The sequence below is a fragment of the Hetaerina americana genome, unplaced genomic scaffold (genome assembly GCF_022747635.1).
Source record: "Hetaerina americana unplaced genomic scaffold, ioHetAmer1.1.p SCAF_8, whole genome shotgun sequence".
NCBI lineage: Eukaryota > Metazoa > Arthropoda > Insecta > Odonata > Calopterygidae > Hetaerina > Hetaerina americana.
The window spans coordinates 59493742-59551484 of NW_027287427.1; the positions used below are offsets into that span (position 1 = coordinate 59493742).

Sequence of the window (57743 nt, forward strand, 5' to 3'; positions counted from 1 at the left end):
GTTAGTAACTATAATGTGATAAATAAGTATGCACTGAGTTTCATGAGAATATTGCAAGCATTTAATTTCGTAGCATCCGCACTACATTTAAACGGAATATTTACATCTACATCTACATAATACCCCGCAAGCCGCCGCAAGGGCGTGTGGCGGGGGGTGTTAGGTCACCAACCGCAAAAAAGAAAAATACCACATGCAAAAAAACAACACGGAAAATTACACCCACAGCAGCGCACACACTCATGCAAAAATCCCTTCATCCAATACTCATGCAAACACATATACCGCAAAACAACTAAAAACCTGCACCCCATGATGCAGCACGAAAGCCATCCTACAACACGGAAGCCAGGACACAACAAGCAAGAAATCGAAACATCACATGAAAATGAACCACGAAACACTCTACCCCCAAAGAGTCTGCAAAAGGCAGGGAATGCGACCCAACGTTGCAGGTAGCAGGAATTTGCCCCCGCGGAGAGGGATGAGGGATTGAAAGGGAAACTTAAAAACAGATGAACAGAACATGAATGAGGTCATTCGGAAAGAATGGGTTATTATAGCAAAACACATAAGGTTAGTGGAAGAGCATGCATTTAAATACAACTAATTATTTTTTAGACGCTGAGGGTGGCAAGTGGAATTTTTGCTATAAACCAAATTTATTAACCAAAATCCAAATTGCAAAAATTTCAGAGTGTAAAAATCATTCGCCTTTTTTTACACTTATTTTTAACTCTGAATTATTTTCACACTCAGAAAATGTTGCATTGGGATGCATATTAGCGGATGACTCCGTTAAAAGTTACTGTTGCGGCATCTCACGTAGTTTCTTGGAATATCCAAAGTGGTAGAATTTCTTGGGTAGATTATGTTTATACATTCAATCTAGTATTTGTTATATTATTTAATAGCCGGAACAATTTAGCTTTTCATTTCTAATTTGTTTTTATTATACTTTTCTCGTCTATCTACCCTTAGCATTTAATGAAGTCAGTGGTTTCTTTTGTTCTTAGCTTTTACGGTATATTTACTTCTTTTTAGGGAATTTCTGAGTGCTTTTTTTGAGTCTTTTTTTTATTTGAGAATTTCTGAGTCTTTCCTACACCCCTAGACTCAGTTGAGTCTACAGTAAATATAATTTAGGTCTCCTGTCCCACAAAACTCAGTTTTTATGAATGTAGAATAATGTCCTGGTATAACTAATTATTGCTCTATGAAAATTCTTGGTATTTTTTATTGTTCCATTGGCCTTCCCAAGTCTGCCTTTTGACAGCTATCCTTGGTTCCACATTTCAGCCTAAATGGTGTCTTGTAGGAGCATTACTTCAATTATAGTCCAAATATCTATAACCATCGATAGTTTCACAAGCGTAAAGGAGTCTAACCAGGACACCTCCATTTGCTTTCCTTGATAATAATTCCACAGCTCTTTAATTAACTATTGTTTTCATTTTCAGGTGAAACATGAATAAGCGTGTCAATTGTAAAGGAATGTTTTCATTGGAATGGTTCTATTTCCTATGGATATCCAGGAGTAAAATTATATAGAAAAAGAGACAAAAAAGACAGAAAATTCTGGTTCGTTTTGACACTAATAATAGAGAATTCTTTCTGTGTTGTTATACAAGGTTGTTTGCATCATATTACAGTCCACAGAACAAAAAATATACTAGATATCCACAATAAACACTACATATCCACTCCATGAGCATCTATGTAATGGATATGCAGGCATACCATCCATGGATATGTAGTGTATAGCATTACACATACAGCACTAGATAATTGTTAAACTGGAATTAACAAATATGTCATTATAAAATTTTAATACTGTAGTAATATCCTAAAATCTGCTTGTCTTTATCAAACAAATATTTATGTTTCGTTCATGACCACATCAACAGAAGAAGAAATGCTCATTATTAGTATATTTGCATACATACACATTGTACATGCCACCTGTTTATCCAATTGATTTCATATATTGACTGGATATTCATACATAATGAAGTGCTGTGGGTAGAATAATACAGGTGTTCATCATTTTGATATAAAAATCTTTGTACTAATGAATGAGGTCATTTTGCATAATATAATGTTATATTTGCTCTATTCATTTTTGAAACCGGTCTTTTTCTTGACCACAATTGTTTCTAAAGCATATCCATGATGCTATGTCCAGGCTTGTTGGACAGCCAGTCCTTATTTGGCAGTTCAAATTTTTTTTTACATTCAGCCTGCATCCAAAACAGATCCTATGTATCAAGATTGCCTCTTTGTATCATGTAATGCAAAATTGTTTAGAAATCCATTTTCTCTTGGGCCTATATGATATTAAATAATTTATTTATAATTACCAGTCTAATATATTCTGTTATGTAGCCATTCATCTCAAACTGAAAGGCTTGACAGTTTAGACTGCTACACCAATACAGACCGTCACAAATTCCATTATCACTTGTAACTTTAAAGATGACACAATATTTAATCACCACTTCAAACATTCATTGTATTGTGTATGTTATTCACACAAAGATTCCTATCATTATATTTGTTTTCACTAATATAGAAGACGACGAGTGGAAATGTAATACTGTTTGGGTCCACACCAAAAGGTATACTACCCTGGACAATATCCTTAACCCTAGCTCTGCTCTCATGAGAGGTGCTTAATACATGAAGGGTCCTTTTGGGCGGCCATAGATCCCAGAGCACTCCCTGAATGCCAAGGCTGAAATTTACAAGTTGACAATATCCAAATTCGATGGAGCTGAAACAATTTTTTACACTTCTTTAAAAAACTGGAATAGATTATTTGAGTTTTTAATGGAATATTGGGAAGTAGAAAGCCCTCAGTTCTTTAGGTAATAGTTTACATTTGGATGTGGCCAAAGAAGAAACTTATTTGCTACTTATTGATGTACTTTTTTTCATTTTAAACTCCTATTGGAGTTGCAACAAACACATTAGAGGGGTTTATACAGTATTGCTGAGTTGAAAACTACATTACTAATAACTGATGCAAATCAGTGGCAAATTAACTGGAGAGCAGTTCAGCATATCAGATTCAAATTTCCATTGTTAAGTAATGCAGAAAAATGTCAATTTTTCGGTGTTTAAAATTAGAGTACAGAACACTTGCAAACAAACCCTCTTCACTTGGTTAAGACTGAAGTTCAAAGCATAATGAGTGAAATCACTCACCTCAATTCCTGAAAGAAAGGCCATACTGAAGAGTCACCAATGTACATTCCTATTCCTAAAGTGGGATATGAATTGTGGAACCTTTGAATAACAAATTATTTTTGCTAAAAAAGAAAAATAGCTTGCTGTGCCCAAGTGACAATGAATCTGGCAATATTTCCTTACACCACACCTCATTGGATGCAGCTGAAATAAAAATCAGCAACTGGTTTTGCTCCCATTCATATATTTCTGCAATGATTCAATAAAATGTGATTTTGTTGGAAGCAGGATTATCATATATACAGCCTCCCTTTGGTAAACACATGTCTTGATCATGGCAGCATAGAAAATGGGAGAACAAATGTATTAACAAGGCTGTGGGACTATTCTATTTTATTCTTAAGTTCTCAGAATCCCAGAAATATCTCATTTTTGAAAATTTACTGATGCCACCAAAAGGGCACCATAGAATCCCTAGAGAATCCACGGCATAATACCTTGCGTATCATCTTAAAATACTAACTTAATTGTTATATGCAGGCCAGAATAAATACTTACAATATTTTAGCTATTCTCAATTCTTTGCAGCTGCACATAAAAAGTTGCTTTGGCTTTAATGTCCTCTAGGTATTGATTCCATGTTGCTGAGATGCCATGCTTTAGGTACATATTAACCTAATTACTGGAATATGTTAACCTAAACAATACTTGGGACAGTTAAAATTTTTTCTTTCATTTACTTATTAGACAACTTTTGAGGTTACCAAGAAGCCACATTAATCTCCCTGAAAAACATTGTCAAATGAGCTGAGCTAAGGATTAAACTTCGCCTCATATGATAGAATAATTTTAGTAAACCATAAACAATGTAATTTATTACAAATTTTTAACACAAAAATATAAACTGCATTAATTTTGCAGAAAATATATAAAAATATTACAAAATATCTCAACAATAGTAAATGTTATACAGATTTAAAAGACACGTGATTTCATTATACTGCCACAAAAAATTCTGAAAGGACATTTAAAAGTGCCCATATTTCCTTATAATGAGCATAACTTTCCATTTCATAGTGAAATGCTACACCTACAAAATATGTAGGTACACTGCGTAAAAAGATCAAATTTCCTTAAGTATAGCATATGAAATTTTTGATACAAAAATACTGCATGTATAGAGTGACAGTGAATAAAAATATTTTTACAGGTTCATATTTTAAGTGGTCCTAAAATTGCACGGAATACCCAGAGAGGGTAGAGATTCTGCGATGAAATGAAAAAATGCATCCGGAAGAGAGCGGTTCGCGGAGGGAAATGCATGGTCAACACTCAAGTCCAAAGATTGGTTGGCATCAAGCCAGTCATGGAGCTTGCAGTTGGTGCCAGGTTTTCACCCTCCAAGAAGGCCAATGGAAGGAATACCAAATGACCCTGGAAATAGAAAAAAATTTTTAATGTAGATGGATGAAGTCTACATACCTCAGAGAGGAACAAATACTGTTCAAAATCATTTAACTATAACATGAATACTTAATAAGGGAAAAACAATTTGAAAGAGAATAGCCTCTAGCCTTAAGAAAAATTTACAAGCAAACTATGATATTATTTATTTTATAAATTAATTAAAGAATATGATCAGACTTTTTGACTCGGAAAATTCGGAAGTTTGATTATCTAATTCTCCTGAAACATAAATGTAAAAAAGATAATTCCTTCCGTGACACTTAGGTGTCCAGCCAGGCATTATAAAAGAGCAGGATTGCACACGCAAAAGCTCAGTGAATTCTATTCTTTTAAGTTTACAGTGGAGCTTGAACGGATATCTAGGTGCATTTATTTATTTACCAGGGAAACTTGTGGTCCAGGGACTGTGACAGAAAGAAGAGAAGAATCAGGGAGATGAGGAAGGGGTAAGAATAGGATAGGCATGTTGGACGGAATGAAGGGAGAAATTAGGAATGAAGAATTTAAGAGGGACTTATTGTAGCGTCAGATGTCCACCTGTTTCCTTAGGAGAGACAAGGGAATTATCGTTGTACCAATGTGTAGGCAGGGTCTATCCAAAACCTACCTTAACTGGTACATTACCAATAACAATAAAAATAATAATTTAAATAGTTCTCTGCCAGCCATTACAGAAAGCATTAGAACACTGGATACTGATAAAAAAATTCATCAAACAAGAACAACTGACTAAAAAAAAGAGCAAGAGTTAATTCCTCAGTAGAAGCACACATAATACATTTTTTAGCTTAGCAAGACCAATCGTCACTTGACTGAGGGACCAACGCACACATTTATGCAAATCCTAATGTGTAAAAATCGGTAATAACAAGCAAAACAATGATTTTTCAAAAAACAAAAATTTAATTCAAATGATCAAGGAATTGTCTATGATTGGAATAATCCAACTTTGTGGGATAAGCTCTTGAATTTTTCCGAAGGATATACAATAGAAAATGAAACTGTCAATGAAGGGAAAATATAAGTCTTCAGTAAATGAATTGGATTTTATAAATTGAATAAAATTCATATTTGCAACACAGAATGTAAAAATAAAGCCTTGAAAATAGTGAAGCCAGCCAAAATGTGAAGTGCAATACATTACAGCTATTTAATTAATTGGAGTTTCACAGCAAATAATTTACAAGGAAATAAAAATATACTTATAGTTACTTTCTTATGCAATCTATGAGGGTGGTCCCAAAAGTACCCGGTCTGATCTAGAGATGGCGGTAGTTGTTTGAAAAATATCACTGTATTAGACAGTATGCAATCTATAAAGCATATGTTTCAAGTTTGTAAATGCCACATTGTTTTGTATTTTTTGAAAGCCATCAATAGTGAAAGTTTTCAGTGAAAATGACAGAGAAAATTGGTCATCATTATGATACACAATACTTTTATTTGAAAGGCCTCAGCAAAACCAATATAAAAGCTGAACTGGATTCTACTCTGGTCGAGTCTGCTCCTTCGTTTGCAACAGTAAAATATCGGGAAACAGAGTTTAAGCGAGGCCGGAAAAGCTGTCAAGACAAGCATCGCAATGGCCGACCAAATGAGGTGACGACTACAGAAACGGTGAAAAAAATCCACAAAGTGATACTGGATGTTCGCCAACTGAAAGTGCGCAAGATAGCAGACATAGTAGGCATTTCAGAAAGTGCAGTACATCGCATATTAACTGAAAATTTGATCATGAGAAAGCTGTGTGCAAGATGGGTGCCATGTTTTCTCACACTCGAGCAAAACCAGTGCCGTGAAGATGTTTCAGTGTTTAGCAAAGTTTCACAGCAACAAAGCAGAATTTTTGCACCATTTCATAACCATGGATAAAACATGGGTCCATAACTTTACACCCGAGACAAAATAACAATCAAAACAATGGATTCAAAAGGGAGAACCGGCTCCTAAAAAGGCGAAGACTGTGTCATCTTCAGGCAAGGTCATGGTATCGGTTCTTTGGGATGCACATGGGATACTTATCATTGAGTAACTTGAAAAAGGAAAAATTATCAACGGTGAGTATTATGCAAACTTATTGCAATGTTTCAGTAAAGAAATCAAGCAAAAGCGGCCACATTTGGTTAAGAAGAAAGTGTTGTTTCATCAAGGCAATGCACCAGCTTACAAATCTGTTATTGCAATGGCCAAAATTCATGAATTAAAGTTTGTACTGCTATCTCATGCAGCAGCTTTTTTGCCAGATTTAGACCCCTCGATTACTTTCTGTTCGCAAACTTGAAAAAATGGCTCAGTGGTCAAAGACTTTCCAACTGTGAAGAAGTGATGTCTGCAGTTAATGGATATTTTGCGGAGCAAGACAATTCTAATTATAAAAAGTGTATCAAACATCGCTGGAATAAGTGTGTAAAGCTGAAAGGAGATTATGTTGAAAATTAAATACATTTTTTTTCCAAAATTTTTGTGTTTTCTTTGTTGGGTTGGGTACTTCTGGGACCACCCTCGTACAGTCTATTTAAGTGTATGAACTGGGTGAAAAAAGGCAGCCATACTTTGACATCTTGTAGCATAACCTTGGCAGCTGCAGCATCTGACACACTTAGAGGAACCTCTTCTTGATACTTCTTCAGCTTGTAAAATGTGGAAACAGCATCAGAGGGAATGCACCTGAAGACCTGAAATTACAATTATGTACCAATGTGAAACAAGGCCTGAAAAATAATTTCAAAATAAATCTACACACATTTAAATCATGAATAAACTATAGTAAGCATCAAAATTATTTTCAGTGACCTATGAAATGTGATAACAAAGGAAATGGAAATTCCCTCCATGGGTGGCTAATGGTCACAATAACAGTTATACAGACTACACAGAATAGCTGAATATTAGATACTTTCACTGATTAAATGTAAGAGTGTTTGATCCCCTAAAATAACTGCCAGAAGCTTCACTCAGGGGGGGCAGGGAAGAGCAACTGACTTTCCTCTCCACAAGCAAAAGATTTTTACACAAAAAATGTATACCTGTCATATTAACAGTGACGAAGTGCATGCCAACTACGATATTTAAGAGGAAAAACTATGCATCAACATATGAAAAATAGCTTCTCCCTGAATTTCAGAGGAATAAGGAGAGGATACACCAAAAATTAGCTGCCAGAGTTTAGGTTTAGGCAGAGTAAGTGCTTTACTAGTCCATGGGCATGTGCAATAGTTTTAATGAACCGTAAAAAACCAACCACTAACTTATACACTACCTGTGATGATCACACAAGTCTCAAACTGGAAATTTAAGCAACCATGTACCATAAACAATCTTACCTCCTCAAATATTTCCGTGTTCTTAGCTGCAGTACTCATCCACACATCATGGTAAAATTGATCTGATATTGGGTCGTCCACAATACTGGAGGAGGGATCCGTAATTCCCAAATGCTCCCTAAACAAGCTTTTGCGCAAGGAAGATGCATACTTCCCGGAGAGGTGCAGTTTTCCATTCATTGACGAGTCCACAAACTCTTTATCCTAAACAAAGTATGACAAAAATTGTTAAGGCATGGATAATATCTTTCGAAGAATGAACATCAAAAGTTGCACATGACATAATGGAGGGAGGAACATTCACTGAAAAAGTATTCAGAAAATACTATATTTAAGGGTCTGAATAACATATTCCAGGAACAAATGAAAAGAAATTTATCTTTGGACTAAACTATAACTCATGAGTGCTAGTTATAAATAGCTAAGAGTTACATAAAAGTTCATAAAACTATAAATATCATATATACATAACGAAATGAAACTCAGCTGAGATTAATTAACACTTACCTCAACAATAACAGCTATTTCAGAATCCCTTTTTCCAAGCATACTCCTGTCATTTATATTAGCAGATCCACAAATAACTATCTTATCATCAACAATCATCAACTTCGAATGCACATAGATTAATTCTGTCACCTGAATGAAAATTAAAATGTAAAAAAAAAAATGATGAATAACAAACACAACATTCACCAAAGTGCTTCCCACCAAAGAGTAATAATTTGTGAGAAGAGGATGAGAAAGTCAACTTACCAGATCATTGTTCAGCACCGAATGAGTGCGTAGGCCATAAAAGGAGATGTAATCCTTAGGATCAATTCCAGCTTCTTTTAATCGATTCAGAAGTGCATCCTTACCCCTGTTTGAGTGAAAGTACAAGAATTTATTCGTAACCATCTGCTGACTGCACACAAAAAGTAACACAATGCATTATTTATTATTATCAAAGGCAATTTACCAGTTAATGTAGGCTTTGAATGGTCCCAACAACCAAATAATGCATTGGCCAAGAAAAATGAAAATCAACGCCTGGTGTTTATGAACACACCAATTAAACCATTGTGCGTGAAATGAAAGAAAAGTTCTCCCATTGCATACTTCTAGTGAAGTCTTCTACACATTCACACCACAGGAGACGCACATTCATTCCCCAAATGATTCAGTCTGAGGGTCATAGATTCCGCTGATTCGCAACTTGAAACTCTTAAATATACTGAATTATATAAAGATATTCCCAAATGGCACAAGATAATCTGCAACATTATTATATTACAAGATATGTCCCAAAAGTTTTATGACTTTCTCCCCAGATAGACAGATGGACGGGTGGCAGTTTTTTTGGTTGGGTTCAAGGGAGGGGAGTCTTAGGAAAGGCTGGATTCCAGTGGAAGTTGGCTCCCAGCCTTTGTGAAGTGTGGATAATTCATTTGAAAAACCTCTATAATTTGACCTTATTACACTCCATCATGAAATATTGCATGAAACTAGGCAAAACCGGGAAAGTAACGCTTCCACCATGGTTTGGTTGAAGCGTAACAACAGGCCATGAAGAGGGAGCTAAGAACGAATAGCATTCCAGGTTCTGCCTTTCAGAAGGCGTACAAGGTATGGAAAACCCCCTGGCAACAGTGTGTGAACACACATGGGTACTACTTTGAAGACTTTATGAGTGTATGTATCAAATCTGGCAATAATTTTTTTAAAATCTACTCAGACCTACTACTTTTGGGACAGATCTTGCATAATATGATGACTTGAGGGAAATTAGTTACAAATATTTGACAACAAGTAACTCAGTCGTGTTATCACTTCATTTTATTTTTTTGGAGAAATAATTTCAATTTCAATATTGTTTGGTAACTTTAACAAAATAGCATTTAGCACAAAAGGAGCTTTTGCTCACACTAACATTTATGAATAAAGATAGTTACTGAAGAGGTGTTGGACAGGATTACTAAGTGACATTAAGATAGACAACAGTAAGTAATGAAAATGACTAAACTTTAATTTTGCCTTTAGTTACTTGGTACATTTTGGTGTACTTCCAAAATATTCCTTTTTTTTTTAATGACTTCTGACATGAGCAGTGTTTACAGAGGCAAATGGGTTTTAACAAGACAATGATATTACTTAACAAAATAGAACTGAAAATTTCTTATATCAAATTTTCAAATCAGACAGTGTGACTTACCACAAGCTATCCATGATGTAAAAATGCCTATCATGAAATATTAGGTATATGACTTATAGCAGTGAACAGTGAAGTTCAGAGAGAGCTTCTGTAATCATGTAGTGAACATAAATAATCTGCACTTGCTGCTCGGTTTTTCTTCGGTTAACCTTCCAATAACTTGACACACCATTCAAAAGGTTTTAACTCCACCTTTCTCATAACCTTCAGTGGAATCAGAAATGGCATTGCTCATAATCAACACCATTTCCTGATGCTGAACCTTTGATGGAACTATTGATGCCATTTAAATAATGGCATCAGATGACTTTATGAGTTACAGAATAACCCTTAGCTATCACATCCATAAAGCACTGAGCTTCATATTGAAGTCTTAGGGAATGAAATAGAGTGTTGAAATGCAAATGCTTTTGTGGAAAGTGTGCAATTTTGAAAAATGATAACAAAATATATTGCATAAATACCAAACTCCCTTTGCCCATTTTTCTTCTGCCTTTCATTCTAAATTTGGCCATTTCATGGCTGTTCAGTTGAAAGATGTTTTAAATTGTTTTGTATTACAGGTTTATCCAGGTATTTAAACATATTCCTGACTTTGCAATTTAACAAAACATTTCCTGATGTCAGGAATGCCTCATAATATATCTTCCTAAACTTAGCCATATTGTCTAAAAACCCTCAAGAAATGTATTAACCTCCCTCCTGCCTCTATTATTTTTCCTAAATTCAAAATGATTTTCCTAATCATTGAATTCAAAATTTCAATCCAACTCTTTCTAGTTTTTACACTTTCTATTTGATCTCATTAAAACAAGATAAATCATTAACATTAATGAGTATGGTTGATGGAATGGCTCCACCAACAATATTTGCACTTTCAAATTTACTGTGAACCAATAGATTGGGTGGTCCTATCTGTAACGAGAATTGGTTGATGACCTTTATGGGCATGGGTTGCAGATAAAATGGTCAAACAAAGGAATCTAAGAACCCACCTGCAAATGGAGGCATAGTTCCAGTGGGTTATGGCATGCAGAGATGTGCCTGTTGGTGTGCCAACCTCACCCTCAAACCCTGGCAGCAATGGCATCACCACATACACCCGAAACGTTGTGCCTTCCCTGAAATTCAGAAAGCAAAAAGAAAAAAAAGGCATGCCACAGTATTCGTAATTGTAAATTTATTCAAAGAGAGAAATCAGGACCACACATGAACTTTGACTCGAGGAGCAGATAAATGGTAGTAGTAGTTTTTAGGGGAGGCGACTGACAACTGCAGTCATTTGCGCCATAGGGGATGGACAGGAAAGGATGAAGGGTGGAGAGAAACCCGGCGTCGGCATTAGCCTACTCTTTACGAAAGGCGCCAAGGGGTCCACAGATTAACGTCCCATTCGATGGATGGCGTACTCACCCAAGGTGCCCTCCACAAAGCACCTCAAGTAGGGATCGAGATACCTCTGAAAAATATTCAACACTGCCAGGATTTGAAGCTGCACCCTCTGGGTGGGAAGCCAGTACGTTAGACCCTGCACCATCTCGATCCCCAGATAAATGGGATAACAATGGCAATTATTAACCTGATACCATTCAATAAAAAATCCTATAATGGATATTCATAGCACGTCAATCACATAATACAAAATCCTACAACACTTTCAAGACAATACATGTTCTACTCTGAAGTTGTTTTTCTTCAATTTAAAATAAAGATAAGCACATGAAACCATAATAAAAAAACCTTTGCTTTTAATAAAACATGGTCTAGAACCCACTTGGAAACAATTTATTCATTTAAAAATCATACTAATATTACTTTTATACTGGGGAAGTTCATTGATTTTATGAGAAGCATAATATCATGATAAATATATTGACATTAAGTGAATATAAAATATGCTCATTATATTCCACAAACACACAACAGCTTGGTTATGCAAGCATTTCATGTTATAATGACAGTGAAGATATTGCCTCCAGTGCGGAATGGTACAACACCTGGATGGGCCGGCATGGGTGGCTCTACCAGGAACAACTATTCATCACCTCCACCAGTACCATTGAAGGGGTCAATAGAACACACAAGCCCTTCTACCATACCAAGGTGACAGTCTAAGAAAGGATATTATGATGTAAATTGAATTTAAGAAATTTTCCTACACTATCATCAATCATAACTAAGTCTTGAGGTAAATGAAATTCCCACATCTAGGTTGGTAGGGGTACATTCCTTCTCTCTTAGTAAATGTTAAGTTTTTAAAAAATTCCAGCATGCAGGAAATCACAACAAATGAATTTTTTAGATCAGGCTGCCCAAAGGTCTCACTGTCATTTTGAACAGTTTGAAAAAAGGACCCACTGTTCAGTAGCTCAATACCCCATCCACCAGTCCATGACACTGCCATTCTTTCTTATTGGAAGAGGCATTCTATAAGGCATCATCAAGGGTGGATCCAAGGAGGGGGTGCCATAGCCTCACTCCCCTTGGGAATAATTTGAGGATTAAAGGAAATTAAAATTACTATTGAATATAATCCCAAACTCACAGTGTGTGCGGAGGTCTCTTGATTAATGGGAATATTTTCAAACTTAAAATTAATTTTAACTATCTTTTAAGAGGAAGAGTTATGAAATTGTTTTTAAGATGAAAATACCCCCTTAGAAGCTTTCTAGATCTGATAATAGGCATTGCAGATCATATTTCATTCACCTGAGAGAATAAAAACATCCTTTTTATCACAAGGAAATTAAAATGCTATTTAATAATTTTGGTTTATCTACTCCTTTCTCACCTAACTGTGTTGTTTCCTGTCAATAGCTTTGGATTCAGGAAACTACTATTTTACTTTTTTCTCATATCAATGACAATTAGACTTTATAATGAATAAAAGTATGTTTACTGATCAAATCCGAATAATTTATTATTAGTAGCCTACCTTCTAAGCTAGGTTTCAGAATGACACAGCGCGATCATTGCTACACTTCTCAGCTTGGTCTAAAAAGACAACTTGACAATCCACAATATAATTAACCCTTTTTCAATTCCAAATGCTTCCTACATCCCTTCATTCTATCTAATATACCAATCCTTTTCCTCTCTCTACCACGCTCACCTTAAGCCTTTCCCTCCATCACATTTTTCAACATTCCAGGACCTTTCAAAATGCTCATCAACCACCTCTCCTGCCTCCATTTGTACTTCTCCCAACAACCCTCTCTTCTCATCCAACACGCTCAACCTTCTTCCTCTTCCTCCACTTAGTCACATAAATGGAAACCTACCTGTGAGCACGCACTATTCTCTTCAGCAGTGTGTCTCCTATCTGATTTTTCACTTGCCCTGTGCCTTGGCCACCTGAGTATGTGATGAAGAACTGATTCTCAATGTATATATAATACTTGGCCTTATTGATGGCATCAATGTATGCCAAGTGAATGCTCTCCTCATTCGTGTCCACTTCAATGAAGCCACCACTCCAGCAACTCACACTACGCAGCACCTACAACAATACATACACAAATCAATAATTCAGAACAGCTCACAATAATGTTTCAATTATGACATCAATTATGATTTCAATTATCACATCAATGTTTCAATAATGTTGCAATAGACAAAAAATGCTTTGATACTGAATGAATGGAATAATTAGCATGGTAATTTGGGCTAATATTACCTAACACAGGTGATCATGCACTAAATGGATCTTGTTACTTATTGGGGAATATGGAAAAGGATGGTTGATGATGAACTAAATATCAATGCATTCCCACATTTGCAATTTAATATTGACAACCATATTTCTTTTACAAATAATCTATAACTATGCACATAAAATATAGAATATGAAATGTAGACATACAAAAATCAACAAGAACAACTAACAAAACATTTACAAAAATGGAAAAAGAAGTTTCTAAATTACTTTTCAGAGACATGAGATAAGGCTTGATGTAGTTAAGGTGTTTTAGGATAAAAAAAGAGGAATCATTGCTGTCTGGATGTGAAGTTAGAAGAGAAAAGATGCAAAGGAAAAGAGAACACTTAGTAAGTGATAATATAAGAATGTGTGTGTAAAATAAGGGGTGGTTACAGGCACAACGACATGAAACTGGAAAATAGTTAAGGGCTGTCAATGATGGAGTTAATAGAGTAATTGATGAATTTTGAGTTTTTTCCAGGCTAGGTTCAACAGATTCAGGCTTGAGGTCGTGGAAGTTCATCATAATGAAATAAGGACAGTTTGCACTTTTCCACAGTTTAAACTGTCCTTATTTCATCATTTTTTTCAGGCCAGTGATTATGAAGATTACAGATGGTAAGTGAAGATTGAATGAAATTAGTGGAAATACTGCAAAAAAAATGGGGGGATTGTGCTTCACTACTTAATCAACAAAATTAGTTACTAAGATGATTACTAGTTAGCTTAGAGTCTTAAGACCAGATAGGGCTGGCATCAATATAATGGGAGAATAATGGTAAAGAATCGGAAGAACAACCATTGAAAGTATTTATTCTACATTCAGCAAGAACCAAGCCAATTTTTGCAATAATGCTTGAAATACAAAAATGGGGATATGCCACAACATATCCTTTTAGTAACTTCTTGGAACTAAGTATATGTAATGGTATTAGAGTCATCATGCAATTATTATTACTAAATGTGTTGCTAAGAATTTTATCTACATTTTGTATTGAATAATATATTTGCTAATTCTTTAAGTTCTCATTGAATAAGACAATTGCTTTTTTAAACATCTCAGTACAATTTAATATAAAGATTAGTACATATATACTTTGTTACCAGGATAGTTACTGCACAGAGAAATACCACAATAACTCGATCACCCTTTTACATTGCATAGATGTAGCAGGTATTTTGAAGCTACCAGCAATGTCTCAGCCAAAAGTATTGAATTATGCATACTTTTTAGCATAAAATATTTGAAATATGATTGCAATGAAATTCAAAACCATAACTTGGTCCACTACCCTGCAAACATATCATTTATTTTAAAATCACAACAAGATATTGTAACAGGTAACCACTTTTTGGCTACTTATTCAGGTAGGAATGTATATTATCTCATACCCTGACAAATATATTTGTGATGTGAAAAAAATATTATGAAGTCACTTAAAAACATTTTATTGATATATAGTATGAAAGTGATACAAAAGTAGCTATGCCATTGAAAATCACTGCTTTTTAATGATTATAGGCCTTATTTGATGTTTCCCATTACAGCACTGCTCATTTTTAAATGTTTTAGTCTTTTTCAGGAGGCAATGGAGTCCAATTAAAAGTCCACCAGCAATTTAGGAAATGAGAAGTTATACACTGATACATTATCATGAAAAACATTCTCTTACTCACCAGAAACACATCAATGAACACTATTACATTTCACACCTTGAACCTGCTGAATATTCCAGATTCAGACTTGAAATTAATTCTCTAATCTAGACCTAAATTACCACATGCCATTGACAGAGGACCAGAAATTGGCCCATTCTGGGCTCCTGCCTGTTTGAAGATGACTAACTATTCCGCATTACAAGTTTAATGATTTGCTGTAGGCAGACATTAATTTCAGCTTAAACTCACAATTCTCAAACATTATTGTTAATTTCTTACAATTTTTTGAAATGGTCGAAAAAGTTGAATTCAGTATATTCAGTACTCAAAAATTCTATGAGGATGACAAATTTGGATCTATCCCCTGCATTGATAGGGGAACTACAATTTCACTTTCAGTGGAATTTCATCTTGCATTACAAAGTTCATTAACAATTTTCAGATGAAGTGCTTATGTTTCATAAATTTATGAATTGGCACCTAAAATCAATTCTAAAAAAGGAGGCTTTGCTGCTTAATTCTTTTAAATTAATGCTAGAACGGTAACACCATTTTTTTCACTCTATTCTGGTAACATAGGGTGAAACTCCTATTTTCAATGTTTCTTCTATTGTTTACTGCTCGAGACAGGCGACTGATGTGGGGAACAGGCCATCGCTACTCCTGGATAATTGAATTGAATTATGGTAAGGTCCAGAGTCACAAACTTAAGCCGTTTTCATTTGGCATGAGATTTCAAACCACTCTGGGATGTTTTTTCACCCGAGTTACCATTTCAGGGTTAATATGCCTCATGGTGTAGTTCGGTTTTGCAGCTTTCAAGAAATTATACCTAGAGGTCAAAAGGAAAAAACTAAGAGCAAACAATGAAAAAATATCCTGGAAACTGTGCAAAACTGTAAAGAAAGTCTAAGGGGCCTCTTTCCCAGAGGGATGGAGGGATACATGTGATTCTAAGATGCAAGGGTTTCAGACAAGACGTGTCTGGAAAGAAATTCAAATGTTAATTGTCTTATCCAATGCCAAAGGTGTGGCTCACAAAATATTTTTACCCCAAGGACAGACAGCCAACGCTGCCTTCTACGTAGATGTGCTTGAGAGAATAAGAATAAGGGTCGCTTGAATGCAAAAGAAGATCGCTGATACCTGGCATTTGCATCATGACAACACTCCCAGCCACACCTCTGTTCACCTGGGAATTTCTGGCCTAGCACATCTTGGAAATGCTCTCTTCCAGCCCCCCTACAGCCCTAACCTGATTCTGGGCAGGCTTTATACAGGTCCTGAGAATCAAGACTGGCCTGAAAGTGGTCCATTTCTGGACCATTGAAGCGATCTAAACCACCATGACAAAGACTAAATGAGGATCCCGTTGATGCCTACCAGGATGCGTACAGTACATGGCCGAGTCATCAGCAAAAATGTGTAGATGCCAAAGGGGACTGCTTCAAAGAATTTTTTTTTTATGGTGCATCGACAGTTATGGTCATATTGCACCACAACCAAAACATTTAAAACCTCAATACAATTTTTAAAAAATACATAAAGAAATAAATACATAAATATTTAAAACAAAAAGCATTAAAAAATATAGAGACCATAATTGAAGTTGCCTCACTAGGCTAGTTTCCCTTAAAATTGTTAAAATTCTAATTGAAGAGTTGGGGTTCATTCCCAAAAATATTACTTAAATCTCCCCTTATTTTAAAACTTAATCTGGCCCTTTGATATGTATTACACTGTGTCAGGAGATGTTTCACTGTCAGGGGCAGCTCACAATCATTGCACCAAGGTTGCACTTTTTCCTCCATAAAGAGGTATGAGGGCAGAATGCCCTATCCTGAAGCGTGTGATCATGACCTCTTCCCTCCAATTTTTCTGGATGGAAGAGGGCTATGCCGAAATGACCGATTTTATGGCCCCAAGTTTATTAGTATGTAAGGTCTACCAAGTTTCCTTCCACTGGTTTAAAACCAAATTCCACAAGGTGGCCCTTAGATCCTCCATAGGTACCAACGTGGAATCGGTCTCGAGTTTGCCCAGGGCTTCCTTTGCTGCTTTGTCAGCTTTTTCATAGCCAGGTATTCCCCCATTACCAGGAGTCCATATAAAAGAAACACTGTTCCCTTTTCTCTGATGGGATAAAAGGATATAATGGATCTCCTGAACTATTGGGGGCATTGGTGAGAAGACTGATATGGATTTTAAGGTGCTGAATGAGTCCAAGCAGATGAGGTAAGAGCCGTTATTTTCTTTCATTTCTTTCAGGGCTATCCTGATAGCTGACAGTTCGGCTGTGAATTTACTGGAAAAAGTTTTCAGTTTTTACCTCAAGACTCCATGGTAGCAGGAGACCACCGCACATGCACATGCAGATTCCTACTTCGACCTATTAGTATAGATAGGGACGAAATCGGAGTGTGATCCGAGGAAAGCACTAAAGAGTCATGTTACTCAACATTTCCCACAATCTGTTTACATTATAAGTAGTCTTCAAGGCAATATTGGATGCCTAAAGTGCATCCTTGCTGCAAGTACCATGCAAAGACCATAGGAATTAAACTAAAATGACTGTTGCCCAAGACAATGCCTCATAAAGGAATACTCAATAAAGCAATGCACAGAATGTAATAAAAAATTTAAAGAATTTCTTTTAAAATTTCAGGCTTGAAAAAATGTAGCCTTCAACAGATCATCTAAGTTTGGAAGCAATGTTTCTAAAATGACAATTTTCCATGTAAAATTTACTTGGTAAGATTATATATAAAAGTACAATTCGACCATTACGTCTCCATAAAATTTGAATGAACTCATCTTGAGAGATCCTCAAGACTCCTGGGGTTAGGAAGGATTATATAACCTCAACATAGAGCTGATAAGGGACATTAGCATAAAAATATTACCATGAAAATATTTGCCACAAAATGGCAAAAATATGGCCGAACAAAAACATTTGGCAGAATGATAGAAAGAACAAGGTCATTTAAGTCCTTAGGAAAAAATAGAAAAAGAAATAATTTTGGCCAGATATTTTTCAACAAAACCCCCTTTTAGCTTAATGCAATTTTCCTAGTGTTCCTGCAACTTTTAAAGTCATCTAAAAAGAAAGATTTCACATGGTCCTCAAAATGAGTATGTGTTGTCCTCATTTGATATGAATGATTTTCCACTGAGCCATTTTTTCAAGTTTTGAAATTAAAAAAGTCATTATAGGCCAACTCTGGTGAATACAATGGATGTTGTAATAATTCGAACTTTAATTGCACAAACGTGAACCCGTGCATTGTCTTTGATAGGAGACAATTTTTTTCTTTACATAAGAGGGCTTTTTTTATTGATTTCTTCGCTCAACTGGTGCAATAATGATGCATAACACTCCCCATTTATTGTTTGTCACAATTTCAAGTGGTTGAGGTAGATGATTCCATGTGCATTCCATACAACCATGACCATCACTTTCTGTGCCAATTTCACCATCGGAGCCAGATTGCCTTTAGAAACCCAGTTTTTGTCTCTTGAGTGTAGTAATTTACCCATTATTTGTTCACAGTTATGCATCGATGCAGAAACTTGTCAGGATTGCAGTGGAAAAAAGCACCAAACCTGACTCAATTGACTACGCTTTCATTCTCCACTGAGAGCAAGCAAACATGGCACCCAGCTTGCCAAGGTATTTTTCACACTCAATTTTTCATACACAATTGAAAACACTGAACCTTGAGATAAGCCTGAGGTGTTAAATATTTTGAGAACTTTGATTCATTGATCACTCAAAACCGTATTTTGTCAATAATTTCAGAGGAAGTCACATCCACTGGATAATATTGATCACTTGTGAATATACGGCCACATTTAAACTCATTTACCACATTGGAAACAATAGCAAACACATAAGCAGGTGTGCCACGAACTTCATCCAACACAGCTTTTTATGATTTTCAATGTTAAACCTTTTAAAAAGAATTCTTTAATCACGGTACAAAACATTTTTTTTCCATTTGTGTGAAGAAACAAAAGTTTGCTGCTTCAGGCGACTATGAAAATGAAAGACAATGATGCATATAGCTGAAACTTTAACAGCAATCTAGTAAGAGACGAGGTTTACTAAAAGCAAGCCTATTCCGATACTAAATGCGTAATTGATAAAGTTTTCTAAGAAATTATAGAATGACCAGTATATTATTGGTATTTTACTGTTTAAGGTAGTTTTTGGATGGACATCAACTAAAAATTGCTACACTTCTTAGCTTCATATCACAATACACAACATGATTCACATTCCCATGCTAAAATAAACTGTTCTCCAACGCCAAATATACATTACAAAAAGATATTTACCTGGCAATCCACAGTACATAAAGGCTCCTTGGGTATGTATGGCACTTTTTCCAGGTTCTCGTATGACTTGGGTAGTAAATAAGGGTACATCATGTTCAATCGAGCTTTCTCCTCCTAAAGGAACCACAAAATTATAATATATCAACAATAGGTGTAATTACAAAAATAAAAAAATATACACAGGATAACTTTTGAAACATTTATCTTGAACTTTTTTCAACAATAAATTTGGTCCATATGAATATTATATATTGATGACATGAGCAACTGATCCTGGAGGCAGTGCATATGGACGGAAAAAAAATATTGGGTTGTGCCATGGATGAAATACACGTAGCTTTTTAAAATCCCCATGATAATTTTATATATAGTGGGATTTATTTTTTATATAATCAGTATGAGTCTAGAAGAATGACCGCAGGAAGTATATTTGTCAAGGTTCTTCCTGGAGAGCATACAGATGTTGTCCCGGTAAAATTTAAATATGTTCCATGGGGGATATTGTATTTAATATTTCACCAAGTCAAATCAGCAAAAAAGGAAGTTCTTCTGTTTATCCTCATCCTTTAGCAAGGCATGAAAATGCAAAGAATAGATATACCAGCCATGAGACAACTGGCTTTAGCAGAAATATATGTACTCAATCAACAATCACAGCAATACAACAAACACCCAATTTTTAGGCCAAGTAGATTCAAAATCTCATTAAAGCAATTTGAATCATGCAAAAATTACTGAACCACACAATGAAATTGTTGCATCCTCCAACCTTCCTCCAAACTAATCCCTCTTAGGTTTTCACTCCATTCTTCATCACATTCAGAGCTAGATTCAAAGACAATTCATGTATCTAATTGATATGAATATATTCCTCTATATTTTGGTGAAAATAAATTGGAACCACACCTAATTATCACCTTCCATGGCAAGTAATTTGCACAATGAGCAAAAATACTTTCCAAAATATGACTCCCTTGACTTTTTGCAAAAGCAACTTTTTGCACGAGTGATGAGAAAGGACAGGATTCCTGGAATTCTGCACCCCTGCTGCTTCACTTTGTGTTTAACACTCATTCCGCTAGCATCTTATGGTTACTAGTGATCACATCTTATTCCAAACTTCTTTTATGATATTTATTTGTGATTTTTTGTGCAACATTCAATAACCCTAGAAAGTGCCCCAGAAGAAAAACCCACATGAAGACAGCCATAAGAGAATAAAAATAATCATGGAAATACAACTAAGACCATTGAAAAAAGAAAAAGGTGGGTGCATGATTGATCCAGCATGCATATAATACCAGGAAAATTGCCTAATTGCAACGTAATTGTGCAAATAAATAATAAAAATGAAATCGGTCCATATCAACAATTTGCACTACCCTCAAGGGTAAGATTAATGAGACAGATGCTTCAAAGGGAGTGACAAGAATATCTACATAAATGTCATATTTTCTCAACAATGTTGAAAGGTAGTTTCTCATTCTGATAAATAAAAAGAAATTGCAAAGTGGCACTATTGACGAGAAAATCATTTGTGAGAAGTGTAAGTGATTTTTGCTGACCTCAGTATGAAGACCTCAGGTTTACCAATAGCTTACTAAGTATTTAAGGGAAGCTATGAGTGATTCAAGAAGTTAAATGAAAATATAAATTGGGGTGAGTTTGAGTAAATATGAGTTATATAACTTAACAATGATTTCACATTTTATGCTGGCAAAGGAAGCCACCTAATCCAGATGATGTAATACTTTTACAGTAGATCTAGCTGTAGAATATTGATGCACGGGATACATTATCAAAGGAATTAGAATATTTTATACTTTTTTATTTCCTTTATTTTTCTCAACATGGATCCATTAAGGTTCAAATGAACTCAGTTCTCAAAGCACATAAAAATTAAATCACTGCTACTACTGGTAGGGAGAACGGTTGATAAGTGAAGATGAGGAAGGATGAGAATAAGCTTTTGGAACAGTATGAAGGCTGGAAGACTTTATTAAGAACTGAAGAAGGCATTAATGTAGAAAAATAAGAGTGTAAGCTGGAAGAAATCCATAAAATAAGTAATATGAAATGTTTGTTAGGATCCATCCAAAGCATATATTCAATATTTAACTAATTTAAACTGATTTAAACTGATAACTGAAAGATAAACTGATAAACTCATAATTTAACTGATTTAAACTAACCCTGAATGGATACTTAAAATCAACACTTTTTGAGCTAAAATTGCAAAGTGGGAAGTAAAATACGAGCCAAATAGATGTGGAATTAGGATGAATAGGAGTGGCCTGTGGAGATGTTTAAGGTCTGACTCAGCTGAGTGTGGCTCAGTTACCCACTGATCAACATTAAAAAACAAGTCTGTATTTGAAACCCCTGATCAATGTTAAGGCCCCAGATTATAAAATCAACTTAGTATTATTTTGATTATTAATGATCTACAGTGAAAATCTGAACTAGACAGAAAATATTATTGCACACTTTCACAAAATTCTTTACTTTAAAGTAAACATTTTTTATGCTTCAGTTTCCAAGTAACCAAACATTTTATAACAGTACCTCGGTAATCTCAGGAAACTGTTTTTGCTGTCTCTTCATGTGAGTATCATTAAGTAGTCCACACCCATGGAATACTATATTACTTGCTCACAGTCTTCCTCTTCCCTAATACTTTCCTTTAGGTTTGATTTCCCTAATGTCTCATTAAGAGCTGAGTTTCTTTAGAATTTCTGACCTATTATCACTTACTGATATTGGGAGAAAGAAACTATGTAGAATTTAAGAGGAGTTTATTGCAGTGTTGGGATGTTGGTTAGTGTTTTGTGCAGACAGGCTAGGATATTGCAGCTCTACAGTTAGGCAGCTTTTGCCCATCCAAAACTTACCTTAACTGGTAGATATACATACTGAGTACAGTAATGTTTCTCATGTAATAGCACAGAGCTAATATTACCATTAACCAAGCTACAAAAAAAATACTGATTCAAAACTGATTAAAAAATGAGGTACAATTATATTTAACTGAGTGGAATATGCTGGCTATACTCCAAAACATGGTGAGGCACCATTCAACAAGCCTATCAAGCAAATAAATGGCACTGGTTCAAATTAGGGACAAAAAAGAAATAATTTAAATACAATGAAAAATCAGAATAAACAATGTTTACCTTTGCTGCATTCCATCTCTGAATGAAATGGCGCGAGATGTCTCTTGCTGGAGCTCCCTGGACCATTACACCAATGTCATGCCATGGCATTCGAGGAGTAACATTTCTATCGATAAAATCTGAACAAAACAATGTGTGAAGAGAATATTATCATCAAAGCCAAGAGGGTGTAGGCCATTCACATTCCAACCCCATATACCAGAGGCAGTCATCGTCAATCACAATTGTATCTCTACCAGGCAATTTAAATCTTTTTGATAACTGATGAGAAGCCATTGCAGTTACAATGAGGGATTAAATAATAGATTAGCATTAAATAATAGATGAATTAAACCATGGAATGGAATTAAATTTTTTAGCCACATAGCAAATTAAGAAAAATATAAGATAATAAATATATTATTATTATCTTATATTTTTCATTCCTACGGAAAGAGCCTTATTTATATTGGACACTTTTAATTTTAAGCATTCATTTGCAGGGAAAATCATTGGATTAACATTGGATGATCAATAAATCACCTGCATTGAGGGTCTGCATTTCCACCAACATCTTTTGTTTTTCATTTCTTGAAGCTACAGATGGGGCAGGAATGAATACGAGCAAGCTCAATTCAATGGTATGACACTCATCCTTGTGAAATTGCATCTTGAGGAATTAGAAAAACTTTGCCGATTCCATTAAATATTGTTGCAGTGCGACCTGTTTCATGAAATATGTGATATCTTCAGGCACAGCTATTAACAGGATGACAATTTACACAAAGTGAAATTGGAACTACTCATACTTTACAAAACACCTGTGGCAAGAGGGCCTATACCAGTGATGCCCCCCAGAATTTCTCCATGAGGGAAGAAAAGGATGGAGAATGGATGCACATGAGCAGTTTGAGATTAAAAAGAGTCCTATAAAAAAGAAGCTTGTCAACAAAAACTTTTTCTTATTTTCCTCCCTCCTCCTTCATGTGACCTTCATGTATAGACAATAGCATCTCCTCACTTTTAACAATTCTCCAACACGCAGCTCCCTCTTCCCCTGTCTTCCGCCTATCAGAGGTAAAAAATTCCTCCAGTTGCATCTGCAAATCCCCACAGATTGCACTACCAATACTTTCGTCTACCTAACTTTGCGTTAAAATTCTTTCATTTCCTTCTCTCTTCTATCTTTCTAATCATTTCGACCATAATCCATGGTTTCCTTGTTGTTTTCCAATTTAATTTTCCTAGATTTTCATTTGCAACTTTTGATATTCCTTTCTTGATATATTTCCATTTTTCTTTTAAGGTACCTAGCTCCCTGCCCTTACCAATCAGTTTCTCTACAGCCATCTGATACTTTGTTCTTAGCATTCTGGTAAATGATTCTAAATTCCATTTCCTCAACTGCCTTCCCTGTTTGATCATTTTGAATCAAATGCTTAACTTCATGAATTACTAAATTGTGACCTGAATCTGAATCTGCTCCTGAGAAATGGTGTGAATTGAACATGCTGTTCCTAAACCTGTGCCTACCATAATATAGTCTAACTGATATCTTTCTGAATTTTCAGGCATTTTCCTTATACATCAGAAGAAAATGTTAATGCTCCCACCAGCACAACTCTTAGGGTCATTAGAATACACAAGCCCTTCCAGCACATCAAGGTTGTAGTTCATGGCGAGGGATATGATTATTCCTTATGCTGTTTCTGATATTGACCGACTACATTTTAGAAAAATCAGAAATTTTATCAGAAATTTTCCAAGCAACAATCCTTCTAAGTTTCTTTTTTTTACCCTCATTAATCCCTCTTCTTTTGTAAATACCTTCAGTGAACACTGAGGGTAAAGTAAAGATAAATGACCTCATCGGTACCCAATGCTTTGATATGAATAACTCCATTTTTACTCTTTAAGAGGCCACTGCCATTCACTCAAAAGAGTGAAATGAATAGTACAACAGGAGTCCTCCAAGCACCAAAAATGTTCCAATTTCACACAGTAAAAATAATTTACTTTGCCTGGGATATCGAACAATCTAGTTTCAGATCTGGATCAAGGCAAATGATTTTTCCCTTGTACAATTCTAGCAGTTTTGTGAACATCAGAGAGTGACTTTTGCGACTCTTATGATGTTTCCCCCAGTTCTTCAAATTTCTCCAAGCACTGACTGCAAGTATACACTTGCAATCTAACACATTATTAAAAATATATATTTTAGATGAAGGTAATGTTATATTTAACCAAGTTTTTCCACCTGTCAACAAGACATTTCATTAAAGAGAAGGTTGTTTACTTACTTAACCAGTTAAAAAACCTATTCAGTATCATGTCCGACACACCCCCAGTTAAGTTTAAAATGCAGGATGCCACTGAATCAAAATATATCCAGTCATTCTACAGAGAATGTAAAACTTACATGGTCCCTTGAAGTTGCGCAATTTTGGCAAGTAAGTTTGCAGTTGTGTCCAGGGTTATTATCCTATTATCATTTACTTCGCAATCATAAACTATGGGCTAATAAATTCATTCCATGAAATTATTTGGCTTTTTGGTAATGCAAAATTTCATCTTTTATTGAACAATTGACGATGGTTAACTGCCTTTAAAATAAAGAGATGAAAAAAAATTCCTATAAGGTCTATTTTTTAAATTTATAAACCTTAAAAACAAAAAAAGTACCCTCAAGATGAGCAATACCTAAGGAACCAAACAAACCATTTTAAGTATTCAAACAGACAAATATCACTCAAGGTCACAAGGGAATAGTTTGGGAGAGTATTGCACATGTACCTCATTTTACATTGAGCTTGGCTATATTTTAAAACTGAAAGGCTTGAAAATTATGCAAATCAGCATCATATGGCTTTGAGATGGCTCTTTAGTATTCAATAAAATAAAAAGCATAAACACCATGTCAACCTACCAACAAAGTATTAAAAGAAAGATTTTTGATGGCAAAATATATGCAAGAAGTTTTTAAAACATTGGATGCAATTCAGTCTTGAAGTGAACAACTTTGTTTGACCAGTTTATGGATTGTGATGCAGGATAAAAGGAAAAGTACACAGGAAAAATTAAAAAAACTTTTTGGGTTCCATTAAGGCATAACAATATTAAATATAATGGATTAATGCTCATCTTGAGAGGCTTCATTACACACTATTTTACACAGACATTCTAGCAAAATATATCTTTAGTAAGTGGAAATAAAATGTAACAAAGCAATATTTAAAATTAAAGCTCACAACCAACAATACCACCTCCTGCATTACACACAATACTCAATCACTGTTTTAACATCCACTTAACTATCTACTAGCATTATAAATGGCATACTTGACCATGCAAGTAAACTAACTTTTTAAAGAAATCTGCTATTATTTCTGGGCCCACGGATTACAGACTAATGACTGGAGATTACCTTAGGCTCTTTACACCCCAAATTTGTCAGCTGGTCAAGTATATACTTAACACCACATTGAATGACCCAAAGATTGTACTGAAATTTCTTCAGAAATTCCCCACAAAATGCATCAGCCATTGTCAAGAGATTTTAAAATGATCTTTATATAAACTAATCTCTTGGAAAAATTAGGCCACAAGGGTTTTCAAAGTCTGTAGCAGAAAGACCTTAACTATGAAGGGAGTTAACAACATGAAAAGCACAAAAGGCTCCAAAACAGGACCACATGCATTGCAGCGAACAAGGCAATCGCGGCACTCAAAACAAAGACTCATGCATGCATGCACCAATACATCCTCGCATGTTTGATTAGGCTGTGTCTTTTAAGACATTTTTTACACAATACAAAGTATGTACCTACAGATTGTGGTTCCCCAGTCAGACTTAAGGCATTAAATCTGAGGAAATGGTGGAAATAAAAGATCTTGAGTCATATGCTTGAGAAAATATCAACTCCCTTACTATTCTCTATAAATTATGTTAGAATCTTTTGGATTCTTGGATGTCAAACAATATTGAGTAAAACTCTATTGAGAACGCAGGCATTTAGGTATATATTTATGAATATTAAAATTATGTAAATATATGTATACGTGTGTGTGTGTGTGTAATTTTCCTCAGTTTATATTTCAACCAACTTCATCATAACTGATGGGATCACAAATATACTCATACTTCTTACTTGTTTTTATCCTTCAATCACTAAATCTCAGCCTTCAGGTTTCATCATAATACATGTAGCATGTGTGACATCATGAAATAATTTATTTTTTGAAGACTTGCCATGCTTTTGCCATACATTTAAAATCAATGAATGCTTGTCAATGAAACATGAAAGCTGAGGAAAAGGGCAACCAACTCATCTCCTACATACCATGGTATGGAAGGTCTAGCCTGGAGAAGTCCTTCACAATGAAATTAGTATAGTCCTTCCCAATCCACAACTTGTTCATGACCATGAAGTCTGGTTCATCGAGATCCTTTAGGGGGCGGTGGAAGAGTATCCTTGGTGAAATGGAATCATTTTCTAAATCAATTCCTTCTTCTCCTTCACTTCCTCCACCGTCATCCTTTTCTTTCTCCTCCTCCTCTCCTTCTTCCTTCTCAGCCTTCCCATCTCCCACCTCATCTTCCTTATTTGTCATGACACCATCCTCGCATACAGCAACGTCATCCTCCTTGCAAATACTAAGGGAGTAACAATATTAATGATGAAGATAATGATAATTACAACCAAATTTACATTAAAAAGAAATCGAACATATAGGTTTGATGCCAAAATAATGATAAAGTTTCAAGACAAAAAAAAGTTAATTTTGAGGAACTGAAGGAATTATGCCACACATATATTGATTCAAAGGGAAAACATATTATCTTTTACAGCTTAAGTTAAAGAGGGTTATTAAAAATTTATTTCCAAGTGCATCAATGCATGGCAGTGAAAAAGTATATGTATGAAAAAGTTTCAAAGAGATTGTCTGAAAAACTTAGCTACCCATATGTACCCCCCTGATAAAAAGTTCTTTACATTTCAACACACATATGTATTGTTAGCAAATGAATGATCATATTAGGAGTTAAAATAATGAATTTAAGAAGAGTATTACAACTTAGATCTACGAGTATTTTTCATGACCCCTTAAAGTTATTAAAATATTAAGGGCCAATGTAGAGTGCAATCATCATAATTTTCCAACCTTATCATTAGATGAATTTCTAGAACCTATTCAAAGTTACCAAAGTACTTCAACCAGACTTGACATATGATTTAACAAACAAAGTCTAGTGAAAGATTACTGTCATGTAATGACTAACAGAAACCCACACTGCTGGAGATATGAAAATCTTTACTCACAGAGATATTGACTATGGACATCTCGAGTAACAGATATGCTAGTTTTAGCCCCATGGCAGCTTTTATTCAGAGTAATTTTCCAAGGGTCTGAGATTCAAGTGTAAATCCTAAACGCTTATTTTTACATACAATCTGCACTCATCATTTACGGATGTTTACCATTCAGATTGTGTTATCTGACATATCCTCCACTATTATTAAATCATGAAAAAGTTTCTGAATCATAAAAGATATGAATTAAATGTATGCATCTATCAATTTGTTCGAAAGTTAAGAAAACCAATGACCACATCTCACCTCATCTGAAAATAAGGTAAAAAGAGTCTGCTTAGGTTGGCCACCTGATGACAAGAATTGTTTTAATTAGTGATACATAATGGTTTATTTTGCCATATTAAATACCTAATTTGACTAGGATTGAGCTCTCTGCATGCTTGACAGAGACATAATTAGTTAAAACACTGATCAAAATACTACTGTTGACTTTTTGGCAGGTAATAAAAAAGATAAAAAAGTTAAAAAATAAATTATTCATAATTGCATTACCATATTAGCACGCTGGGTTCTTGAGAGAAGAAAATTAATGGATTTTAACTGACAGACATATGTTATAGATTGTTTGGACACACTAATCATCCTTTTTAACTATAACAAAGCTCAAACATTCCAAAGGGAGAGGCTCACAACCCTGACTAATTATCTATAGCAGGACAGTTCAGCTAGCATTAAAGGAAAAGTTGAAAAGGCTACGCACAAATACATTATGCTTGCATTTATTAACATATTATATTTTGTTAATATTAGGACATCAATAAATGTGTACCCCAAGCCCTCATCAAAATATGGCTGGATGAATATGTACTTAAAATTAAGCAACAACTGGTCACTACTATTTTGAAAATTTTATTTGAAAGGAGAATACGGGATTAAATGTTCAATTGTCTTTTTCTGCAATAATTTTAAGTGACCCTATTTCAAATAATTGAATAATGTAAGCCTTTTATCTTCTGACTTTAATGATACACAAATGAAATTTTGCACTAACTTACGAATAATTTACCTGCTCGCGAAGAAGGGAAAAATATTCCCAGTTTGTTTGTTTCGATGAAACGATTTTTTTTAATAAAATGAAATTAAAGATAAAAGACATTAAGGTAGGAAGGCCAAAATATATATCTGTGTATGTGTGTATATGTTTCAAAGGTCTAAGTATCCATGGTACAAAATGCATGGGATGCAGATACATAATAACTGTACATGCATATGCACATATGCTATCATTGAATATATGGTCCATGTAAACATCAGTACATATACACACATGACCACAAATACTTGTTTGCAGATACATGTTTAAAATGAATGTATTGCTGAGAACTTTAGTCAACCTCCCTAATCAATACCACCGCTAAGACGCATGCACTATTTAAGGATCTCACATGGGGATTCCTTCTCCATCATCGCCAGAGGCTGCAACTTCAGTTCGACTGAATCTCATTCGCCGCACGTGTCCCTTGTCGTCCTCAGCTGTCTCCTCCACACCCTCTCCTGCCTCCCCCTCCTTCCCTTCTGCCTCTTCTCCCTCTCCACCACCAGCCCCATTCTCCTCTTCACTCCCCGGTGAGTACAGTCTGCTAAGCCAGTCCTTGCCACGGGTCGTCACTCGCCTCACCTAGAAGTGGGCCACCAAGTCAGTCATCTCCTGAATGATTATTTACTTACAGTCATTTAATGCAACAATGCACAATTGATCTGAATTTTTCTAAAAGTTACACAGATCTCTTCCATATTCAGCAAACTACATTCAAGAGATAAAAATGATTTCATGATAAACTGTAAATGCATTCAAAGAAGATTTGCTGCGTTCCTAGTATATAGGTACTTGCTCTGAGGTCTTCCCATGGTTTAAATACAAAATTTCTATAGGTAAATTACTGTGAAAAAGTTGCTTGATATGACATGCTATCTGTCAAAATGCAGGCGAGATCTCAAGAAGAGATAATGCATACATGCAGTTATTATGACTGTGCAGATTTAAATTTTTGAACAAAAGCAAGACTCTCTCTCGATGATGATACGCTTTCTTGATTGTAATCACTTATCCATAAAACAGGAATAAATTTGTTCCAGCACTCTCGGTGCCAGCCGTGCTTCACATCTTATGCTAGGACTTTGGTGACCAATTGAATGAGAGACTAGTCTTACAAGATGAGCGTATAAGAGATAACTTGAGTACTAATAATCAATTTCGACACCACCCAAAATTATTTCACATGTGCAAATGATGCCAAGCCATTTTTGAGGAAAAGATTAAAAATGTTTTTTTTAGTAAAAAGTATTACTTTTCACATTTATTTTAAGTAACTTCAGACATATGAGCAAGAGAGAAAATAAAAAACTCAACCATATTATAAGAATGATTTTGTGTCCATTTCCTCCAACATATTTTGATTACACAACCACCTTTTAACAAAACATTGCCATAATCAGGTGTAAATAGCATTTTTGCATCCATCTATCCAATATAACAGTGTTAAAATTAGATTGAGTAATGAAAACACACTATGGAAATGGACACCATGTCATCTTTACCCTAGGGTAATCAAATAACCATAGAAAAAGATAATTTAAAACAGAATCAAGACTAGTAGAGGGACCAGGGACATTTTACACACAATTAGTGACGCTAATAGTTTAGCTGGTTGGGCTACACATTTTTACAGAAATATTTACTATTCTCTGTTATTTTTTAATCAAATAAATTTTACGGCAATATAAAAAGGCTGCTCCTGGCATCACAACATAGCAAATTTAGTAATTTTTTAATAAAAATGTATCATATTATTTCAGTTATTGAGGTCTTATTAGATTTCCTCCAGCAGCATGCCTGGGACACAAGTCAATGGGTTGAGTTATAGACATGAACTGCCCAAGACATCCAAGGAAATTAATTCTGCTAAATTTAAAAATAGTGCAGAGTTTTTCTAGCCAAGAAAATTTATTACAGCATCTCAAAATTTGTGAATGACAAAGTATGACAGCCCATGTGCCATAAATTCCTAAACCCATTTGAGATATGCATATTAAAAAAACTCATTTGTTTTTGTATAACTGCGAATGATGAGTCCTATAATGGACTTGATACCAATCTCTGAACAAATAAATATCCTTATTCCACCAGGTCTGGTTTACCACAGTTGATGTTTCAAAGGTTAACCCTGCCACCATGCTCAGGGCTTAAGTAAGAGAATAAATATTAAAAGGTACAATATGCTCTTGAACTCAATAATACATTTATAAAAATTAAACTGGGTAAACATGGGAACTACATGGAAAAGCTCTGAATGTAATACAAGACACAAATAATAATACATTTGACACACAGAGTTAAGCACGAATGGATAGCAGAGTTACTAGAGTAACTAACTTTATGGATATAACTCGAAAATAACAATGAGTAAATACAGAGTATGCAGTTGAAGCACACCAATTCTCAGATAAATCATGATTATGAAAACATATGAGCATATGGAATTGTAATTATTTTCAAATTGAACAAAAAAATAAACTTTAATGGCACTATGCCATCTATCTGCAAAGTATGATAGCAAGACTACGCATGCTACACATTATTCAAACACCAATGTATAAGTCTCACTTCATTTTGACACTTGCCACCCAATAGTTAACACTATAATAAAATAAACCTGAAGTGTGTTGTGCCTGATATATAAAGCTGATCTACTTTCATGGAACTATTAAATCAACTCGTAATTTTGAGTCAACATATTAATGAGGGAAGTAGCAAAGATTTACTTACATATAAACTCAAGGTGTCTTGGTTTTAACATATAGGTATCGATTTCCAATACATATCTATTTATTTCTCCTGAGGATGAGTTTTTTCAGATCATTGCACGAGCATTGATTTTTTAAAGTATCCCTCAGAAATGGTGGGACATCATTTACTTATACTTGAATAAATAAAGTAGCACCTTCTGTAAAATATAGTCCTTAGATGAAAGGTCCAATGATATTTTAGGACAAGGGCTGTAAACAAGCTGATATATTAATGGAATATTTCAGTCAGGATTGCTGCCTGATATATGTATATTAATCATAGTTGAGTAATAATTATTGCTCCTGGTAGGGTCACCCATGCCAGATAGGTCGAAGGTTAGGAGCCAGACGAAAGGTAGTCCACGCAGCGTCTGTTCCTCAGTGAGGCGGCTGCAATGGCGTCTGACCCCAGTGGGGCGGCCAGTAAGTGATGGTGTCACGTTAAAAACACTATTGAGGAAGGCAACGGGAAACCACCTCAATTATCATTCCCTAGAAAAATATGATGGACAATAGAGATATTTTGAGTCCTGGCAACCACGGGGCTCGGCCCAATCGGCCGTGTGTCGTGCCCGGCAGCGGGGGAGGCAAGGCTTCCGCGGTCGTCATCCCACGAAACCCTTGCAAGGGAAAACCAGCAGCAGCAGGACAGAAGACGCAGGAGAAGAAGACAAAATTAGTTAGAATAGGAACGTGGAATGTTAGGACAATGATGAGGACAGGGAAATTAGAGAATGTTAAGCGAGAGATGGAAAGGGGAAATATAGATATTTTAGGTCTATGCGAGGTGAGATGGAAATATAGCGGGGATTACTGGAGTGATAAGTATAGAATAATATACAGCGGTGGGGACGAGAGCCAACGAGGGGTTGCCATAGTATTAAATGAAGAGGTAGGAAGAAGCGTAGTCAACATAGAGCAGGTAACGGATAGAATACTACTAGTGGAGATAAAAGCAGAACCGACGAACTTAGTTATTATTCAGGTATACATGCCACCGAGCAACCATAAGGAAGAAGAGGTCGATAAGATATACGATCAGTTAGAGGACATGATCGCGTGTGTTCCAGCAGGGATACATTTGATAGTGATGGGGGACATGAATGCGACGGTAGGCGAAGGAAGAGATGGTGATGAGGTGGGCGACTACGGTTTAGGCACGAGGAATGACCGCGGGGAGAAAGCAGTTGAGTTCTGCAGGAGACAGGGGTTAGTCATCACCAACACTTGGTTTAGACACCACAAAAGACGCAGGTATACATGGAAAATGCCAGGTGACTCAGGAAGATATCAGCTAGATTATATCCTGGTTAGACACAGGTTTAGGAATAGTGTGATAAATTCCCACAGCTTTCCGGGAGCGGATGCGGACTCAGACCACAATTTAGTTGTTATGAAATGTAGCGTACGTTTCAAAAAGATAAGGCAGGGGCGGCGAGTTAGAAAATGGAATGTAGAAGCATTAAATGGGTTGAAAAGGAAGGAATACAAACAGGCGGTAGAGAAAATAATGGAGGATGGTAAAGGGCTTATTACTATCGAAGAAAAATGGGAAATGATCAAAAAAGGGTTGTCTAAAGCCGCAAAAGACACTATTGGAACCGTTAACGCTAAAAGGACTAGGAAACCATGGATCACGGATGAGATGATTACAAAGATGGATGAGCGGCGAAAATGGAAGAATATAAATACAGAATTAGGCAAAATGAAGTACAAAGAATTGAACAATAAATTGAGGCGGGCAACAAATAAGGCAAAAGATGCATGGTGGAAGACGCAGTGCGAGGATATGGAAAGTCTCCAGAGGAAGGGCGAAATCGGTGCGCTGTACAGCAAAGTTAAATCGTTATCGGGAAGTAAGAAAGGAAGAGCTATGCTAATAGTTAGAGATAAAGCGGGTAAGGTAATAGTTGACGCAGGAAAGATCCAAGAGAGATGGAAGGAGTATATAGAAGAACTGTATAGTAAAGAACTCAGACCAACACAGTTAGACATTGAAAAAGAAAATGACGTAGAGGAAGACAGCTTAGGTCCAGGCATACTAGACAATGAGATAGAAAGGGCATTAAGGGAGATGAAACTAAATAAGGCCGTGGGGGTAGATAACATTCCCGTGGAACTTTTAAAATGCTTAGGAAAATGTGGGAGGAAGAGGCTATATGGGCTGATCCGTAGCATTTATGAGGAGGGAATCTGGCCGGAAGACTTTGTGAGAGCAGTTTTAGTTCCGATTGCGAAAAAGGTAAAGGCCACGTCATGTGAGGACTATAGGACAATTAGTTTGATATCCCACGCAGCTAAAGTTGTTCTCAGGATCATAAACAAACGGATAGAGAGTAGGGCAAATGATTACTTAGGGGATGATCAGTTTGGGTTTAGGAAGGGGAGAGGTACGCGTGATGCCATTGCAGTAATGAGATTATTAATCGAGAGGAATATAGAACACAACCAGGAGGTATTTGCCTGTTTCGTAGATTTCGAAAAAGCGTTTGATAGAGTGAATTGGGAAAAACTAATGAGTATATTGCAGAAAATAGGAATAGATTGGAGGGAAAGGAGGCTAATCCGCAACCTGTACATGTCTCAGACTGCTCAGGTGCGGGTGGGAAACGGGGAGTCAGGATGGGCAGTGTTAGGAAGGGGTGTAAGGCAGGGTTGCCCATTATCACCGTTGCTGTTCAACCTGTATGCAGAGGAAATGATCAAAGAGGCATGGGAAGAACTCGAGGTAGGAATGAAAGTGGGCGGGGGATTCGTGAAATCAGTTAGGTTTGCTGATGACCAAGCTTTAGTTTGTCAGTCAGCCAAGGGGCTGCAAGCATTGCTTAGTGAATTGGAAATTCAGTGCGACAGGTATGGGATGAGAATCAATATTAATAAAACAAAGGTTATGCGATTTTCTAGAAAGAAAAAGGCCAAGCTTAACATTAAAGTAAGAGGGCAAAAACTAGAGCAGGTAGAACAGTTTACGTATCTCGGTAGTGTTTTGGACCAACACGGTCAAAGTAGTAGGGACGTAAGGAGAAGAATTGCGCTAGGCAAAGAGGCTTTCACGAGGAGGAGGGAGTTGATGACGGGGACTTTGAGTAAGGATGTTAAGAAAAGACTCGTAAAAACTTTGATATGGAGCGTAGCTATGTACGGCGCGGAAACGTGGTCATTGAAGCAGGAGGATAGACGTAGACTGGAGGCTTTTGAAATGTGGGTGTGGAGAAGAATGGAAAAGGTGAAATGGACAGAGAAGAAAACAAATGAGGAAGTACTTGGTATGGTGGGCGAAGAGAGGGGTTTGTTGGGAGCAATCCTATGGAGGCAGGAAAAGTGGATGAAGGGGGTGTTGACCGGCAGTGGGATGTTGAAGACTGTGATAGAGGGTAGAATGTTGGGCAAAAGAGGAAAGGGAAGGAACAGGATAGGGATGTTGGACGGGATGAAGGGGGAGGAAGAAAGTACTCAGAGATGAAGAGGGACCTGGTGTAGAGTAGAATTTAGGGTTGTGTTTTGTTAGTAGTCACAAAATATTTGTTTGGTAGTTGTGTCCATCAAAAAACCTACCTTAACCGGTAGATTACCTTAAAAAAAAAAAAAAAATTGTACTTGGGTGTGACATATTAATTTATGAAAGGGACAATACCTTTAAGGTTATGTTACGTGAAATTAAGAAAAACTATGACCAACATTTTAACAACATATTTCACCTTTTTCTGCAATATTATTTCAAATATTGTTAAAAAAAGTCATGGCTATGCATCTAATCATTGCTTACCTCTGTCACTATGCTCCGTCTTGGCATCTCAGGAGTGTCACACTTGATGTTCTCTGGGCTGGGCCCAGCTTCCATGCCATCTATTGGGTCCATACTGTCCGAGGAGACCAGCCTGGGTAAAGCAGACAATAAATATTTCTTAGAGAGATCGGTACTAATGCAGAAGTCACTTAGGCATGCATATTGCACTTAGAACCACAGATTCTGCTGACCAGCCATGATCATTGTAGGAAGCATTTTGAAAACTACAGCAACCCCCTCCCTTATTTCTCATTTATATGCATAAAAATGGCAAAAGCCTGGAATATCCAATGGTGTTCTGGGGCAACTATTGAGATTTTAATTTTCAAAAAATAAATAAGTTGTCTGATCTTCTACTACGTCAAGGAAACAAACTCTGAGGTTAAATAACACAGCTGTGGAATCAAAAGTGAAACCATTTGTTTGAAGACATTTTTAAAAGTATAAAATATAATAAGGTAATGAGTACAGATCAGAGATGAGAAAATTGTAAGCATCATAGGACCAACCTTAAATTATTTCCTTCTTTGGATTTTCATATTTCAAATCTGCTTCACTGCTGCTAAAAATAAACTTTCTAATGCAAGAATTTAACAGTACAAACATTACCCACCTAGACTGGGAATTCAATAAAAAATTAACTAGCCATCAACATCTCCTCAATCTATTTCCTCTGCATCACCCAGAAATTTTCCCAGAGACTTCTCCTCTCTCACCTAGCTTTACTGGGCTTTTACTTTATTTAAACTTTAATACATGCTCCCTCCGTCCAAATGAAGTTTCTTCAATTCATTAATATAATTCTGATTTAAGCTCACTTTCCTCCAAAGGTTTTTGACCCTATGTATTCATTTACAAATTTTATGTAATGGGCAACTATTGATTAGTAATTGCTTAGAATATCTGCCATCAGTTTTCTCCTCCAAGTGAATGTTTATTTCTCCTCTTTTCCTAATGACCCTGCTTCTATGCCCATTTTATTGCACAACACTGAATAAATATTCATACTGTTCTACATAATTTCTTATAACTGAGCCTTGTTTATTTCAATCAATATTCAACTTTTACAATTGTAATTCTTGAAAGCTTATTTTGTATTCCATTTTCTTAATCAATTAATGGTTTCTGGCGTAACTTTATGGAACCGATTCATTATAAATAAATGGAAGGACTAACTTTGTAGTTCCACACGAAAACGATTTATTCACACGACCCGGGTTTCGAAGTAAAACTTCATCATCAGGTGAGCTCTCTACATTTGCAGCCCTTCTTATATATACAGCCATGGCGGGGGTGGGGTGGAGATAATCAGGAAGGTTTGGGAGGGGTAAAGTCAGGATTGGTTTGCGTGCCGGAGGGGAGGGCAGTTTGGCGTCCCCTCCGCGATGTTGATGGAATGTGGAGCGGGAGGGAGAAGTCTACATTGTAGAGCTCTCGTAAGTCAGGGGATTAGAGAGGGTTAGATGAAGGGGAGGGGGCGGTGTCATCGGCCACCGTGAGGATTGGGACTTTAAGGAGGGGAGAGTGGGAGGCATACAGAAACAGAAATTTGTTAACAATATTTTCATTTAAACAAACACTATTTAAAATTTCTAAATGTTCTAAGGCGTCTAATCTATAGCCTTTGCTTTCAACATGTAAAATTTCGAAATCAAAATCACTTTTATGGTTATTATCAATCAAATGCTTTGCGAATTGAGAGTTCATCTTTTTATTTCTTGCACATGCTTGATGCTCCTTCACTCGTTCTTGGAATTTCCTCCCTGTCTGTCCGATGTATATTGCCCCGCAATCGCACTTTAGCTTATATACTCCACTCTTTTCCTTATATGGGATTCTGTCCTTTGTGTGGGAGAGCAGGCCCCTGAGGCTTGATTTGTTATAATGGGCTATCTTAATTCTACATTTTGGAAGTTTCTGACATACTTTTTGTGAAAAATCGTCTAAATAAAGGATTCTGCGCCACTTGGCTGCGGGGTCCTGTGGCGGTTCAGTACTGTAAATATCTTTCAATGCCATTTTATTCAGTTTTTTGCGGTATAGTTTCTCTACTAGCTCCTCATCGTAGCCGTTGTTTCTTGCAATCAATTTAATCGTGGTAAGTTCTTTTTTGACGTTGTTTTGCGACATTGGGACGTTCACCAACCGGTGTATCATTGAATGGAAGGCGGAGAGTTTTTGCGAGAAGCAATGTCTAGACTTGAAATGGATAACTTGATCTGTGTATGAGTTTTTCCGAAAGATAGAGAAATCAAGCCGGTTGTTTAATTTTGAAATTTTTAAATCAAGAAAATTCAGTGAATTATTTTCTTCTACTTCACAGGTGAATTTTAGGTTTTCGTTCAAAGAATTTAAATGTGTAAGAAATAGCTGAATTTGCCTTTTGGAGCCTCTCCACACACAAAACACATCGTCCACATATCGATACCAACACAACACATTATTTGTTAGTTCGTTACACGAGGAGAACAAGTTCTTTTCGAAATGGTTCATATAAATGTCGGCCAGAATCGGTGATAGAGGGCAACCCATAGCTAGGCCATTGGGCTGTTTGAAATATTTTCCATTAAATTTAAAATAATTTTGCGAAGCACATGTCTGTAGCAGTTGGATTAGTTCACAGATAACTGGGTAAGGCACAGAATTCGGGATAAGTTTGGTTTCTGCAATGTCTATAGCTTCTTTAGGCGGCACACTGGTGAAAATATTACGGAACATATTACGGAAAATATTTCATAACTGATGTTTTATAATCCACATTACTAGTACTGATTCAATCGGCTCCCTTCATGCCCACCACAATCTCCTTTGGTGCTTCTATTCATCTATTCAGGGTGTGTTTAAAAAAGGCGTTGATAATAGACAATTCTGTCCTGCAACTTGTCTAACACTGATTATCAATTATCCTTTCCTATACCTACAGATGAAATCTGGACTTTTGTAAGGAAATGAAAACAAAATCAGGATTGATAATGTATTTAATGTAAAAAGTTGTCCTGATTAGTCCCTCAAAACTATTAGGTCATAGATGTTGTGTAGACTTCCTTTTGTATTCCCTATAATATTTCCTTCTTTAGTACTTCATACTTATTTCCTGCATTTACACCATCTAAAAAAGGTTTTTCTCTTTCCCACTTTACTAAATTCTCCTTTCAATTACAACTTTCAACACCCAGATAATTCTCAATTTCCTTTACTCATTATCATCTTTTACATATTTCATCCAACAACTTTCTTTTCTCATAATATTAAAACCTTTCGTCTATAATGCAACCCGACTTATTTTCTCCATATCTCAAAGGCCTCCAAACTATACTCATCCTCGAGCTTCAAAGACCAGGATTCAGATCCACACAGTATGGTCCACATTTAAATCTTTAATATTTTATTCTTTATGACTTTACGCAGTGCACCTGTCCTTCTCCTTACAGATTCTTCCATTGCCAATGTGACTCTCTTTCAGTCTTTACCACTACATACATTTTCCACAAAAAAAGTATCACCAAAAAATGTATGCAAAATAGCTTCACCTGTAATAGTTGTCTGATCTTCTAATACACCAAGGAAACAAACTCTGAGGTTAAATAACACAGTTCTGGTATCAAAAGTAAGACCATTCGTGTGAAGAAATTTAAAAAGCTTAGAATATAATAAGGTAATGAGAACCAGTCAGAGATGAGAAAATTGTAAGCATCCAAAAAAACTATGACTTTCAGTCTCAGATAACCGGTATTCAATTTTTACTCATAGTTTTGTTAGTGTTGCAGAAAACAAGATAGCATTGTGGTCTTAGCAAAACAAAGACTTACCATGTTCTCTCCTGAAATAGTATCATTGTGAAGTAATTATCAAATGAGTCTACTAAATAGAAAAAAGGCTTCTGGCTTGAAGAAAAAGAGAACTATTCCAACCTCATAGGTGTGTCAACAATGTGGCCAGCTCTCTCTGCAACTTCTACAGTCTCATCTGCAATTACGTCCCCAGCCCCATCAATTGGCTTGGCGGAATCAGGCAGTAAATCGAGACTGGGCCCAAACACCCCCACTCCAATTGCATTGCTCGCTTCAGCAAGCCTCAGCATTGCATGGGGTTTAGATGATGATGATGACTGACGGCTGGAGGTGACTTTTGGCATCCGTGGGTGGTACACAGTGCCTGACTGCAGCGGCTGAATGCCTCCAATGTCAGTCAGCCTGAAAACAAAGCGCATCTGTTCAGGATACACCTTGGGTTCCTACAGATATGATTCCCAAGGGGGAGCCATATTACTCCCTCCCTTAAGGAATATTTAAGGCATTGATAGCATTCAAAATATTTCTTACAGGCCCAACACTAATTTTTGATACCTATCTCCCAGGCATATAATTATCCACTGCAAAGTAGTGTTGAGGTCTTTAAATTAGTATGATTATTTTCTAATTGAATGTGATATTCAACTAGCACTGCATGCAAAAGGTTATAAAATTATAATGTTCGTATGTCTTGAAAATGGCCCTCCCTTCCAGTGGTGGATGTATAAAACCTCTAATAGGGGTGTTTTTTATATCCAATCCTGGGTACATATGAATTACAATGGCCAAATTTAAACACTTCTTCACGTGTGTTACCCAGAAGAGCTCATAAGCTGCCATACAATAATGATATACAGATCTTGAGGGAATGAAACAATTTTTAAAAATAGAAACAGAACAACAAGTCAACTTTAAATTTTAAATAAATTCAGAGTGAACAGCAAAATCCAATCTGTCATCATGATATGACCAGACAAGACAATCAAAGACTTATTTTACTCTTAAATAACAACTCAATAACTCCAAAATGTAATATCTCAGTAATTTTAACCCCTCCCAAATTAATTTAAATTTATCCACTGTTTAAAGATATATGCACAAAATTTTCCAAAGTTGATAAATGATTCCAGTAACATGACCTACTTGCATAGAGGCTCATTGGTTAATTTTCATTTCAAACTGCTCTTCCCTCATTGACCTTTACCTATGTTTAGGATCATCCCAGCGGCCATAGCAAAGGTCAATGCCTCCAACAAATGCAATGCTCTGGTCAACAACCACGATCTTCTCATGGTGAGCCCACAGGAAGATTCCCACTTTTGCATGGTCTGGATGCCTCAGTACCTTAATGTTCTCAGGATGGAGGCTCACCAACCGCTGCTTACTATAGTAACTGTTGATACCCAAGGCAAGTTCCACCTCTTTATACAGCATCACAAAAATTTTCACTCCTTCTTCCTGAGGGAGGGATATTTGAAAAAAGATAAGTGCATTTACAGGACTGCAATTGATTGAAATTTTAATATTATTTACCATCTCATCTTCTTATGTTAAGCAGAAGTGAAAAACCCACATTTTTTTGTTATCATTTATTCTTAACACAAACATTTTCAGTAAATTATTTATAAAATGAGATGCTTTGCCAATTAAGCTGACTTCTGCAAATTGCCTCACTAAAACGCTCACCAAATTCACATGTTGGAGCCTGTATGTTTGACTCTTTGGCATAGTCTGTAAAAAAATGAATTAGCCTACACCTGCTTGTAAAAAAATTGGTGGTAAGCAAAAATATGACAAAAGCACCACGTGTACGTCAAGTTTTAATTATGTATATTAATCTTTAGGCAGCAAGTGATAAACAATTACAAGAAAAATATGGTCTTTCATTCAATGTTCAGGTCAAACATAGATGCATATATTTTAAATTTTACAATTTGATGTAATGGGCATACGTTTTACGTACCAACCAGCACAAGGAGCAAAGATTGTTGAGTGAACAAGCATTTTTGGACCATACTGACAAGACAAATGACTTGATCTTGCACCTAGTGACTATTTCCTCTTCTTGCACTCCAAACAGTGGCTGGGTAGACAACAGTTTAAAGAGGATACGGAACTCAAGACCATCAATGTGACCTGGTTTGATTCCCAGGCGGCAAATTTCTACGCTCGGGAATTAAAGAGGCTAATCCAGCAATATGAAAAGTGTTTAAAATTGAATGACGATTGTGTAGAAAAGTGAAGTAGGCTTGCAGGAAACTAAAAAAACCATCAATTAAAACTTTCAAAAAAATACATTAATATTTAAGACCAAACATGCAAATTAATAAAATAACCCTCGTAAATAAGTACATACTATGCTTTGTGTTTTTAATATTTTTAATAATATCTACTGTGGTATATAACCATCTAATAATAAATAAAGATTAAGATTTCATCATAATCATTCATGGTTTTTATGAATAATACACAATTCACTGCCAGGAATAAATCTTTTTGGTCAAGTTTGGCTCCACGTCTGCAGTTAAGTAGCTGTGAAACCCTAGGTAAACTTTGAAACATAAAAGGGACTGAGGCAAAGAGATGGAAAGGGGTCAACTCACAGCTTTCCTCTTAAGGATGTTGTGTAGTTGCCAGTGGCGGTCTCTAGTGTGCCTCTTCATGAAGATCTCAGGTGAGAGCCACCAGTCGGCTATGAAGATCTCCTCTCGAGCTGCATCCAAGGCATCAGCCACTGCCTCCATATATGAAGATCCATCCACATACCACGAACCCAAGCAGCCACTTCGAATTGGAGCATATGACTCATAACGATTCTTCTGAACGAATTCCTTCCCAACTGCAATGGAATATATAAAAACATATGGTATGGTGGGCGAAGAGAGGGGTTTGTTGGGAGAAATCCTATGGAGGCAGGAAAAGTGGATGAAGGGGGTTTTGACCGGCAGCGGGATGTTGAAGACTGTAATAGAGGGGAGAATATTAGACAAACAAGGAAAGGGAAGGAACAGGATAGGGATGTTGGATGGGATGAAGGGAGGAAGAAAGTACTCAGAACTGAAGTGGGACCTAATGTACAGTAGGATGCTGTGCTTTGCTAGGGGCCACAAATTATTTAATTAGTAATTATGTCCATCCAAAAACCTACCTTAATCGGTATACTACCTAATAATAATAATATATAAATGATAAATTGTAATTGTTTTTACATAGGTCAGACTGGCATAACGCTTTAATCTCTGACTTCAGAACATTTAAAATGTGTTCAAACGTTGACAGAAACTCTGTTTCAGTAGAAATTAATGAATTTACTCAATCCTTAATTCCCTCAGTCATTAAAATCATCATCTTTGTCATTGAAGTCATTAAAAATGAAAACAAACAGAAGTTAAAACAATTAAACCAAGTTTAATATATAACTACAGTCAAAAGTAAAACAAGGTGTAATAAAAAATACTCTCCAGGAATTCAAATTTTAACCCTTGATACAGTAGGTGGATGCACTAGGACTATACCTGATCGCCCTTACAAACCTAACCATTTGCTGGATGGAACATCAAAAAGCCCAGAGAAAATCAGATACCAAGGATTCAAACTCTTTAACAAACTACCATCTGAAATCCAGAGCCAGGAGGAAAGGAAATTCAAACTGTGTGTAAAAGATATTTCACAAAAAAACTTGTCTTATAATATTCGTGAATACATGGAATATGACATGCAATAACTTTGCTTTTGTTTTCAAATCTATGTTTTGCATTTTAATTTATTTTTCTATTGCACTTAGTATACATGTGAAAAGCGCTATTTTCTATATTGTACCTTCTTTGTGCCTCCCTTTTGATGACTCCAAGCAAATCTAGCCTATAGACAAATAAAGCTACAGCTACGGTACCAAAAATATGAAATTTGTTAGCATATAAGAATATAGCCATCAGTTTGTCTTGATCTGTTAAACCTTTTCACTTACCCATTTATATTGAGAAAAAAAATAATAATATACTTTATTCATCTTATAATCATATTCACATATGGTAGATGTCGTCATTTAGGAACATACAGTTGTTACTAGATAATATAGTATACAGCACAATATACAATCACATAAAATACTTATTTGAAAATATTTGCATTCATACACATAGTATTCTACTCACGCTAGACCTTATAATTTTAGGCTAGTAAAGTCGAGCTCATAATACTCCTGTATTGAGTATAAAGGATTGGAGGTAAGACAATCACGCAGCACCCTGCGGAACACTACATTGCGGGCTGACTTTACAGATTTTGGAAGCATATTAAACAATTTGATAGGTAGACCTTCAACTTTGTAAGTCCTATCTAGCCTACAGTATGGAAAATCCATATTAGACTTTGCTCTGGTGTTATGGCTGTGAACGTCAGTCCTAGTGGAGTACATACTCGTATTTTCTTTTACATGAACTAATGAATAGAATATATATAAATTGTAGACAGTCATAATTTTTAAATTTAAAAAGAGAGGTCTACAGTGTTCAAGTGGACATGAATTAGATAAGGTACGGACTGCCTTTTTCTGCATCACAAAGATTAGCTTAATATCAGATGCATGCCCCTAAAGTCTAATGCCATACGTAATATGTGAGTGAAAGAATGCATAGTAGGCATTAATTAAGTAGTCCTTACTAACATATAATTTCAATTTCCTGAGCAGAAATAAGGCTCGGGCAAGTTTCTTCCTAATGTATAGAATATGAGTACTCCATGTTAAATTGGAGTCTATATAAAATCCCAGCAGTTTCACAGGGACAGTATCTGGTGTAGCACATTTTAGAGTACATATAAGATGCTGAGTTTTATTGGGATTCATATGGAGATTGTTGACAGAAAACCAGTCCACTGCCTTTTTAAGTATAATAGGAACTCTATTCATCGCATCAGAATGATGGACAATGAACAATGAACAATGCTATCCAGTTGAAAAATACTTTTTAAGAACACAGTATGGCAAATACTTTGTGTGATATTAAAAGCAACTGCCTTTGAACATCTCATTTGAGTTGATATGATCTTGAAATTAGTATGTTATAAAAATGTCTAACTTTCTTTAATCCAATGCAGCCAAGTAATTCTCAAGTTCATCACATTTTAAAGGCATTTCATACTGAATGTTCATTAAAATGCAGGTAATAACCAATTTCAAAGTTTATATGAAGGATAATTAGCATGGTTTTCATAACTACAAACTTTACAGGGTTCAATCTTTGGATATTGATATCAATCCTCAGAGGGCGATTAATGTTAATATACTACCTTGATCAAAAGGTTCCCGGAATAACCACCGTGTGGCGCTCCCATCGTTCCGATTTGAGTTCTGTTTTTTTTTTGTTAAATTGGTACATCTGTTGTTGATATTCCCTTTAAATCTTAGTGTCATAACTTGACATTTGCAAAAGTTACGTAGCCAAGAGTACATCTATCTCTGTGTGTGTTGGCGATTTTTTACAATTTCAGAAATGGATTTAAATTTGCAACAACGAACTTGTATTAAATTTTGCGTAAAAAACGGATTTAGTGGCGCACGGACGTTGGAAATGTTGGAAAAGTGTTTCGGCAACGATTCTCTAAAAAAAACGGTCGTTTACCAGTGGCACGAGCGGTTCAGAAGTGGTCGTGAGTCAATCGAAGATGATGAACGCAGTGGCAGACCATCGACATCGAAAGTCGGTGAAAAAATTGATAAAGTAAAAGAAATGTTGGTCAATAACCGCAAATTAACCATCAGAGAAATAGCGGAGGACTTGAACATTGCCTATGGATCCGCCCAAGACATTGTGGTTAATGATTTGGGTTTCCGTCGTGTAGCAGCAAAGTTGGTTCCAAAAGACCTCAATTTCATGCAAAAAAGAGACCGTGTTGACGTCACAAAAGACATGATTTGCGAGGCTGAATCCGATCCCACATTCATCAAAAGGATCATTACTGGAGACGAGACGTGGGTTTATGAGTACGACACGCAATCCAGACATCAGGCAAGTGAATGGCGTTCACCAAATGAGCCGAGACCAAAAAAACCACGTCGTTTTCAGTCAAAAAAGAAGGCAATGCTGACGGTTTTCATGGATTACAACGGTGTAGTGCATCATGAATTTTTGCCAGAAGGCCAGACAGTAAACAAAGAGTATTATTTGGGCGTTATGAGACGTTTGCGTGAAGCAATTCGCCGAAAGAGACCAGAAATGTGGGCAGAAAACTCGTGGATTTTGCACCATGATAACGCACCGTCGCACAGTGCTATCATTATTCGTAATTTTTTGACGAAAAATGCAACAAATACCATCCAACAGCCACCGAATTCACCTGATTTGGCTCCCTGTGACTTCTTTCTGTTCAATCGAGTTAAAAAACCATTACGGGGAACGCGTTTTAGCAGCCGAGAGGAAGTAATGGAAAAATCGCAGGAAGCACTGATGGACATACCGAAAACCGACCGTAACTTTTGCAAATGTCAAGTTATGACACTAAGATTTAAAGGGAATATCAACAACAGATGTACCAATTTAACAAAAAAAACAGAACTCAAATCGGAACGATGGGAGCGCCACACGGTGGTTATTCCGGGAACTTTTTGATCAAGGTAGTATTTTGACACAAAAGTATAGTTTCAGTTATATCATTGGCTGAAGAAATTAGAGAATGAAATAACCTAAAGATTATAACCCGTAGAAATGCCATGAAATAACAAAATTATAAAAAATGTTGCTAGCTATGTAAAATGCCTATTTTGGAAAGTCATTGGGTGTATAACTACAGTAAGCAATAAAATGCACTCACTTGGACTGCAAGCCACTTCCTTCAAGTATGATGCCCACTCCTTAATTTTCCGTTTGGTCCAGTCCCTTATTATCAGGTTTCTGGGAGAAAATGAACAAAAAAATGATAACTGCACGTATTTGTTGAGTGAATATGTGAAAATCACAAATATGACTAGAAGAAGAGACTTAAATGAACAACCATAAATAATTTTACACAAAGATTTTAATTAAAAAGTAACATTAATCTTTAAAGGATTCCAGTAGTGATAAATTTTGAAAATATTTTAAATTCTTGATTTTAAGCAGTATAATTTGTACAGGTTCAGTAAATACACCAAGTAACTGATTTTTACTCAGCCATTGATGATGCAAATGACATTAGAACAAGCCTCTTATTTCCAGGTTTCATTCAAATCCTGTTGCTTGCAATGCTTTGAAATCCCTTAAGTGTTACAGACAATTACTGGACAAGAATATATGCATTCCTTACCTGGAGAGATTCGTAATTTGCAGGGCGGTTGGCATCCCAGCCGCATATATACCCGTCGAGACTTCAAATCCTGAATCAAGGAGCATGACGCACTTGATGGATCCATCCGTGGGTCGAATGTAGCCTACACATGTATCCTTAACGAACATCCAGCGCTGCCGCCAGCCCCCACAAGTATGATTTGTGAAGTGGTGACATCTACAGCATAAACGGAAACATCAATTATCCACAACGATCACCTCACTACTTCTACTAAATACCATTATTTTATCATTATAATCATCTGTAATTGTATTTAAATCCTGCTATACCTGGGAAGAAAGGAACTACCACCCTATTGCCTTTCAACTGTAAACCCTTTGAATGTCCATATTCATACCATTTGGACAATAAACCTATGAAAAGTGTCTCTCTCAAAGAAACTCATTCAAGTTACATATTCTATCAATTTAAGGTAAGTTTTGGATTTTCTTTAACGCTTATTAACTTCTAAGTATCATGAGAACTTCTACTTGTCTATCTTACCTTTGCTTGCTTCCTTTTCTTCTTCATTTCTTTGTAACTTCTGGTCTACATGCTGTCTAAAAAGCTTGGCTTTTTCGACAGCATGTAGACCAGACCTTTTTTCCTTCCTCTGTTCCACTCTTTCAACATTCTCCCTTCTATGAGGGCATTATCAAAATCCCACCTTTCAATAGTTCCACCACTCACACTTTCAGCCTTTTTTTGGATTACCCCTAGTTCCCTCTCCTCCCACATCAGATTTAAAACGTCAGTGTTTTTATTACTCTCTGTCCAATGCATTTTATCCATTCTTCAACACACGCAAGTAATGAAAACCATCCCAAAATTACCTACTTCCTTGAGTCCATGTAATCAACAAAGTAGATTTTTTGGTACTACTGCCTATACAGAGAGTGAAAATTGCATTAAGTTGCTAGCCATAGTATGACAGAGGTGCGAATACACTGGGTCCTCATGATACTGAGGAGTTAGAGATGGAAGGAGAGAGGGGAAGCTTTTTCCTTGAAGGTAACTTACCTGACGCATATGTCCTGGTTCAGGAGTCCACAGAAGTTACACCCGGCCCGGCCAGGCTGTGTGCTCCCTGTTCTTTTCTGCACCATCCCTTCCCTCCCCTTTGTGCCTAACCCATGCACAAATGACAGGTTACTTACTTCCATGAAGTACAACTGGGAGTGAGAGAGAAAGTGACATGGGTATCATACATCCAATATCCAATGCCATCACAAGTTTGGACCAATACACCAAAATGGAAGGGGGAAACAGGCCAGAAGGTCCCATGAGGAAGACTGGGGCATCAAGTGCTGTCCTTGAATTAAGTAAGGGCTGTGAGGGTAGGGAGGAGATGGGATACCACATTCTTCCTTTATGATTGGGGGGATTTTTAGAAGGATTAATAAAGTAGGTTCATTATTTCAGTCGGTATTCATGAACCAAGACTTTAATATTTCCCTCTCTAAAAAAGAACACATCATGTAAATCCTTGCTCACAAAATCCCTGGTTCAAAATTACATAAGAATTGATCACTCAGTTAAAGAGTCTCTCAAAATGTTGCAATTCAATGCATGAAATCTGGATCCACTATAACAAATGCCTTCTAAGGTGCTATACTTTGCTTTTGGGTAAAAACACCTATTTGAAGTGTTCACTAGTGAATCATAGTGAAAAATGCTTCTGCCAAACCTAAATAATGCACTTTAAAAAAAACATGCTTGATATAATAACGACAGAGCTACTAATCATCTAAGATGTACGCTATATCTTAAAGATCTTCATGTAAGGAGAAACAGTAAAATAAGCTAAAAATGGCCTTACATACTTTAAGCAATACAATTTTCTGGTAACCAAAACTTCATGGGAAAATTATGCTAATACAGGGAAAGTGTGACTTTCATATGCCAATGTACACGCTTAGTTATGGTTAAATTCCTTGATTTTGATTACTTGGATGTCATAAGGAAGAAAATCCATTAAGACTCAAAAGAATGAAAATAAATTGGATGGGTAAGATTAGATGATTACAGTTTGGCTAAGTTTGGTCTGTTTAGATTGCAGGAAAATATTCATGAATTCATTAACCCATTGCTGACAATGCTATTTGAGTACCCAAAAAGGGTAAGGCAGAGTGCGAGTCAAGATGAGAGAGCATCAAGTTACTGATTGGAGGGTCCCAGGTTGAAATCCTGGATGATGTCTTTTGAGATCCTCATATAAAATCCAAGCAGTGGGGTTTAGATACCGGTTAGCAGCTGGGGATATTCTTCTGGCTCATCATATAAAATTAATTGGTAACACAGTGAATAGAAATACTCTGCTGAATGTATGTTTTTCATGTGTAACTTAGGGTTCAACCCACGCACCTATCAAAACAAACTCCAGGTGTTGATTACTGCAACGATAGTGAAAGAAAAGCTAGGAAAATTATGACTGCTTCCCCTTAACAAAATCTTGGGGTGGTTAAGCCCATTAAAAATTTCACAAAATGAAATTTTTCTCCATATTTTTTTAGGAAAAATTCCACAGGAAATTTGATTATAACTGACGTAATGACCTCCACCATGTTCAATGAGAATTAACTTATACAGTTTGTTTCCCAGTCAAAATTCTCTTTCAGGATCATTCTCTAAAATTTCTTTGAAATATAATGCTGTTGAATGAATTTAGCATTAGTAAGAGAAGGAATGATGAAGAGAAACCCATTAACGGCATTAGCCTACTACCTAACCAAGGGATCCAAATTTCAACATGGAAGGTATATTTTACTCGAAGTACTCTCTATTTAGTACTCAAGTAGGGATGTGAAAAATCCTGCCATCGCCGGGATATGACCCTAGGGGAGGGAAGTCAGTGCTCTAGCCACTGCACCAACCTGATATTCTCGAATGGAATGAAGCAATCAGAACTCAATTTACATCAGGACACATCCAAAATAAATCATTTATCCATTGCTGCAATATTTATGCAATTATTATCCTGAAATTTTATGTTCAGTACAAACTTTAAATGCCTTCTATTATTATGTGAAATGTTCAATCTCCAAAGTGTTACATTGCTAGCAGCGAACATATAATAGTTGAAACAGATGAAACATAAAAATAATGATGAAAGGTTATGCATGCTTTTGCTTAGAGTAGCCAAAGAGGTCAATACCCCATCAAAGATCCTTTGACCATCAAATTTGTGATTCAAGTTGAGTTGGATCATAGTTAAGATATTTTGTTCAATTTTTCCAGTTACATTATATCCCATGAGAGGGGCTCATCCCATTGGGCGACATCTAACTGCCACCAACGAGTTCAATTTTAGGAATTTTCAGCTTTAAAATGAGGTCAATTAGGAACATTTTTCACAAATCTTAAGAATTATAGCTGAACTTTCAATTTTATAACCAAAAGAGCTTTTTATCCAAAGATTAAAGTCCACATTTAATTCTCAGTAAACAATACATACATAATAATTTTGGAAACAGGGAAGCCACTTCTAGAAAACAAAGAAAAATTATCATAATGAAAACAATAAATTTGCAAAAAGAGGGTAAATATTGAATGTGAAAAAATAAAACAAGAACAAGACCTCCTACTTCGTGAACGATATTTCTAGAGGTTACATTGGAAAAAAAATTTTGTAAAAAGGCTAACAATGAAATTTGAAAAAAATGAGTGCATTTTCAACTGCAATAAATATAATGTATGACATACATCATGAGCATAGAAAAATCTATGAGGATACAGTACAAGAAACTAATCAGTTGATGGAAAGTGACAGCCAGCACAGGAGGGTAATGAGAAGTAGAATACACCCTGGATGCTTGACTGGTCAGGTGGATACAAAAATTCAAGTGAACTCGCCTGTAGTCTGATGTAGGGCATCATACTGATTAGAGGTAAAAGACAATAGTCCATATGTATCTGCATGATATGTATACTAATAGTACGCTGAATCATGACGTGATTGATTTATATGAGTTTGATTGATATGTTTTTGCATGAGTGTTCGATGAAGGGATTTTTGCATGTGTGTGTGCACTGCTGTGGGTGTAATTTTCCATATTATTGTTTTGCATGTGGTACTGTTCCTTTTTACGGTTGGTGACCTAACACCCCCCACCACACGCCCTTGCGGCGGCTTGCAGGGTATTATGTAGATGCAGATGACAAATGCTGGAGAAAACAGAGAGAAACCCGAGAAGGAAGTGTTTAAGTAAGGTATGTAAATGGAGGAGATTATACCATTTCTCTAATCTTACAACAACCTAGGTGACAAATCTCTGATTGGGGACCAAGTGACCACTCGGGGTGATGCTCAAATTTGGACACGGCACGACAATACATCAGTGGACTCACAGTTTCATGATGGTTACGGTAGAAGTTGAACCTCAGCAGGTTGCGTAAGTACTCCTCCAGCTGCTGGATTCGGTGTTCTATCTGCTCATAAGGGAGGAGAGCATCTGGTTTCCTAGGAAACCGCGGTAGGGCTCCACGCCGTCCATCGCTTCCACTTTTCATCTCCATTCGAAAGCTTGTGCGGTGCTCACGGTGATTCTTCGTTGGGAATGGGACATTGAGACCAGCACGAAAGAGTCTCAGCTGGCGATGGAGGCTCTCGAAATGCTTGTAGCGCCGGTTGACAGTCCAAGTGAAACCCCCATGGTGGAACTCGATTGTGTAGCTGAAATGCACAACAGCAAAAATATTTATCATTAGCCTTGTAAGTACTCACTGCCAAGGGGCTTGACTTTCTGAAAGTGAACTCCTAGTCATCAACATCCATAATCATACACTACCATCCTTCTTGGTGAGGAAAATGAGTTGGCAACCTTTGGTGACCTCGGTCTGATACTGTAGAGTGCTACAGCATTAATGTCTTTCCTGTTTCAAGCCCTCCATAGGATTCTCTTGATCAATTGCCACATTTATTGAGAGAGATGTCAGAGAAAATGTTTCTTGTCTCATCATAAATGCACTACCTGGTTTCCCCCTTCTATTGACCTGTTTGCTGAATTAGAGCTAATGATTAAAGTTGTATTCAGCTCATTAATACTTCTTAATCAGTAGTCTAGCTCAATATTGAAATAAGGTTTCTGACCTCTCTGTTAAACAACACCTACATTAGTAGAGACTAATAATTTCACCAATTTAAAAATTGTTAATTGACATTTGAGGATTTTTCAATTCTCAACAAATGAATATTTTACTACATGAGAAATAGATGATATTCTACAACATCCCTTGGGATTCCACATTGAAATATTTGAGATTTGCAGACTAAGGTTCTAACAACTTAGCTTAAGACTTTAAAAATTGTTCAGAAAATTTAAAAAAAATATCATATTGACTTAGTCAATAAACTATTCTATGGGGATTCATGGCAAAAATAACTTCGATATTAACTAAATGTTTACATATGCCACAAAAATGTAAACATATTTCTCAGTTTGCGGTGGAATATTAGATATGACTGACCTACTCCAGAAGCTACTCGTAATTTCTTATTCACAGGCATTAGAGTCACGTTTCACATTCAAGTCTTTCGAGCACAATGGATCAATTTCTATTAAATGGCAACTGTCCCTGCCAAGAGTAGGATTTAATCCACATAAAAATGGAGAACTTACAATTAGTACTCTGTCCCAATCACAAAATGGGTCAATTAGTATGTGTGCACTCACAGATTGGGATTGAGAATGTGGATGGTGACATTCCTTTCAAAGTTGATGATTTTCACTTCTATTTCCTGGTTCGGTATGAACACCTTCCTTTGTGGAGATTTGAACTTGACAGGTTGCTTGTGAATGGTCTGAAAAGGGATGATCACTGAATCTGTAACAAAGCAAAACCCCAATGAGGAAAGGCAATCATGTCCATTGACAAATATTTCACAGCCAGTGAATGCAACAAGACCTTTCCGAATTGAATAAACCATATAATGTGGTGGATATTTGGTGGGACAACATGATAAAATTCAAATAAACCATAGTTAACGAATGATTTACCTGGTACAAGGGCATTATTTAAATAATTTTTGGATGATGAAACCTTCGAAACTTCACTGATTCAATGAAATGGAGGGTGCTGCTAGTTACCATGTATTAAGTGATGTGTAGATAATCATGAAAATTATATAAACTAGATAATGGAAGAGTATTTCACAGGGCAATATATTCAAACAACATCTAATGATGGAAGTTTTGCACATTTCCCTTCCATCATGTTTGTTTTTGCAAAATTTGGTCAATCCTATGCCAACACAACTGATTACCCAATCTGAAAGACTTTGAGGGAAGATATACAAATAAATGGAATTTGAAGAAGGCAGTCAGGTGACAGACACCGTTAGAGAATCTGGCAAAATCATCTCATTTGGAAAAGAGGTTTAGAAAGAAACATTATGCAACTAAAATGGGGATAACATTAAGGTATAATTCAGAGGAGCTAAAGTAATCTCCATAGATTTATGCACAAATAAACATCTGAAGGTAAACTTAAAAACATTATGGTGAAGAACTTTAAGAGGTCAATGGAAAGAGGAATCAGAGTTTAAGGTCGACATTTGTGATAATTTTATTTTATAAAAACTTTGTACAGAAGTATGTATGGCAAAGGATTAGCGACCTTGGGGCCTATATTTGGTTCCCCATCAACCTCTGGGCACCTGCAAATTCATTCAAATAAAAAACTTTTTGGGTAACACCTCTGTTCCGGAACCTATACATGGCACAAGGAAAGCAACAGCCCCCTTTATAACTCTGATACATGGATTTTACGTACCATTGGGTGTAGTTGATGTCTATTCCCTTAGGGCTGATTACCAATGTTTTATTTACAAATTCAATCCACCAAAATTTTTGGAATCTAGGGAAATTTGCTGCCATAAACATAAAAGAGTTGCAAAAAAATATTTTATTATCAGGTCAATTCAAAATATATCGTCTAAAGAAAGAAGAGAATATGTGAAGTCCAAAATGGAAGAATCAGATCTCTTACAACTGGTAGTTAGGAGGATGTTACTCGAGGATTTTAAAGCAATAAGGGGTTTTGAAAGTGATATTTTAAACGGTGGTCAATGACTCCCAAGCTTATATCACCTACTTTCTAGCACACCTTCATTTTCACAATCGCTTAAGTCATTTGGCCAGATGCAGAATTAGACAAAGATTTCATATTCATTTCATCCATTGAATTTTATATTTGAGAAATCTACACCCTTTGGCCGTCCACTTCTGTCGCGGTGTAAGAAGGAATTAATTCATTTATTCTATTTTAATACATGCCGAATCTTGCGCTTATTTTATCACTCGAAATTTATCGTCATTTTATTTGAAAACTGGCAGGAAAAAATTTCCTTACTCGAAAAGTTTATTCTAATGACAATAGGCATTACCAAAAATTAATTTAACTATAGGAAATAAGTCTAAATTTCATCGGCGAGTCTTTTTGGCAACCAGGAACCTTATTTTTTTCAACTGAGATTTTTCTTATATTAATCCCATAATATGAGTACTCGGGATAAGTTCCACAAAAAGTGTATGCCCCATTGCTTTAGGGTATCTTCAAACATTTTCAATTTGGATTCCAATAGAGCACATACATTTCTTTGAAGGCACCAAAGTAAACCATAGATAACTAATTTCCATAATCTCCTGGATTGTATTTGTATCAGAAAATTACAGTAATTCACATTTGCAATTAGATTCCCAAGTAATTTGTCATTCATGATCTTTCGCTGACTTGTAAGAGTCAACAGGTGTAAACGTCCGGAAAAGCCTCTAACGAAGTTTGAGACAGCGACACTCCAAAAACAGATAGCATTTCAGGGAGCCTGAGAAAATAATGATTCTAATACCCTCCTTTGTTTTCAATCCCGACCCCTGCTTTGTGTGCAGACGGGGAACGAATTATTACAAATTACCTGGTTCTTTTGAGTCCAATTTATCGTCCAAGTTTACTGGCTCATCACTTACACCATCAAAATATGGAAACGCCAAATACTCGTCGTAATCCGAATCAGCTTCCTTAGCTTCGGAAACCCCTCCATTACCAATCGAAGTATCTGTCATTTTGACACGGGTCAAACGGTCACCTTTCTAGTCGGGAATTGCCTATTATCGATAAAGACAAAAAGTGACTATAACTTTGTTTTAACAATTGAAATTAGTTTAAAGTCTAAGTAGCTGCACTAGAAACATACCGCTAAGCATATAGCTATGATGAGTGCAACGGAGGATAAGACACCTAGAGAGCTTCAAGTTAAATCATCATAAAAAGAGCCATGACATTAGCTGGCGAATTTTTTGGATCATTACGTCAATCTCGCCGTAAAGCAAGGAGATGGCGTACACCGCAATGCAAGCAACTAACGGCAACCTCGAACCACGCCATAGGACCACTGGCGAGAACAATCGTTTACCCTGTTGGGGGCGGGGCACAGTAAGCTTGTAAAAGTTTGGCTGCAGTAGAGCCACCGCAGGAGAACTACGTCGAACACAAGAAGACCGAAATCCCCATAAATTTGAAATTCGTGACTGGAGCGGACAGATTCATTTTAAAGACGCATCTTGATTCGGACAAAAATACATACAGAATGAGGGTTGTATTAAAACTTACGTGAATATAGTTATGAATACAGGAGTAAAATGGGTTGAAAAAATGATGCGTCTCCTCTAATAAAGTAGATTTCCGGAACAAATGTGAAACACGGAATTCATTGTCTCTTCTGTCTTTAATCTTAGCATCGCATTATGAGCCATCTAAAAATCTAGTTACTACATAAACTAAAAATCCACGGAAAAGGGACTCCTCGTCTGCACTCTTTAAGAATTTAAGAGCAAATTTCCATGCTTTGAATTGTTATTATGACGTAATTACAAAGCGACTCTAGAGACATCAGTAAAAAATACAAAAAAATGATAACATCTAATGCAAATGCTTTGTAGACTTAGGAGCAGTGCAAAACTAAGCCTCGACATATCACCATTCATTTTTTAACCGCTGTTTCCTTATTTACTTGCCAGCCATTCACAAATATAACACAAATTACGCTCACATTATTCAATCCTCGGACGATTTTAAATTCTAATTGATTGAGCTTCCATCTGCCAACAGAACTTATAACTCATTGGAGGAAAAATTTTAAAATCCTACGAAGACTGAACGATGAAAACTGTGGAGGTGGTTTATTTCATAACTCATGGTGTATTAGCGTTTGAGGAAGGTAATTGCAGAAAATAATCGGAAGCCTTCCCTGGTGTCACTCGACCATAGGATAAATAGGAAAAAGGCCATTTTTCCGTTTCAACTATAAATTAATGCCTTCAATAATTAATACCGGATTGGGGAACATTATAATAAGTGTAAACATATTGAATCATTATTCGGAACTGTGGAAATAGCTTCTGAATGATAATACGAAGCTTTTATTCATCCATTCCGGAAACATAAATTTTCGTTTCCATGAAGTAAATAGGAGCAAAGCCCTATTGTCTGCCATAAACGCCTATCCCGCACCCATTAAAAAAATAGGCGTGAAATTCTTTTATGTATCGAGAATATCGATTAATAATGCTCTCTTATGCCAGGTGAAAACTGGCATGTAATTTGATTATATTGATCTACTCAATGTTTTCCTGCCATGTGTACTCGATTAGCTGCAAATTAAGAGAAACAGAAACTTGCATGAGAAAGGAAACGACTCAAAATTTATTTCATCATGCAGAAATTTAAAATAATCTGGAAAACATTACTCATTCCATTCCCGCAAGGTGCCATGCTGCCAAGGGAGTGGTACTGCCATTCCTTTGACGGTAACAGGAAATAGTATCAGACCATTGCACGCGGAGTTCATCTGACCTTGAGGTTGGGGAGCAGGTTGGGAACTTACACGAAGCCGAACGCGTGGAACGGGGCGTCACGATCGCCGACTGATATTTCGATCGATTTACCAAAAACAAATTGCCATTTATCACGTTCAACTTTATTCTTAGGGCCACAATTGCGCGTGACTAAAGGAGCGGTCAATAACAGTGGTGCGAGGGATACGCCTGACCCGTTTGGGGCGTGCACCCACCACATCTTTAAGATTTACGTAAAATTCGTATCGAGAGCATGGAATCCATAAAAAAAGGTGTGATTATCGACGCGGAAAAAAGGAAGGAAACAAGCATGGTGGAACATGGTTGCGAAGGAGACGAAGACGTGATTATCTCAGCGTGAGCCCTGGAGTGGGCTATCATTTATAAATAACAAAGAAAACAAATAACGACATCGATATTTTTGGGTCCTTGAAAAAATGCACTACGGAACTGATTTCTTTGTCCCAAGGCATTGAGGATACCGGATTATCGTCCAAATTTCAGGCAGAACGACGCACTCCCATAAGATTAAGAATTACTTTCATGAGAATTAGCCAACTTCAAGACGAAGGCCAAGCACCATGATCAACACTCCAAAAAGAAACTCACGTCCTCGACCCGAGAAAAGGCCAAACCCACGATTAAGTTAGTAATCTCGCTTCTTGTTCATAAAGTACGTCACTGGGTCACTATACTGATTAGCCTAGGTCAATGCAAGGGCACTTAGCCGAAGTTTGGCTTGATAAATGAAGACAGCTCAACTTCTTCTCCCCCCTAATAAAGAAATATTCTTCTTCGCTATTAGTTCGGAGGCGTTTTAAATTCGCAC

General features: G+C 36.3%; 1 protein-coding gene across 1 annotated transcript; it reads right to left on the reverse strand.

The window, feature by feature from the left end:
* Window positions 1–4036: 4036 nt before the first annotated feature.
* On the reverse strand, window positions 4037–55451 carry Pld (Phospholipase D). The gene is made up of 22 exons (XM_071596685.1): window positions 55255–55451; window positions 54976–55165; window positions 52736–52886; window positions 51411–51735; window positions 48084–48235; window positions 47043–47240; window positions 46572–46651; window positions 42365–42600; window positions 40966–41219; window positions 39882–40163; window positions 35950–36061; window positions 29783–30015; window positions 27363–27676; window positions 23044–23162; window positions 19871–19984; window positions 13455–13672; window positions 11169–11294; window positions 8736–8841; window positions 8487–8618; window positions 7980–8183; window positions 7209–7331; window positions 4037–4623 (listed from the first exon to the last, which is right to left on the reverse strand). The coding sequence occupies exons 2-22, from the start codon at window positions 55121–55123 to the stop codon at window positions 4522–4524; spliced, it is 3729 nt and encodes a 1242-aa protein (XP_071452786.1). The 5' UTR covers window positions 55124–55165; window positions 55255–55451; the 3' UTR covers window positions 4037–4521.
* Between the last annotated feature and the right edge of the window lie 2292 nt (window positions 55452–57743).

Excerpts from the sequence above, each read along its gene's own strand:
- Pld (XM_071596685.1), bottom strand. The coding sequence starts at position 55,123 with ATGACAGATACTTCGATTGGTAATGGAGGGGTTTCCGAAGCTAAGGAA. Across the intron at positions 42,601-46,571 it reads GGAAGTGGCTTGCAGTCCAA|TTGGGAAGGAATTCGTTCAG; the intron begins GTGAGTGCATTT and ends ATTCCATTGCAG. Across the intron at positions 30,016-35,949 it reads GACGGAGCATAGTGACAGAG|GTGAGGCGAGTGACGACCCG; the intron begins GTAAGCAATGAT and ends GCCCACTTCTAG.